This window comes from Peromyscus leucopus, chromosome 22 (genome assembly GCF_004664715.2).
Source record: "Peromyscus leucopus breed LL Stock chromosome 22, UCI_PerLeu_2.1, whole genome shotgun sequence".
Lineage (NCBI taxonomy): Eukaryota > Metazoa > Chordata > Mammalia > Rodentia > Cricetidae > Peromyscus > Peromyscus leucopus.
Window position 1 is genome coordinate 21,558,491 of NC_051081.1, and position 72,089 is coordinate 21,630,579.

A 72,089-nucleotide genomic window follows, 5' to 3' on the forward strand; every position below is an offset into this window, starting at 1 on the left:
CCCTGTGCCCTGATGTAGAAGCCTATTCTTAAGGGGAAACTCCACCCCTTCCCTTCTTCTCTTCAGCTTCATTTCCACGAGGCCTGCACCTCTCGGACCCCTCCCTCCCCCCTCTCTCTCTCCCTCTCCCTCTCTCTGTCTTTCTGCCTCTTCATCTCTCTACTATAATAAACCATTTCCACACGGATGCAGCGTCTGGGTGGTGTATCTCCACCTGCCGCCCTGCTGCCATGCTCACATGGACTGGGCCGCCCGCCACCCCGTTGCTGCTTCTGGGGGTCCTGCCACGTACAGTTCCTAACACCACTTACATGGTTGAGCACCACGCCCAGCTCAGAAATCAAGACTATCATTCCTCTTGTGCTACCCCCGGCCCCCCGCACCCCGCACCCCTTTACAACGGAGGGAAATGTGGATCACAAGCAGGGGACTTAATCTGGAGTCACTTGGTTTGTGAGGACCTGGGTTCCCCCAGGTGCTCTTTCTCCAAGGCTATTGCTCCTGCCCCTGTCCCCAGTCACCAGCAGGATGACTTTCAAGCCTTGGGACCTGTCTAGGGCCAGTGTGAGGAACCATCTGGGACCTGAGTGCAGTCAAAATGTTAGGGCCATCCTGGGGTAGGAAGAGAGTAGGGAGACACGTCAAACCATAGCCAGCTTTGTTGATTGCCAGGGCCACCTGGAATGAGTGGGCAAGACACTCAATGGCAGTCCTACTCAGGAGGAGGGATTCTCACTGGGCAGTGAGTTTGAGTGTAAAGTTGGATACTTTCCCTAACGTCCTCCATTCCTGCTTACCTCCCTAAGATTCGGGACAGGAAGAACGCTTGTCTTATCTCACAGGCCTCAGGGAGATTCCAAAGCTGACAGACGAGTGTTCAAAGCCTGTAACCCTCTCCTCGTTAGTCATTAACACGCTCACTATTTGTTTGTGTTTCCAGGCAGCAGATCTGCTGTTCAGGTTAAACCTCTTCCCTCTCCTCTCTCCTAGACGGAGCTCTTGATGGGAATCTTGTCTGTTCCCAGACCTAGAAGTGAGTCCAAGCCCGGGGCGGAGCAATCCTCGCTTTGTCTTGGTGAGACTGCTGTTTACCTCTCAGGCAGGGTGTGGGCCCTGAGACCAGCCAAGCTAGGGGAAGCCCGTGTGGCAGGCGGGTTTCCTGTTCCCGCTAGGAAACCAACAGGCAGGTCAGATCAGTGGCCACAGGACACACATTGTGTGGCACACTCACTGCGGGCCTGGCGTGTGCTGGCCCTCACGGAAACCGACCTGGTAGCCCTGGAAAGGACTGGCGGCTTTCCTCCCTTTCTTTTTCTCCTTCTTACTCTTCTGCTCCCCCCCCCCATCTCCCTTCCTTTTGACCCCAGGGCAGAGGCAGGAGAAGGAGAATGCTGGCCTCCATGTACCTGTTTCCGTTAAGGAGGGAGGGTCCCTGGGAGGTCAGGAGTATGGCTCGGCCAGCTTAAAGGAACCAGGGGATGGAGAGTGACAGGCAGATCAGCAAGGGAGTCCATGTTGGACAACTCCAGAAATACTGGGCTAAGAGGAGTGGCCTGGCGACTCAGGGTACCAGTCTGACTGGGGGAGGCCCTTTCGGGAAGGCCTATTTCTTAATATTCGGCCTCTGAACACAGCTAAACCTAATGCTAACAACCACTGAGTCAGGATCAGGCCTGCTGTCAGGGAGCGTCAAACCACACAGCTGTAGGGAAATGGAGGTCTCCCTGATACCCAAGGGGAAAACAAGGGACCTCAGACACAGCAAGAGGAGTGGATGATGACAGAAGGGTCCAGAGCAGCACAGAGGAGAACCCGGAACCAGCAGACTTGGTTTCTGACCAACACAGAGTCCAAGTTCTGGGGGTTGGGATGGGGGCGTAAAGGCGTGTCCATCCCAGGGAAGTGGAGGCAGGAGGATCAGAAGTTCAAAGTCATTCTTAACTACAAAGCGAATTTAAAGCCAGCCTAGGCCACATGAGATTCTCTTTTAAGAAAAAGAGAAATAAGTCTCTTGATGTCTCCTTTAAGGGAGAGGCAGATCCCTCTCCATCTGTCAGTCAGAAGAAAAGAAACACACGCTCTCCATGAAAGTCTCACATGGCCCCAAGGATCACAAACTCCAAGATCCTCCCAGGCCTCGTATATGGACTAAGGAGGGGCTTCTACCTAGGGTCCTGGCGATTGGGGACTTTTCACTTGTGCCCAGTGTGAGTGTGCTTGCTTCCTGGGGGCAGATGACAGGGTTGCCACTAAGTGTGCGAAATAGATGTGTCTGCCTAGGTGGGTACACACTGACTCCTCACCCCATGTTCAGTTGATAGGTCCACAGATTGCTTCTGTCTGGGCATAGTTATACACTGACTCCTAACCCCACGTTCATTTGATAGGCCCACAGATTGCTTCGGTCTGGACAGAATGTGCCTCCCTGCAGGGCTATAGATAAAGGCGAGCCCATGAAACTGTCAGGCAAGCTGGTCTGGACAACCTAAGGCCAGGCCACGGTGAATTCCTGCCCGTCACAGAGCCTTTGGAGCCAGGCAGCTTTATTACTTTCAGGCAGATACAGTAATAGGGACCAGGTGTGAGCAAGAGAGGCGCCATGAAAACGGCCTCAGAGACCAGCTAAGGACAAACTACAAACTCCTAAGGGGTCGATGTGTGGATGGGCATGCCTCCCAGGAGCTTTTCAGTGTCTTCTTTGAATATCTTCTTTTTAAAACTTACCTTATGTATTCATTTTGTGTGTATGAGTATCTTGTGTAATTTCACAAAGAAAAGGCCAAATTCTCCACTGCCTCTGTCCAAACTATCACAAATCTCAGATGATCACTTCCCACAAAATGCCTACCCGAGCCCTGGCATATGACACATGCCTTTAATCCCAGCACTCAGTCAGAGGCAGGCAGATCTCTGTGAGTTCGAGGCTAACCTGGTCTACCTAGAGAGTTGCAGGACAGCCAGGGCTATGAAAAGAGACTTTGTCTCATTCTCCTACCCCCCCCCCAAATATCTGCCGGACTCAGCAGCCCTGTATTGAAGGGAGTTTGTGCTTCAGAGCAAAGAGAGGTGTGCTGTATTTTCCACACGGAAACAGCCTTGATCCCAGCCCCGACTCACCTCCAAGTACTCCTCTCCAGACTCAGGCACTCAAAATTACTCAACGAGAGTCTGAGGACAGCTCAGTGAGTGAAAACTGTCTGCTGTACTCGCATGAGGACCTGAGTTTGGATCCCTGGCACGCGTGTAAAAGCTGGGCACGGTGGCACGCATCTGTAAGCCCAGCTCTGAGGCAGACAGGCAAGTCCCTTTTAAAAGCTGGGCATGGTGGCACGCATCTGAGCAGACAGGCAAGTCTCTCGAGTGGGCTGGCAGCCAGTCCAGGCAATTAGGGAACTCCAGGCTCAGGGAGAGACCCTGCTCAAAAACTAATGTGGAGAGTGATGGAGGATCCCCGATGTCAACCTCCAGCGTCCACAGGTGTGCACTTACATCTCCGCTTCTCCCCCCCCCAACCCAAACGCATATACAGAAGCAAACACACAGGGAATTTAGTGATGCTAAAAATAAGGAGAAGAAAGCTGGCCGCTCCTTGGAAGGCTCCGATTTGATATAGTGCTGAAGGGTAACTGATTCCACTCGGCTGGTGGTTGGTGCCTACTTTGTAACGGAATCTATTGGAGATGGAGTAACAAATAAGTTACGTCTGTGTCTTCCAGGAAAACCAACTCCTATAGATTTCAAACCATGAAAGAGGTATGCAGGCTACCAATGTAACGGTATCCAAGTGGACAGAAATAAATAACATCCCACAGTGGCGTAAGAAAATGGAGTTACTCCCATCCAAAGAACACAGAGGCTCCGTGAAGAAGACCATCTCCTCTTCTCAAAATACGTGTTTCTTGTAGTGGTGCTTTCTCATCGGGACCGCCAGCCCGCAAATAATGGCATGAGACTTACTAATCAAGCTTAGGCTTGATTCTAACTAGTTTTTTGGTTTTGTTTGTTTGTTTGTTTGTTTTTGGTTTGGTTTGGTTTTTCGAGACAGGGTTTCTCCATGTAGTTTTGGCGCCTGTCCTGGAGCTCGCTTTGTAGACCAGGCTGGCCTCGAACTCATAGAGATCCACCTGCCTCTGCCTCCCGAGTGCTGGGATTAAAGGTGTCTGCCACCGCCACCCAGCCTAACTAGTTCTTATAACCTAAATTAACCCATATTTTTTTCATCTATGTTTTCCTATGAGGCTTGTTACCTCATTACTCATTACCTCATTACTGCCCATTCAGACCGGTGAGATGGCTCTGAGTCTGGCTAGTGACTCCGTCTTCTTCCTAAAGTTCTCTCTCTGCCCGGAAGTCCCGCCTACAGTCTCCTGTCTAGCTTTGGCCATTCAGCTTTCTATTACACCAATCACAGTAATACATCTTCACACAGTGTACAAATATCCCACATGTTCTACCACCCAGCAGCAGCAGCTCTAGATACATGCTGTAAAAAATGGGGTGCATGAAGACATTCAATCTGGCTTTCTATGTAATGTCTAAAGTGTAGGAATGTCTGTGTAGGGACAAAAAAAATGAACAAATAAGGCATATTCACCTGGTGAAATACAATCGCAATGGTGTGAGCGTGGGTCATGTGTTGAAAGGTTGGTCCCCAGGAGAGTGACATGGCAAATGATGCACCCTAAATTTAAGAGGTGGAGCTTAGTGGAACATGATCAGATTGTGGAGGCGCTGCCTCAGAGGAGATCTGGGTAGTTTTCAAGGCATGTTGAGTTAGTTCTAAGAAAAGATGATTGTTTCAAAAATAAAGCATATACAGAAAGAGAGAGAGAGAGAGAGAGAGAGAGAGAGAGAGAGAGAGAGAGAGAGAGAGAGAGAGAATAGCACTTGGGGCCTAGAGAGACACACCAGCAGTTAAGAGTACTTGCTGCTCTTATAGAAGACCGAGGTCAGTTCCTATCACCCAGGCAGAGTGCCTCACAACCATCTGTAACTCCAGCTCCAGCTCCAGGGTATTCAAGGCCTTTAACCTCCTTGGGCACTGACTCACATGCACATACCCATAGACAGACATACCCATAGACAGACAGACAGACAGACAGACCACACACACACACACACACACACACACACACACACACAGACACACAGACACACAGACACACACATATACACTTTTAAAAATAAAGTCTAATGTTCCAAATCTGGTCCTTATTCCTTGCCCTGGCTTCCTATTTGATAATAAATATATGATCTCTCTCTCTCTCTCTCTCTCTCTCTCTCTCTCTCTCTCTCTCTCTCTCTCTCTCCATCTATCCATCTCTATCTCTCATTCTCTTTTACTGCTATGGTACCATCCACCATGAAACTATCACCAGAACTGAGTCAACACCAACACCAGCATTGTGCCCTCAAACCCCAAGAACTGCGAACTAAATAAACTTCTTCCCCAGACTTCAGAGATGTTGTTACAACAATGGGAAAGACTGATTAATACGGCTCTGCATAGTGCAAAATGAATGTGTTAGAGCTTAATGGATCTACATGGGAGACATTTTGGTCAACAACACAAAAATTGCAGAAACATAGTTACAATGATACAATTAGAATACATTTTTGTTGTTGTTGTTTTTGTTTTTTCGAGACAGGATTTCTCTGCATTGCTTTTGCGTCTTTCCTGGAACTCACTCTGTAGCCCAGGCTGGCCTCGAACTCACAGAGATCCACCTGCCATCTGCCTCCCGAGTGCTGGGATTAAAGGCGTGTGCCAGTACCATCCAGGATACCTGTTGTTTTTGTAGAAAGTGATCCAGTGCATGAACATAAAAGCTATCTATTGACTTGAGAACACTGTCTATGGGGACAGAGAGAGATATAAGAGGAAGAAGGTGGTCCTAGCTGTGCCTTTAGTACTTCACATTTACTTATTTTGTGTATACAGAGGTGGGAAATGTCGAAACAATCACTAGACTGGCCAGAGACTTTCTATAGCTGCATTACTACAGGGAACATAGACTTCATACAATGACGTCAACAAAGTCAACTCAACAAACCGCAGCTCCAACCAATGAATTCTCCAAGAAGAGGCTGAGCTGAGTTCCAGAGTCACTATGTTGTGCCACCTATCCCCAGAGACTGTTGAGAGACAGACTCTTGAAAGCAAAAGGAAGCTATGCAAGGGGCTATCTACCGAGAATTCTATACCCAGCAAAACTGTCCTAAAAAAAAAAAACCCGAAGATGCACTTAAGATCCTTCCAGATAACCAAATAGAATAGATACCATTGTAGCTAGAGTTTTCCTGCCTTGCCCACAGTCAGGACAAATCTTTCTCAACCACCAGTCCCACAGCCGCTCAGACCCAACCAAGTAAACACAGAGACTTATATTGCTTACAAACTGTGTGGCCGTAGCAGGCTTCTTGCTAACTGTTCTTATAGCTTAAATTAATCCATTTCTATAAATATATACCTTGCCATGTGGCTTGTGGCTTACTGGCGTCTTCACATGCTGTTTGTCATGGCAGTGGCTGGCAGCGACTCATTCCGCCTTCCTGTTCTTTCTTTTCTCCTCTCTGTTAGTCCCGCCTATACTTCCTGCCTAGCCACTGGCCAATCAGTGTTTTATGTATTGACCAATCAGAGCAACAGATTTGACATACAGACCATCCCACAGCATACCATGGTGACTATAACCGTCAGTCTAGACAGAGATGTTCAAACTGAAGGTTTCAGATCTCCCTGTAGCACTGTTTAGAAGAGATTCATGAAAATACATGGGCCCTCAGAGGTGTGAAAAAAAAAAAAAGGTGAGACGGTTGTATCATGATAAGGGAAGGGAAGTCAGCACACTGTCTGGGTTCTTTCTTGTGGCTGTGATAGAATATTCTGCCAAAACTAACTGAAAGGGAGTCAAGCTTCACTCTTAACTTGAAGCTCAAGATACAACCCACTGGGGTGGGGAAATCAAGGCAATGGGAACTTGAAGCAGCTGTCACATCACTTCTACAGTTCATGAAATAGCAATGAATACTTGGCTAGGCTCAGCTCACCCTCTCCATCTTTATGGTCCAACATCCCAATCTGGAATAATTCCCAACAGGCACACCCAAAGGCCCAAAGTGACGTTAGACTCTGTCAAGATGACAATTAGCACCGATCAGCACAAAGAGTGATGATACCAATATCAGATGAAACCTACCTCAAGGCGGAAAGTGTATTTAAAAATGTAGAAGAATCATATGTAATGGAGCAAGGAAAATGACCATCTGTAACCCACATTTTTCTCCTGGATTATTTGTAAAACCTCACTGTGCACTATGTATAAACCAGAAAAAAACATTTAAATAATGTAGAAGAAAAGAAGTACTAGGAAATAAAAGAGTACAGCGATTAGTGGACTAGAAAACGAGCACAGCAAATATCAAAAAAACTAAAAAGCTAATTCTTCAAAAGACGGTGAAATAGAATCAGGCATTGCGGCTCATGCCGGTGATCCTGGGTTCAGGATTTCAGGAGGTTAAGGCAAGAAGATAAGTGATTTAAGGCCAGCCTGGCTACATGAGACCCTGTCATGAACAAACAAACAAACAAAAACAGAAACAAAATCCACGAGTCTCTGGCGAGCGAGCAGGATCAATGTCAGAGGAGTAAAGGCACAAAGCCGATTTGTGGAGCTGCCCTGCTGTAGCAGCCCTGGCCTCTGCCTTCTGAACTGTGTTGTGAAACTGGAGTGATAACGCATTTCTGTGATGCCCGGCCTTCAGGAAGCGGAGGCAGAAGCATGGTGAGTTCAAAACCATCCTGGGCTACATAGCAAGACCCTATCCCTAAAAACTGCTAAAAAGAGAATACTGGGAGCCGGGAAGATGGCCCTGTGGTAAAGATCCTTATTGCCAAGCCTGACAACTTGAGTTTGAACCCCAGGACCCACGTAGTGAAAGGAGAGAACAGACTCCCGTAAGTTGTATTCTGATACTCACATACATATAGTGGTGTGCACGTGTGCACGCACACACACACACACACACACACACACACACACACACACAAATAATGTGATTTTAAAGTTTTTTTTTTAAACACCTTTTATGTAGAAATGGTCTTCTGTCTTGTTCATATCACTATTGCTTTGAACATTGTTTGCCGCAGTCAACCCTAATCCTAATCAACGCTCGGTCCTAGGGCAGAACTGGACTGGGTCAGGCAGGATGGGGGATTGTGGAGAGCGGTGGACAGAGCCTGGACCTTGGGTGGTCAGGCGAAGTGGTTATAGAGGTAACAGGTGAGGCCATCCTGTGACCAGGCTGAAGCAGCCCCTTGAACAGCCGGTGGCATAAGTGGTAACCATCGAAAATGGCTGCCACGCTTGCTTTTAATGGCCTCCTCGCTTCCCCGTTGGCCTTTCCCACGATCCCTCTTAAAGGGCAGAACAATGGGCAGATCTGGCTCTTCTGGGACTAGGAATATCACGAGTAGTGTGTGTGTCAGGTGTTCATCTGAAAACCCGGAAAACCCAACTCAAACAAGCTTAAAGAATGGAGGCACTGAGTGTGTGTGTGTGTGTGTGTGTGTGTGTGTGTGTGTGTGTGTGTGTGTGTGCATTTAGCCCAGCTCACACTATGGTTCCAAAGACCCATGATGCTGGCTGCATATGGTCCTATATTGCACCTCCCTCTGAGAGCTGCAGCTTCTATGGTGTGAGAGAAATGACTTCAGCAGATCTAATTTCCCATCCTCCAACCAAACCACCTAAAACAAAAGAAATCTCCAAATGCCTCCCTTGCAAGTCTTGTGACTAGTACTTTCTCATGGACCTGGATCCAAGCCAAGACTGAGTCCAGCCAATTGGGAACCACCCCTGGAGCTACCACTAAGTTGAGTGGTTTGGCTAAATTATTGAACCTCACTCTCCTTACATATTAAAGAGGATGTTTCCAATGTCTCATGTGTGATGTGTTCAGACAACATAGATAAGATGACATTTAGGCTCTTAACACAGTGCCCGGCATGCTCTGATTTGACCAACAGCAGCCATGAGCACTGACACTGAAGACCGGGCCTCTGTTCCCACTCCTGAAGTGAGAAAGTTGGGCCATGGCCTGAGATTTGAACCGAATGTCAATTAGCACGCAAATCAGGCTGGGGCTAGCCCCTGAAAGATGGGAAATCAGCATAGAATGTGATCCTCGGTCTTTACGTATAAACTTAGGCTGTGCGTCTGTCATACAGGTACACAAGGGGCCCAGGGGAGTCTCCAGTAGCCCCAAAGAGGAAGAGTTATAAACGGCTCTGCTCAAACATGGCTTTCTTGTCAGGGAGGAAGCCCTCTCTACTTTGCGGCCTCCCAGGGGATCATGTTGGGGTCCCTGCCATAGGACCAGACCATAAAATGGCCACAAGCAAGTGAAGAAGAGCAGAAAGGCCGCAGTGTCCCCTCTAGCTCAGTTTGTGGTCGGTGATGGGGGTCATATGCCCTGACAGGCCTTTACCCAGGGGGAAAAATCTTTCTAATAGACCCGAAGAATGCCCTAATCTGACAACTTGTTTAGCAGATTATTGGGCCTGGCTTTGATCTTCACTAGGCATAATGAGTGTGGCTCTGGGGCCAATCAACAGTCACTAATTACAAGAATAGCCAGCAACAGGGGGCCTTCCCAGGAATGGGGCCCTCTGCTTGCAGAATTAGAGGGTGGGGGTGTTTATGAGTGAGTCAGACCCAGGGGGAAGCCATGGGGCTGCTGGGTCACCAGGACTAGCCCTGGGGTCACTCTGGGAAAGTACTGTAAGCTGGGAAGCCACATGTGACACTTGATACCGCCCAGGGGCTGGGCAGGGAGTAATGGATTCACTCACTCCCTGCAACAGCACCCGGACAGTGAGAACACGGTCCTGATTCAGTACTAACACGCGTGTGGCATCAGGAGACAGGGAGCCGAAACCACCCCGACCTGCAGCTGGCCCACTGTGGAAGACTTAACTGACTCTCAGCTCCCGCGTCTCCCCCTTCTAAGGTCCCTGGGTATTGACAGAAGAGCAGGTACTAAGCCCTGTGACTCATCATCCTTCACAGTAGAGTGATCTGCCCTTGAGGTCCTACATTAGGGATGTGGTCAGGAAGACAGAGAAAAACAGGGCTGGTTGTCCGGAGTCACAGGGGCCAGAAGCAGCATGGGGATAGGGACACTTGCTCTAGACACAGTGTAGAAAGAACTGCATCCAGACTGGGAATGTAGCTCAGGGGTAGAGTCCTTGCATTGCATGCGCAGTAGCTCCGGTTTGATCTCAGTACTGCATAAAGACCAGAGCCAGCAGTGCAGGAGTATAATCCCGGCACCGGGGAGGTACGTATAGGAAGGTCAGTAGTTCAGCTACATGAGACTGCTGGGCTAAGCCGTGTACACTCCTCTGAGCAGGGGTTGTTTTCAACACTGTCGTGACCACAGATGATGTACTTTGTTTATGTGGAGTACCAAAATACAGAGATAAAATTATTAATACAGCTCAAAATCAGTGAAATGAAACATTTAGTTTATTTTAACTTCAAAAAATAATGACCAGTCAGGAGGTGGTGGCGCACGCCTTTAATCTCAGCACTCGGAGGCAGAGGCAGGCGGATCTCTATAAGTTTGAGGCCAGCCTGGTCTACAGAGAGAGTTTCAGGACAGGCTCCAAAGCTACACAAAGAAGCCCTGTCTTGAAAAAACAAAAACAAACAAACAAAAAACAAAAACAAAAAAACCAAACTAAAACATATTATACAACATTAAATATATACTTAGAGAAATAGAAACATCATTTTAGTTAATAGAATAAATTATTAGAATCTTACTTTTTTTTTTTTTTTCTGAGACAGGGTTTCTCTGTGCAGCTTTGTGCCTTTCCTGGATCTCTCTCTCTGTAGATCAGGCTGGCCTCGAACTCACAAAGATCCGCCTGCCTCTGCCTCCCGAGTGCTGGGATTAAAGGCGAGTGCCACCCCCGCCCGGCAGAATCTTACTTTTTAAAGGAATCATTTTAAGCCAGGTGGGGCAGCACACACCTCTAATCTCAGCAGCACTTGGGAGGTGGAGGCAGGGGGATTAAGAGTCAAGGAAAACCTTGGCTACTTAGTGGGTCTTAGACCGGCGATGTGTGCGCTCACCCTTCTGAGTCATCCCCAAGCGTATCTTTGGTGTGTGTGCACATCACGCCTGCTGCAAAAGCCTTCGCTGTCCAACATCATTGAGAGAACAGCAAGAAGGGGGTAAACTAACGTGAAATGTCTTCTTTGCACACCACCACTGTGGGCAGACTGTCTACCTCCCTTAATAACTCAATGGAAAAATCTTTTGGGATTTTTTCTTTCTTTCTTTCTGGCAGGAGTGGTAGAGACTGAGGTATTTTCTCTGGTCACGAGCATTCGGTCCTGTTTTGGTTTAAACCTTCCATAACCTCATCCGACACCCGGACCCACCCTGCTGGTCATATACACTGAAACATTCAGTGTTCTTTGAACTAGAACTGGAGCCTGAGGGGGAGCTGGGCTGCATCAATTAGCATGTCCCTTCTCTTCCTAACAATTATAGAAATGTTAATAAAAAAAAAAAAAAAGCTTTTGAAATAAGTATCTTTGTTGTTCTAGTAAAATTTTACTGCAACTCATAAGACATAAGTTGCTTTGAGTTTAGAAATTTAGATTTTTTTTTTACAATAATAATAATAATAAACTACTGGTATGTGATCATTTAAAAACAAAGAGCCAACTCCCCAGCACCCAAGAGGCAGAAGCAAAGGGGAATCTTTGTGAGTTGAAGGCAAGTCTGGACTACAGAGAGAGTTTCAGGCTACCTAGGGCTGCATAGTGAGACCCTGCCTCAAAATAAACAAACAAACAAATAAATAAATAATTCACAGAGCTGGATATGGAGATGCATGCGTAGGTCGCACTACTCAAGAGGCTGAGACAGAAAAATTGCTCATGTACGAGAGTTTGGGGCCAACCTGAACAGTGTAGGAAGACCCAACTTAAGGTAAGACACACACACACACACACACACACACACACACACACACACACACACACACACACATGCACGCACGCACACGCAGAGAGAGACAGACAGAGAGGCTTCTTTTCTAGGCTAGGACCTCTGTCAAGGAGGACTATGATGATGGAATGCAGCCAAAGCAGAGGTCCTTGAACCAAGCGTGGAAAAGAGGTGAGAGAGCCTGCTCCCCTTGACCCCCCACAAGTACACAAATGCTGGAGAACATGGGTGCTGGGTAGGGTGAGGACGCTGAACTCATTCAGGTCATTGGGGAGAGGAGGGTGGCATAGGTCTACTAGGCAGAGCTGTGTGCCCAGGTCCTGTGTTGAGCTCTGGAGTACATGGTGAGCGACGCCAACATGGCTTATGTTTTCACGAAGCTCACATTCTTACACGTCATCACGTTAAATACTCACCGCTAGGAATGTCCAGTGAGTATAATGAAAAGAAAGGTTTATTGGGGGAACTTCAAGCTGCCATGGCGATCTCTTGGGGGCAAAGAGAATAGCAAACTGGTAGGGAAAACCTTGTCAGTTTTATGGGGAGCTGTTAGCAGTGGGAGGGAGTGAGCAAGTGGGAACAGCCTGGGACCTATCGACTTTGATATGGGTTACAAGTCTGTGTTAATAGGGAACTAGATGCCCCATTGCTGGAGATAGCTGGCTGCAGAAGCAGATAAGGGAAGTGATGTCTCTTCCTGACAAACAGACATGGCTTCACAAGTTTCTGAGGAATGCTGATTTTATCCACCAGCAATCCTTCTGTTAGAGTCTAGCCTGAGCTGAGACCAGACTGTGAGTTAGGACATTGTCAATGGCACTGCCATTTTGGGGGGCGCACTTTGGAGAAGGTTAATTTGAGGCAGCAGGAGCTCGAAGCCGCCGGCCACATCTCATTCTCCATCAGGAAGCGGAGCGCTAACGAATGTGTGTGCTCAGGTCTCTTTCTCCATTTCACACAGTCCAGGATCCCCGCCCAGGGAATGGTCCCTTCCACAGTGAAAATGGCTCTTTCCACACCAATTAATATAATCAAGACAATCCCTCACAGACTTTCTTTCTTAGAGGCTAGTCTTAAACACCTCACAGGTGTGCCCGAGGCTGGTCTCCTAGGTGACTGTAGATTCTGTCAGGTTGACAACTGATACCAACCATCACATTTGCCAAGATATATTCAAGCCTTTGGGGGCCTAAAACCACTACAAGGGAGAAAAAGAACATGAAAAGACAAATACAACAGCTAGGCTTGAAAGGTGGAGGTCCCTTTAAATTGCCTCCCCAGTTTTAGAAATCTCGTCAACTCATCCTTTTCGAAAGATGGCATACACTCAAGAAACAAACAAGGAAAATAGCAATTTCATAAATCAACTTGCCAACACACTCTTTGCAATATTCTTTCCTACATTTTGGCTCCATCATCTCTTTGGCGGCTCTATCACATGCCCCTGATCTTTTCTAGATGAGCAGGGCCATCCCTCCAACATAGACAAAATCTGTGTCTTATTGTTGGGGACTTAGAAACGCTTATGTTGAATTTTCAGGATGGGTCTTACATCAGTCAGTGTTTTCAGAGTAACAAAACCAGTGAACTGTGTAATTTTGCTCTCAAGGTCTGAAAATGGGGGCGGAGCCTCAATGTCCAAGGACAGAGGATGGTTATGCCCTTTCAGGGAACAAATGCATCTTCACCCGCCTCTTGTTCTGTTCAGCCCTTAAAGGTTGAGGTTCTCTCCATGTGGATGATGGCAGATCCTTCCTCAGTCTACCGACAGTACCCATCTCTCTCAGAAACACTCAAATGTAGCAGACGATGGCTAACTTTATATCAGCATTTGAGTAATGTTGGCATTACACCATAGTATTTAAGAAGTAAAAAATGAAGACTCAGGATAGTCATTACTTGAACCATTTACTCCCCGGATAAGGGATCGTTCTTAAGAAGGGATTGTTGCATTTTAGGTGGAATCGTGACCTTGATGTTGACTTTACTTGGAGGTTAAATATGGCTTAAGAAGATGTGTATGTGTTGGCACCAAGTTCACAGGGAGTGGGTTTGTGATGGTTAATTTTCTTTCAACTTGACTGGGCTTAGGGAGACCCAGAGAGCTGGTAAAACATTATTTTGGGGTGTGTCTACCTTTAGTAGTTGAGTATATCCATTTGGCTCCTGCTACCAGGACCCAGGTGATCTTGTTGAATTTGGGCTTGCAATTGAATGCCTTGGATTTCCATTGACAAGTCAGGCTTACAGATGAATGGCCACAGAGTTCTTCCAGGATGCTGGGGCTCCCCTCAAAAGTCTACTTGTTAATGTATGAGTGAAATGAATCCCCTGCCCAGTGCAGGTGAATAGGTCTTAAATGACAAAACCACTAAGCCTTTTAATCTTCCTACCCTTCTAAATCTTCCTGTACATGAAACCAAAGAAGGCAAGCATCTCTAGTTGTCTCATCATTTTAGTTAGGGTTTCTATTGCTGTGATGAAACACCGTGAACAAGGAACTCGGGGAGGAAAGGGTTTATTTAACTTATGCTTCCATATCACAGTTCATCATCAAAGGAAGTCAGGACAGGAACTCAAGCTAGGCAGGAACTGATGCAGATGAGGCCATGGAGGGGTGCTGCTTTTTGGCTTGCTCACCATGGCTTATTCAGCCTGCTTTCTTATAGAACCCATCCCAGGCAGGCACTACCCACAATAGGCTGGGCCCTCCTCCATCAATCACTAATTAAGAAATGCTCTACAGGCTTGCTTGCAGCCTGATCTTATGGAGGCATTTTCTTAATTAAGGTTCTCTCTCTTCTCTGATGATTTTGGCTATGTCAAGCTGACATAAAACTGTCCAGCACACTCATGGTGGGTCACCTTTTGATCCACATTTCAGCCAACCAACTAAGCAACCAGACCTCTGGAACCCCTCCCAACTAGCTAAGTGGGAGCATTAGCTTCAGGCTCTTTGTTGGTGATCCCATATCAATGCATTTTGCCTGATGAAACTCTGTGATCCACGTGCCCCAATTCCTCGGATTTCTGCTTGAACTGATTAGAAAACATAAGCCGTTGTTCTGAAGTACATACAGCGTGTTCCCATCCCCATGCATCACGCTGTGTGCCCTGGCTTTATAGGGACTTGAATCTAGTTACAGGTCTAGAAGTATAGCAACTGTCTCAGGAGGGGTCACTGTTTCCTTAGGCAAAGAACCTTTGTACCTATCACTTGGAGGAGGCCACTTCTGAGAAAGAGTCACATCTCATTCACAATCAGAAAGCAATAAGTAAATGAAAACATGCTTAGCGCACTTTCTCCATTTTATCCAGTGTCTCGTGGTGAGAAGCGAGGGACGGAGGAAAATTGGATCTTGAAACCATGGAGGCTCAGAAGTCTCTCCATCTGCCAGGTTCAAGCTGGAAAAACAAGAAAGCTGGTGACATCATTCAGTCCACATCCAAGGACCTGGGGACCAGGAGCACTGAAGTTCCCTCGGCAGGAGATGAATGTCTCCACTCAGAGACAGAGGAAACCTGCCCCCCTCTGTCCTTATACTCCATTCAGGCACTTAGCAGAACCATCCTCCGCCTGGATGAGGGCCGTCTTCTAAGTGCCAATCACTCACGGTAGCACCCTCATGATACACCCCCAAGTATCCCAGCTGATGCATAAAATTATCCATGCACATTTGGGTAAACGCAATCAGATTTTATAAATGATCTACAAGAGTAAAAGAACTTTTCTCAGACTAGCTCCTGGCTCTGCACATTTCCAATCTTGTTTCTCTGTCATCCCCCACATGCTTCCTGTACCAAGAACCATGGGACAGGCTCACACCACATCACCAAAGAGTTTTCCAGGAAGCCATTCCTCTCCAGTAACTCTAACAGAGTTAGAATGAACCCACACGTGCATATCCATCGCCCCATTTGAAGTCTTTCTGTTTCTCATACTCAGTGCGTTGGATCCCCCGAATGCCCCCCAGTTCCAGTACCATTTGACAGAAGGGTAAATGTTACGGAGGGGAAGCCAGAGTAAAAAGAAACAGTGGCCTTTAATGACTGTACTTGGAATAACACTTCTGGCAATTTTATAAAAACGCAAGGCCTTATGAAAGCATTGCTGGGGGGGGTGCCCCCCCCCAGCCTTAGAAGGAGGGCCGAGAGGCCGGCAACAGCTCTGCAGAGGGGCATAGTCCTTAGAGATGAAAGAGACCCAGCGAAGGGTAATTACTAAGGTGGGGACCTCAGAGCGGCAGCCTCTGGCACAATTATCCTAACAAGTTAAATTAGCCCCAGATAAACTTGCACCTAATAACTCTGGGCTGCTTGTGCCTGGAGCTCCCATTTAGAAGCAGGACTTCAAAGCCCCAGGCCGGGTCACCAGAGGTGGTAATCCCCCCACACACACTTGTGGGTGCAAGGCCGGTGCATGGGTGGAGGGCCTGAATATCACCTCTCCCAAAATCCCAGGACCCAAGAACACCCGCAGATTTGTTTACAAACACACATTTACCCGCCCTTTGCAGCAAGCACCCATGTATGCATGCATGTACCCTACAGATGCACACACACACACACACACACACACACACCACACACACACACACACACACCCCTAAGTCCTTCACACCAAGCACCCACGTATGCATGCATACACCCTACAGATGCGTGCATACACACACACACACACACACACACACACACACACACACACACCTCTTTTTTTTTAAGCAGAAAGTTATTTACATGTATGTTGTATCTGCATATCTGCATTTGTGTGCAAGTGCCCACAGCAGCCAGAAGAGAGCATCAGGCCCCATGGTTTTTCAGGGTGACGGGTGGCTGTGAGCTGCCTGATGTGGGTACTAGGATCCAAACTTGGATCCTTTGGGAAAGCAGCAAGTGCTCCTAACTGCCGAGCCATATCTCCACTCCACACCCTACACCCTTAAGAGCAATTCCAAGACACAGCACCAGCTCCCCCAGGAGCTTCAGGAAATTCCCTCCGAGGGGAAGGAAGTGGTGCAGGCGGAGAACAGAAGAATGCTGCTTTCTCCTCTTCCCTGGATGCAGGTTGGGAGCCATCATGGGGAGCTGACTTTCTCCTTTATATTTACACCAGGGCTGAGCTCCACGGTTCTGCAGACTTCATACGCTTCTCCTGACTCTCCCTTTCATCCAGTCTGCCTTGAATAGGATACACATTCTCTGTCACCCATGCTAGAGACTTGGTCCCCAATGCAACAGTGTTGGAAAGATGGCGGGACCCTCAAGAGAGAAGTCACCGGGTCGTGAGAACAGCCCCTTCAGAAGAAGCCTAGAGAGTGGGCTGGTTCCTCATAGGAACCAACTAGTTATGAGGGCAACACTCCGCCACCTTGCTCGTGCCCCCACTGTGTGACGCCATCCGCCATGCTGTCCCAGAACCCTCTCACCCGATCGCAGCGTCTGAGCCTCCCAAACTGTAAGCGAAATAAAACCTCTTTTCTTGATCATGTATCCCGCCTCAGGTCTTTTTGTGATAGTAACACAAAACAGACCAAGCTGGGACTGCAGAGATGGTTCAGTGGTTAGGAGCAGGGGTGTTGTTCTGGTAGAGAACCCAAGTTCAGTTTCCAGCATTCTCATAGGGTAGATCACGGCATGTGTGACTCTAGCCGGTTCCTAAGCATCTGTACCCTCTTCTGGACACTGCAGACCCCACACATGCACACACACACACACACACACACACACACACACACACACACACATTTGTGCACACAATTAAAAATGAAAATAAATCGTTTGTTTGTTTGTTTGTTTGTTTCGAGACAGGGTTTCTCTGTGTAGCTTTGGTGCCTGTCCTGGATCTCACTCTGTAGACCAGGCTGGCCTCAAACTCACAGAGATCCGCCTGCCTCTACCTCCCGAATGCTGGGATTAAAGGTGTGCGCCACCGCTGCCCGGCAAAAATAAATCTTAAAAAAGGAAAAATCAGACTAAGGTATATCCTTTTAATTTTTCATTACATTTATTTATATATACATATATATTATAAAGTGTGGGTAGTGTGTGTGTGTGTGTGTGTGTGTGTGTGTGTGTGCATCTCAGTGCACACGTGCAAGTCAGAAGGGAACTTTCAGGAGTTGGTTCTCTCCTTCCACCAAATGGGTCCCAGGGATTGAAGCCAGGTCATCAGGCCTAGTGGTATCTCCCTGGACTGACGAAGGTATATTCTAAGAAAAGACAACCCTGCGCCGGACAGTAGAAAAAGATGCTCAGTCAGCATCTACAAACTCTATATCATAACCGTTATGGCCGGAGCCTGGACCTTACCAGCTCCACACGGTGCTGTGGAGAAGAGTGGGCTGGTCCTGCCCTCAGCCTCCACTCAGGATGAACAAGAACAGTGAGGAAAACATGGGGGAGGTGTGAAGTCGCTGACCACCCCTGGTCTCAGGCTAGCTACGGTCTTGCTCTGCCTTGGCTTCTCTATTCCAGGGCAACACCAATTCTAGGACCTTCGTTAATATGCAAAGGAGACTCCAAAAGTATCAGCTGTGAGTCGAGACCCTGGGTTTGAGATTTTGGGGGTGAGGAGAGAGTGAAGTTAGGAGCAATAACGGTCTGAGCATCTCTGACTTGGGAGCGGGGGGGGGGGGGGGCTCAGCCTCCAGAGTGACCAGAGCTGGGAGCCCCAGACCATTTAGAGCTGACTGGACTGAACCAGGGCTTCGGGGCTCTTCCGCTCAGGAAAACCCTATTCTGTCCTGAGCCGGTGGAAGATAGAAAACAGGAAACACATGTTCTTAAAAGGAGGCTGAGCACCCAGACTCAGAATGCCCTCCAGGGAGAGTCTGTGCCTTGTCCAGGGCTTTCTCACCCCACCTGGGGACCTACCCTGACCAGCCCTTGAGGGAGAGACACATTTGTCAAACTTACCCAAGAACAAAAACACTGGCAGGCAGGATATCTGTGTTCTTACCAACTCCTGTGCAACCTTGAGCAAGGAGCGCAACCTCTCTGGGCTTGTGTCTCTTCTCCCTGAAAAAAAAAATGGAGGCGACTCTTGTCTTCTCTGCTTCACCTGTCTCGCTGGCTTGGAACGATAAAGTGCCACACACGTAGAAACAAGTGGGAACGCCAAAGAGAGCCTTTCTTCCCGCGTTCCCCACCCCTTCCTGCAAGTTCTAAGTACTAGGACGCCTCCTCTGATTGCCCCAGAGAAAATGAGTGACTCACCCATGACAGCCCCCCTGGCATCCATCCTTTGCTTCTCCTCTGTCAGAGGCCTGATATTCTGAGGTGTCTGGCCATCTTGTCATAAACTCACGAGCACCTGACGTCGGCAGCCTGGTTATTCTTCGCATTCTTCCTTTTGTCTGCAGGTGCATCAGAAGCCCTGGCTGGAGGTGCAGGATCTGGGTGAGAGCAGGTCATGACAAGCCTGAACCCCATCCACGCCTCTTCCTTTGATCCAGTCCTGACTGATGGCGACTTTGGATTTGACCAGCACAGTTACTAGGCACAGATAACCAGGCTCAGGGGAGAGCAGCCTGAAAGGGTGCTATGATGTGTCTCTGAGCTGTCTGTGGCCCAGGCAAGGGGACTCAGGAAGCCTTTCTGGACTCGCCTTCATCTGCCCACACCAGACCCAGCCATAGGTCCGATTTGTCCTGCCTACGCTGCATCTAGGTAGATCCCAGGGTCTCTTAGGAGAAAGAGGGTTGGGAAGCATTCAGGATGTCGAAAGTTTTGAGACTCTGGTGTGTATACCAGCTCGTTCAGAGTATCGACCTATGCCATCCATTTCCCCTCAGGAGCATCCATGGGTTTTCCTCTGTGCCAGTGTGGGAAGTCCTCTTAGAGCCCGGCCTCGGACCAATAAATAACTAGCAAGGAGCTTAAAGAAGAGCTAAGAGTGCCCGGGTGGCGGTGGCACACGCCTTTAATCCCAGCACTCAGGAGGCAGAGGCAGGCAGATCTCTGTGAGTTTGAGGCCAGCCTGGGCTACAGAGGGAGTTCCAGGACAGCCAGGGCTACACAGGGAAACCCCTGTCTCAAACACACAAAAACAAACAAACAAAAAGAAGAGCTCAGAGGCCCACCGGGGAGGAATTATGCCGGGCGCTGGGCTCAGCTCTGTGTACAGAATGGAGATGGAGCTGTGAGCTAAGTCTTCACAGAGGGAACCTAACCTCATCCAGGCCAAGTGAGTGAGATGAGCGTGTATCTCCTACCTCCCCTCTCCAGTCTGCCTACTGGATGCAGAAGACTCTAAGGCCATAAGTTCAGGAGCCTGGGCCCCCGAGTCGACACATGCATGGCCTCCTCCCCGCCAGGAGCACCACCCACATCAGACAGTTTAGACAGTTGAGTGAGAATTAGCCTCTGTGGTGTTCAGCCAGGGAAATTTACGGATCTGTTTGTTTTATCAGCAAACATTACCATGAGGCAATTACTTTATGGGGGCAGGACTGCAAGAAGAAAATGGCCCAACACTTCTAGTATCTTCTGGCCTACCTCCAACATAGGGTTTGGACTGTGGTTGGGTTCCCTCGACCAGCCTTGATGCCATAAGTGTGCTGTGTCAGAAACAGAGATGAATGCATGGGTGTCCTTCCAGGACGTCAGAATGTGTTGAATAACAAGAAATCCACAAGGTACAGCTGTTTCATTGGCAGCCCTCTAGCAAGTAGTCTCTCTTTCCTTGATAGCTCTGGCCAAGGCAAACACCGGCTCTTTTACTACAATCTTAACGGCTAATATTAACTCTCAGACCATACATCACACACACACACACACACACACACACACACACACACACACACACACAGTGAAGAGGAAAAAAAAAAAGGCCACAGAAGAGTTCAAACAATTTCAAAAGGGACCAGAGAGTCATGGAAACAGCAAAAAGAGTCTCCATAGGCCTGGCAATGGTGGTGCACGCCTTCCACACCATCATTGGGGAGTTAGAGGCAGGCGGAGCTCTGTGAGTTCGAGGCCAGCCTGGTCTACAGAGTGAGTTCCAGGACAGCCAGACAGGACAGAGGAACCCTGTCATGAAGAAACAACAACAAAACCAACCAACCAACCAACCAACCAACCAACCAACCAACCAAGAGTCTCCATAGGGGTAAGGATCTGAAACAAGGTGGGAAGTCTGCTAGAGTCGTGACTGGAATTTGAGCAGAGTTCCGGGAAAGGAGTCTAAATACTGAGGCACTGCAGGACCGTGGAGGCCAGTGGGGCAAAGGGCAGGACCAGGTCAAGATAGATGGACAGACAGAAGACCCTGACAGACAAACAGGAAGACAGGCAGATGACAATTCAAGTAGACTGCATCGCCAGAGAGGACCACACCAAATGGAAGCCCAGGGAACAGTTGGGGGTTCTGTCTTTCGGTCCCTTGACATACCTTCTGCACAAGCCGGGTGACCAGGTGCCCAGCTGATGGGGGGGGGCACGCATTGCTACTGTTGGGTTAAGGGTCCTCCTCTTTTGGGGGTCCTTCAAGGGAGCTGCACCTTTTCCGATCTGGTTTTCTCGACATGATTTTAATATGCCATTTGCTCCTGCAGTCTCAATTTATTAAAGGGTGGCACCCAAGAACAAGTCATTCATCAGTCTCAATCATGTGATTGGCTCCAACAGATGGTGCCGCTCACGTGACTACCAAGGTACGGCGTCATCCTCCATCCTCAAAAGGGAGTCAAAAGCTGCATGCGAAGTGGAGTTTCTTGGGCCGATGCCCAGTCTGAAAAGCACTATTTCACACAAGAGAGAGTAACTTGGGGGACACTGCCTGACCGTGTGTCATGGCGGGCCCCAGGAGGGGGAAGCTCTAGAAAGGAGCCCTGAGTGCATTTGTCCTTGTCTTACACGTCTTCCTGTTCCCATCCCAATCCCAGCCCTCCACCCAGCCTGGCCATGCTGACTGTCTAGATTCCAGCTGTTAGCAGCATTGTCGTAGGCCTCTATGCTTTGGGGCTCCCTGGGATCCCCGTCCCTCTTCTTCCCTCTCGGGGTCTTCCCCTTCCTCTCTCAGAGGCCAGTGAACTCTGTGACAGTCCAGAGGTCAGATGAGCCCTGCCTCTATGGTAGGCTCACAGCGGTGCCATCCCTCCATGCTAAAGACGTTCTGTGTCTTGTGCTACAAGAGAGGGGACCCCCAACCTGCCTCTGCACCTGCGTGTCATGATTCCCATTTTCCAGATAAGAAGACCCAGGCGTGGAGAGTATACGTCACCTGCTCAGGAACACATTCTAGGACCAGGCCTAGAATCCAGGAGTGAAGTTTGTGCTCTGTATCACTACATCTCATTGCCTGGAAACCACCAGATGTTCCATAGATGGGCTCAGTAAAACCAATGTGGCAGATTTGCTTCCCGTTGACCAAACAAAGCCTCCTAGAGGGGCCTCTGCAGTATTCTGAGGAGGCTTCCTGGAAAACGTAGCATCTGGGGATTGTCATATAATCTCACTGGCCTGACTTACCTTTCAAGGGTCTCAGGAGTGTGTGTGGTATATGGGTATGTGTTCTTATATGTATGCATGTGTCCTACATAGGCCCAGCAAGGAAAGTACAGGGAGAGATTTGGAGTGCTTGCTAGCCAAGAGAAATGAGATATAAGCCACAAATATATGATATACGTACCAGCATATATAAAAAAACTTTTCTAGTAGCTACATTTAAAATGGAAGAAATATGAAAAAATAGATAAAAGAAAATGATAAATTAACCCTAGTATCTTCTATTAGAGCCATTTTATAAGAAATGCTATTGTTTTAACATGTAACCAAAGTAAAGAAAAGAAAGAAGAACATAGGATTTTTTTTTTTTGTCGCTGTACTAAACCAGCAAAGGCCACTGTTCCTTCTTCATGAACAACGCTGCTCAAGAAGACCAGCCACATCTCAAGAGCCACACGAGTGGCTTGTTGCCACTGTCTTGCAAAGCACAGCTCCGGTCTGGGCAGCTGAGGTTAGCCTGACCCTGAGAATATGCTCTGGAAGTCTCAACATGGTGCCTCCCAATGCTCTGGAAAGCCCACGTGGTCAGGCCTTGCTTAGCAAAGCACGTTATAACTCCGTAAGTAGCAGGCAGGGAAATCCATGCTCCATAAACACGAACTGCTGTGTGTTAAGATCCAGGGAAAGCGGCAGACAGTTTTAATCTGCTGCAAGGCCAGCATGTGTTTGTACTTTTCTATTTACAGTAGGCCCGACGAGGCGGAGGCCTGTAAACAGCTCAGGGCGCGCCAAGTGGCCCGGCACTCCACACAGCTGCGCAGCCGAGGTCCCCAGACCCTCAGGTTACAAGCAAGCCCAGATTAAACCAGAAAGTTTTCATGACCAAGGAAATGTGAGGGGGAGGTGGGAAGTGGAGCAAAGAGCCAGGCCAGGAAATTGTTGCCAGCTGCGGTATGTAGACACCCAAGATGGTAGACGCCTTGAGTCTGCCCTGTGTCTTCTGGGCTCCCAGAGTCTACACCTAGGAGAGGTACTCCAAAAACTCTAGCGTAGCCAGCTGGCTGAGAATGACCCACAGGAGGCTGGGTCATCGTCCTGAGCAGGCACAGAGGGACCCTGGCTCAGCAGGCCACCTAACTTTGAAAGCTTTGTACCGCCACCTTGAAAGTCTTCATTTTTGAGCTGTAGGTTTACGTTTTCATTTTGTACTGGGCCCTGCAATTGTGGATCTGGTCAGGGGTAGAGGCTGATGCGGGCAACAATAAGCTCTTCCGGCCCAGGATTCCTGATGGGGAGGGGCTGGGTATGCTGTGGTTACCCTGCAAGTAACTCAGGAGAGCCAAGCCCTGGAGAAGAGCGCCGGGAGGCTGTATATTTTCCAAAGTTCAGATCACAATGGTTTCTTTTCATTTAAAGAAAAATACCACAACCATTTCCTACCAAAGTTTAAGTCTTACACACACACACACATGCACACAAACCCCACATATTTTTAACCTACCAAAGAATGTGCTTTTTAAAGCCGTTTCCAGCCCTTCCTGAGGCTGAGAACCTTCTCTCTGCTTAAAGGGAGAGTCCTAGGTTCTAGAGAGGTGTCCGGTTGGCTTCAAAGCCACAGCCTACAAAGCTGGACAGGAGAAATAATGAGCTGGTGTTGGTGGGCCCCCCTAGATTTACCAAAGACCTACCGATCAGGGCAGGCATTTCATCCTCCTGGATGAAATCCCCAATAACACCACTGTATCCTGCTCCTTCACCTATTAGAAATATCACCTCAGTCATTCTTCCGCCCACCTTAATTCTCCTCTCTTTGGATGGGCTATCCTCACTCACGCACAAATGTGTCCCCAAACCTCCCATCCTAAAACAAAAATTTCCAGCAAGAAAAGTATACTCTACCGCTCCCTGTTTATTTCCCTGGAGAGCAAGCTTTCTGGAGAGAGTTATCTAAACTTGCTCTTTCCAGTTCCCTGTGCCTGGGTCCTTCCCTCTAGGCTGTGTGGGGTGTGTGGGTATGTGGGTGTGTGCACACGTGGGAGCATATAGAAGTCGGAGGTCAATCTCCTCCATATGTGCTTTTCCTCAGGACCCAAGCACCGTGTTTTTGAATCAGGGCCTCTTACGGGGACACCTGCGTGGGAGTGCTGGCAGAGTTCAGCTGAAGGAGGAGAAGCCACCCTGAATGTGGGTGGTGCCGTTCCAGGAGGCCCTAGACTCAATCAAAAGGGAAAAAAAAGCAGAAGGCAAGCTAAGCGTTAGTGTTCAGGAGGGGGTGTGACCACTGCCCCCCACCGCTGCCTCTCTGCCTTCCCCACCACGGTGGGGTCTCTTTGAACTGAGACCTAAAGTCCTTCCGCCCATAAGATGCTTCTCGCAGGCATTTTGTCTCAGGAACGGCGGCTGATGCAATGCTTCTACCATTCCTGGATGATCTAAGGACCACGCACTGCTTTAACTCTACTTGAGAACATCCACCAACACATGCTGTGCATTTCAGATGTGTCAAATATCTGCTTCAGACCCTACAAGGAATCATCTTTGATATATATATAATATATAGATGTATATAGATATAGATATAGATCATACACACACAAACACACACACACACACACACACACACACACACACTTTGGACTAATACAAGGTCCAAAGGCCTTTCCTTTTTTTTTTTCATTTATTTATCTAGGGAGTGTGTGCACATGTGTGCACATTTATGGTACTGGGCATTAAACCCAGTCTCTCACACATGGGAGGTAAACACTCCCCGCTCCAGCGCCAGCCATCCTTTTTTTTTTTTTTTTTTTTTTTTTTTTTTTTTTTTTTTTTTTTTTTGCATGTGTTTCTTTTATTTTGGATATTATAGTTACATCATTTCTCCCTTCTCTTTCCTCCCCCTCTAACCCTTCCACAGACTCATCTTTGCTCTCTTTCAAATTCATGGCCATTCCCCTTTGTTAGTACATGCATACATGTGATACATCCATCCTTGATTGACTGATTGATTGGTTATTTATTTATTTGTTTATTTATTTATTTATTTTGGCTTTTTGAGACAGGGTTTCTCTGTGTAGCTTTGCGCCTTTCCTGGAACTCACTCTGTAGCCCAGGCTGGCCTTGAACTCACAGAGACCCGCCTTGCTCTGGCTCCCGAGTGCTGGGATTAAGGGCGTGCACCACTGCCGTCCGGCTATTTATTTATTTTTAGATAATATCTTGCTAAGTTGCCTAGCTAGTCTGAAACTCAAGATCCTCCCACCTTGCTATCCCAAGTTCTGGGACTGTGGGTGTCTGTACCGCATCCACTTCATGGCTGCCTTTTCTATGATTCTTCCTGCCTGCCTGCCTCTCCAAGATCGCATCCGAGTGCATTTCCCTTCTGCTGCAGACAGCTCTCTGTTGCAAGTCATCAGAGGATGAGATCGCCCCGGGTTTGTGTTTCTCAAAGCACCCCTATTTCTTCTCTGTCTTTGCTTTGCTTCCACATAGTCATAGCTGGAAGTCAATCACAGGCTTCGGGGCTTCATTCTGTGGACCTCTGGATTCAGCGCTCTCGCTGGAGAATCGGTCATCTATCTGTTGCGTCTTTCTTCTGTCTTTCAGGATGTTACCTTTGTGTTTGCTTTTCAGCCTGCACTCATTCTCCCCATAAAGGATAAGGTGAAATATGGGAGGAAAGGAAGCGGCATGCTTCTGTTACCTCAGACCAGACCAAGGTGTCTTCTTCATGATGCTCAGAGGAAGCCCTGGAGATGGCACCATGTATCTGGCAGCCGCCATAGCCACAAGAACCGGGACTCTTTCCTAAGGATGCTGTTGAATCTGATCACCAAACTGCAGGATCCTGGCCCTGGGCTAAGGTAGAGGAAGACCGGAAGAAGGGAGTGGAGGCAGAGTCCTACCTGAGCTGTTGGCATCCAGAAATACTGAGAGCTACCTTGTGACTCATGGCCCTTGGCCAATGGCATGTGAGAGCACATGACAGATGCCATGTTCCAGCAGACACAGTGAGAGCCAGTGTCTCGATGAAACCTAACGTTCACAACCAGATGAGCGGAGTCACAAGATCAGTACCACGAGAGCAGCGACCTTTGTTGTGTTCCTGCTGTGTCGCTGGCTCATAGACGAGCATCTGTCTGTCCTGTAGCAAGTACTCAATACACATTTATCAAATTAACTGAATAGGGTGAACCTTGGCTTCTGCCTCAGTGGAGCCTCACTCAAAAAAAAAAAAAAAGTTATATATTTGCCCAGCTGGACATGCATCTCCATTCCCAAATAAAGACAACACCCTCTAGCTGCGTGGCCAGCCTTCTGAGTACCCCCTTCTCTACCGGCTCCTTACATAGGCTAAGAGACAAATCTATGGCCTCCCACTTCGCTTCATTCTTGGCCTGCACTTGAGAACATGGTCCTCATGGTAACTGCTGCAAAACACGTTCTTTTTTTCCTTTTGGTAAAAACAGGGAATATGGCTCAGTCGGTAATGTACTTCCCACGCAAGCAGGAGGATCTGAGGCTGAGCCCCAGCACCCATGAAAAAGCCAGGCACAGTAGCACATACCCATAAGCCAAGCCCTGAGGAAGTGGAGATGAGCCAGGCCAGGCAGTCTAACTGAAGATTAAATCCCAGGCTCAGCGAGAGACCCTGTCTAAAAAATGGAGTGGATGAAGGAGGAGGGGCTTGTGTGGTGGGAATTAGACAATGGGAAGAGAGACACTGGATAGAGGTATGAAATTGTCAAACAATAAACAACACTATTAAAAAAAAATAAGGTGAGGAAGACACCGTATGTCAACCTCTGGTCCACATGTGTGTGTGTGCGCGCACACACACACACACACACACACACACACACACACACACACACACACTGTATCTGTCTCCCGACAAGCCTGTGAGCAGTGTAGCGAACAGCAAGTAGCGAGAGCTGGGAAGAGATGCCGGCCGAACTCTGTATTTAAAAGTCTAACCTTGGGACACTGCCAAAGGTGAACCTGAAGCTTCCCGGGCCGAAGACCCCAGGAAGAAAGGCTCTTGCTGGCACAGGACCATGTGGGACTCAGAGGCCTTAGAATAAGAGAAGGGTCTTGTAAGCACAGCCTGGAGAAGGCTGGAAGCCTGGACTAGAACGTGGTTGGGAATTTTCCCCAAATGGACGGGAATTGACACCAGGCATTTATTTACTTTATCTTGTGGGAGAGACTACCATGGATATGTCAATTTTATCTATCTGGAGACTGTAATAGAGGTTACTATCTCTTCAATGAATCCCCTTTGCCGCTATTGCTGAGTTCTAAATATAAAGACACCTCCCCGCCCCCAAACATGGCTGAGGAGACACAGGCAAACCAGTGGGCTAGCTTATCTCCAGTGAAGACCCCCAGGCTCACAATTACCCTAACCATGGCTAGGGCAGAACCAGGCCTGCGCCTGTCTGGAGCAGTATGTGGGTGTCACAGGACCAATACACTGTGAGCTGTTCCCTCTCTAGACAAAGATAAACACGCACAGAAAACTGACCGGTGGGTCAGTGGAGAAAAGACTTAGGATTCTGAACTCTGGTTTGCAAATGGCCGGAAAGGTATTGGCTAGAACGGAACACGGTCTCCACGAAGATTAGGATGCCTTCCCCTGGGTTTGTCCAGGGAAAGCCCCGAGTGCTCTCAGACCGTGGCAGCCCCACAAGAGCTCCAGCCGAAGCCAGTCCCTAGCCACATCCCATCCACCCCAGAAGGGCAGCAGGGGAGACGTGGAGTCCGGCTTCAGCGTTTTATGAAATTGTTCTGACTTTCTTGTTTGTTTCTGCAAGAGAAAATACTCAGCCCTGATCCCAGGGGAAGCAGGAAGGAGCAAACTGCAGCCTGTTTCTGGGGTGCTCTGAGTCCCCCAGGAGGAAGGGAGCACACAGTTTGAAGGGCCAGGCCCCCACTTCCTGGAATGGAGCTGACAAGCTGGTGGGCTGCCTTTTTTGCAGACTGTGACCATTTCTCAATGACATTAATTCACTTGTTATACTCATTGGCAGCCTTACGAGGTGACGTGGAAAGAGCATTGTCTTAGTTTAGCTTGCTGTAACAAACAAGCCAGTCATACCGCGGCGGGTGAGCTGATGATAGCCCACCGTGTAAAAGCTCTTGCCACGAAAGCCTAACAATTTCAGTTTGGTCACTGGAACCTACATAAAGGTGGAACCAATGCCACAAAGTTGACCTCTGACCCCCCTCAAGCACCCCGTGGCACGCATGCACACGGCTGCACATGTGCACACACACAATCTCGCACGATAACAATGAAGTTTAGGGCCTGGAGAGATGATGGTTCAGTGGGTTGGGACAGCTGCTGTCCTTCCAGAGGACCTGAGTTCAGTTCCCGTCACCTACCTCAGGCACTTCACAACTGCCTGCAACTCAAGCTCCCGGGCATTTGGTGCCTCTGGCCTCCTCTGACACCTGCACACACAAGCAACACCCCATATATAATTTAGAATAATAAAAATGAACATTTTTTTAAAGTTTTCAACTTAACATATCTGGGAGGCTTAAGCAACGTTTATTTCTAAAGCTGGGAGCCAGAAGTCCGAGATCAGGGTGCTTGGCAGGGCTCTGGTGAGGGACCTCTTCCTGGTTGCATATTGTTTACTTCCTGTTGCATGCTTTTACGGTGGACACTCTGTTGTGTCTCTTCACAAGGGTATGAAAGCTATTTGTATGGGTTCCGATTTCATAACCTAATCACCCCCCACCCCAGTCACCTTCTAGCACTCTCCATTAGCTGTTCTTAACATTTGTGTGGACCCCAACTTTCAGCCTATTTTATAAAAGAGGAAACCAAGACTCCGTAATGTTAGTTAACTCACTGGAGAATGATACAGAGAGGCTCCTAAAGTCAGCCCTCTGACTCCAAATCTCCAGCCCTACCCATCACTTCCGCGTGCTCCCAGGCTTTGCCTTTCCTGTACCTCTGTGCCAGGTTGTCTCTGCAATCCACACCACAGAAAATACCTAGCCCCGAGAAAAGGAGCTCAGTCCCTGCCCATCTCCATCGATGGCTGGTTGTGTGATCTCAGACACATCCTGTCCTCTCTCGTTGAACCTCAGTTTCTTCATTTGATAGTGATGAATCGGTCCTGTCTTCCTACCTCTATCAGTTGGTGGAGGGATCAAGTAAAGTGTCTTTTATTTTAAAAAGGGAGGCAGAGGCAGATACAGAAAGATCATCGTGGGTTCAAGACCAGCCTGGCAGACAGCAAGGCTCAGTCAAGACTGCACAATGTGATCCCAGCTCAAAAGATACATAGATAGATAGATGGATAGATAGATAGATAGATAGACAGACAGACAGATAATAGACAGACAGATGTCTTTGCAAAACAGTCTAGTCCTTTGAACATAGCAGTGAGGTGAAGAACAGCTCGATTTTGTAGAGAAAGTTCCTTCCTCCCCCGCACAGGAAGTCAGGCAAGGAAATAGCAGGCAGCCCCTCAGCTCTTGGTCCTGCAACTTCTGGCCATGGCTGGAAGCCACCAGGCCTCTCCATGGTGACAGGAAACACAACTGCTTCTCATTTGCCCCCCGATCTAAGACAAGACCCACTCTTCCACCAGCCAGCCCACAGGGGTCTCAGGCAGGCTCTCGGGGCCACGGCTTCTAAGTGGATCTTGCCTCTCTTTCTCTAAGAGTGGAAAAGGCAAAGGAGAAGAGTGGATGCTCGGAAGCCCAGCGGGAAGAGAGGCATCACTGCTGCACATGGGCCGTTGTGCTCATAGCTACTCCCTCCCCTGCCCACAAGAAGGTTATCCACCCCTGCTCCAGACCCTGGGAACTTGGGATGACTCCTGGAGGAGGTACTCCCTTTCCTCACCGACCTTGGCCAATGCCATGTGAGACCTCATGTACATGTCGAAAGAACCAGTATTGTTCTGGTCTCCACCAGCCCTCCACTGTCTTCCCCTCCACAAAGGACTCAGACAAAGGCTGGCTTTCATCCTGGCTCCCAGAATGAAGATAGGGGTACGGGTTCAAGGGCGAGCCCAATTGTGAACCACGAGTGAGAAACAAAATGCTGTATTTAAGACTCAGGCACATTTGTTACTGCAGCCTTAGCTAGCACATGCTGACTGGTGCTCTGTCTAGTTCCTCCTGTCTCGGAGCCGAGTCTCCATCACACGCTTGTAGCCCGAGATCTGAAATTCCTGTTCGGCTTCTATGTCCTGTGTGGAGGCTTCGTCTCTCCCATGGTCGCTTCTGGGCATCAGATGTCCAGTATATAAACTCTGCCCTGGGCTCCTCAGTAATCGGGCTCTCCTCTTCCATCGCAACTGTCCACCCTTCCGGTTAAACTTCCCAAGCGAGCACTTTCCCTCGCTCTCAGGAATGGCCTACATGCCACTCCCTCCCACAGACAGCCCAGGGCAGCTGGAGGAAGCCAACTTCAGGCACTCCCTCTGCCCTCCCTGACAGAGCCTCCACCTTCATTCCGATGGGGTCCCACAGGTGCGTGCAGGGGTGACCTCGAGGGGAATTCTTTCTTCCAACTCCCATAAGGTAAAGCAAGTCCCATCCACCAAACCAGTGCCTCTTGTCCCAACAGGGTCTGGGCCTGGGGGGAAAGAAACCAGACATCCTGCAGCCCTGGTCTTGGAAGCAGGCTCTAACCGCCTTCTTTGCCATTGTGTGTGAGTCGCCCCCCACCTGAGGCATGATAAACCCTGCTCCCTCCCCTGCTGCGCCTTGCCCCATTTCTCTGTCCACAGGGTGTGGATTTCCACACCTTTATCTCATAAATGAGCTGTGTGCATCAGCTTGGAGCCCAAGACACTGTCTCCCCTCTCCTTCCCACAGTGGGAAGTATGAAGGCTCATCCTCTGGGCTGCAAGAAAGCACGATTAAAAGATGGTATCAAAAAGAAATTCATTCTGGCCGGGTGGAGGTGACGCAGGCCTTTAATCCCAGCACTCAGGCGGATTTCTGTGAGTTCGAGGCCAGCCTGGTCTATAGAGCGAGATCCAGGACAGCCAGAGCTACACAGAGAAACCCTGTCTCGACAAACCAGAAAGAAAGAAAGGAAGGAAGGAAGGAAGGAAGGAAGGAAGGAAGGAAGGAAGGAAGGAAGGAAGGAAGGAAAATTGTGATGGTAAATTCTATGTTTTCAATCGAAAATCTTTAACTTTTAATTTCTTTTCTTATCCAATTTTTATTTATAATCATAAACTTAACTCTGCAATCAGATGGACTTGGAGGGGAATGAGGGAAATATGGACTCCAAAGAACTTCAATGAGAGCAGAGATTACTGGGTACTGGGAGCAGATGGGGTGGGGGTGCTCTCCTGAGCGACAGAAGGGATGGTCTGGTGGGTGAGATGCCGGCAAGTCAGAAGAATTAGAGTTGTCCACAGTCGGCAACGGTGATCTTGCTGGCCTTGCCATTCCTGGACCAAAACGCTCCACGGCTTCCACGATCCTCACTCCGGTCCTCTTTCACCTTCCCAAGACCGCCCTCCAGCCGCTCAGTCTCGGCGCGGATGAGAAACGGGGAACCGTTTGCGTTCGGTCCGGCGTTTGCCACGGACAAGATACCAGGGCCTGCACGCTTCAGGATGAAGTTCTCATCCTCCAGTTTCTCCTGATAGATCGACCTGCCTGCCACCAGGGCCACTGTGGCGTGTGACGTCACCACCCTGGTACACGAATCCTGGGATAGTCCTGTGAAAGGAGGAACCTTATATCCAAATCCTCTCTCTCCGGTGTGGAAGTTTTCTACTGTCTTTGGAACTTTGCAAACGTCTTGAAGAAGACGCGGCCCCCGGGCTCGCCCAAGAACATGGTGGGGTTGACCCTGCTGCAGCATGTGGTGACGGGGGACGGCGCCACCTGCAAAGCTGCTTTTTTTTTTTTTTTTTTTTTTTTTTTTAATGAAAAATTGTTTTCTAAAAAAATAAAAAAATCAAGTCAAAACCAGGGATGGTGGCACACATCTGTGGTTCTAGAACTTGAGAGGCTGAGGCAGGAGGATCGCAAGTTCCAGGACACCCTGGGCTACAGAGTGAGACCTTTCCAGAAAGAGAGATTGAGAGAGCAAGGGATGGCGGGAAAAGAAGAGGGAGAGAGGAGAAGGGAAAGGAGGAAGAGGACATAATCACTTCAAAGTAAATAGATTTTTTTTTTCCAATTCATTCCCCCATCACATCGCTGGTACAGAAGAGACCTAAAGTGAGGTGGGGGCTCCGGTCAGAGTGTTAACCACGAGCCACGTCCTCCAAACCGAGTACTCAAGCTAGACTTGCCAAGCCGCAGCAGAGCCAGCTTTCTACCCGGCAAGCAAGAGGAGCGTGAGTGTTGGGGACAGTGAGTGTTGGGGAGCGGTGAGTGGTGGGGAGCAGTGGGTGGTGGGGAGCAGTGAGTGGTGGGGGGACAGTGGGTGTTGGGGAGCGGTGAGTGGTGGGGAGCAGTGTTGGGAGCAGTGGGTGGTGGGGAGCAGTGAGTGTTGGGGAGCAGTGGGTGGTGGGAGCAGTGAGTGTTGGGGAGCAGTGGGTGGTGGGGAGCAGTGAGTGTTGGGGAGCAGTGAGTGTTGGGGATCAGTGGGTGTTGGGGATCAGTGAGTGGTGGGGAGCAGTGGGTGGTGGGGAGCAGTGAGTGGTGGGGAGCAGTGTTGGGGAGCAGTGGGTGGTGGGGAGCAGTGGGTGTTGGGGATCAGTGAGTGGTGGGGAGCAGTGGGTGGTGGGAGCAGTGTTGGGGAGCGGTGAGTGGTGGGAGCAGTGAGTGGTGGGGAGCAGTGAGTGTTGGGGAGCAGTGGTGTTGGGGAGCGTGGTGGTGGGGAGCAGTGAGTGGTGGGGAGCAGTGGTGGGGATCAGTGAGTGGTGGGATCAGTGGTGTTGGGGATCAGTGAGTGGTGGGGAGCAGTGGGTGGTGGGGAGCAGTGGGTGGTGGGAGCAGTGGGTGTGGGGAGCAGTGTTGGGGAAGCAGTGGGTGTTGGGGAGCAGTGGTGTGGGGAGCAGTGGGTGAGCAGTGTTGGGGAGCAGTGGTATCAGTGGTGGTGGGAGCAGTGGTGGGGAGCGTGGGGTGGGGAGCAGTGGGGGGGGGGTGGGGGGGGGTGGGGAGCGTGGGTGGTGGGGAGCAGTGGGTGGTGGGGGGGGGGTGAGTGGTGGGGAGCAGTGGGTGGGGGGGCAGGGGGGGTGGGGGCAGTGGGTGGTGGGGAGCAGGGGTGGGGGGGGCAGTGGGGGGGGGGGGGGGGGGGGCGTGGGGGGGGGGGGGGGGGAGCGGGGTGTGGGGACAGTGAGTGGTGGGAGCAGTGGGTGGGAGCAGTGAGTGGTGGGGAGCGGTGAGTGTTGGGGAGCATCTATCCATGTGGTTCCGTGTTCTCCCAAGAGTCCTTGGCAGAGGGCTCCTGCAGCCTTCCACGGGCTTCCGAGCTCCCCAGCCTTCCACCTCAGGTCCTTGCTCCCCACTGATCACACAGATCCTCTGCGGACAGAAACACTTGGTCCTGTTTGTTTTCCCCTCTTCTTCTGCCCCTAGCTTTCCAATTCCGTTCCAGATCCCCAAGAAGAGAGGGCAGGGGCTCCAGCAAACGCACAAGCCTGGAAGTGAGTTTGCCAGTGAATCACGGCAGTCCTTTTGGTGGTTTGGGGGGTGGGGGGTGCATACATTTTTATTTATATCAGTATGCGGATGGCACAGTGAGCAGGCAGCAGGTTAGAGATTTGAAGTCACATCCCAAGGGTTTACCCAGAATGTGTGTTTGCCCTCGGGGCTATCTCACCGGCCCTATTTAAGACAGGCTCTCCTGTATCCCAGGCTGGCATCGAACTTGCTATGTGGCCCTTGAGTTTCCGATCCTCTGATCTCTACTTCTGGGTGGTGGGATTACAGATGCATCCCACCATACCCAGTTGTACGGAGTCCTGGGGTTCGAACTCGTGTCTGCTCATGCTAGGCAAGCACCCCACTAGAATCACTATTGCTTTGTTCTGGGACAGGGTTTCACTACAGAGCCTTGGCTGACCTAGGATTCAAGGCTGGCCTTGAACTGACAGAGATCGAGCTACCTCTGCCTTCCAGGGGCTGGGATTAAAGGCGTGCTCCACCAGCTCCCAGCTAAATCATCACTGTTTTAGTCCTGTACTGGCACTTTGCATTTCATAATCATCTGGAACGACAAAGAACCTTACCGGTGAATTAACCCCTGAGAGTCTGGAAGTGCCGAAGGCGGGACCTTCTACGCAGAGGGAATGTGAAGGAATGGCCGTTACTAGGTCTATTCTAGTTGTTATCAGTAGCCATGGCAGCCACCCGACCACCGTGTGATGTTTCAGAGTTGACAGGGGCGTCTCACAGGTACACGTTATCTCTGGTGACTCGTAAGTAACCTCAGGTGGGCTGCGTCGTTGCCCCGTTTTACACGTGATGGAAAGAGGCTAAGGGAATACACGTGGCCGCCCAAAGGCACGTGATGAAAATTTGGACTTAAACTTAAATGGAGGGCTTTTGTGTGTGTGTGTGTGTGTGTGTGTGTGTGTGTGTGTGTGTGTGCTTTCTTTTTAACTTCATAATGTAGCACTGGTCGTCAAGCTTTGGCCCTTGATTCATTTAATTTCAAAATTAAAACATGAATTTTGATGATTCCCAACATAATGTATCCTATATATAGAATAGAATGCAAGTTGCCTTATAATCCAAAATTTTCTAGAAGTCACATTTAAAAAGTAAAAAGAAAATAATAAAAGTAAATCATAAAAAAGTTAAAAAAAAGGGTGAAATTAATTTTAACAACAATTTTATTTAACTCAAGCTTAAATTTCTACACGAAGTAATAAGAGATTTTATATTGTTCTTATCTTGTGTCCTCCTGTCTTTAAAGGACTCTGTAGCCAGGCATAGTGCACTCTCCGGCAAGCCAAGAATTTGGGAGGCTGAAATGGGGGGGTCCTGAGTTTGAGGCAAGCAAGCCAGGGTTGCACATCCAGACCTAGCTGGAAAGAAAGAGAGAGAGAAAGGGAGGGAGGAGAAGAGAGAGGAGGCGGGGTGGAGTGGGGGGTGTGGGGGGGGTGGCGCGGGAGAGCAGAGAAACAGTGTGTAGTTGAGAGTTCCCGTTCCTCCCTGTACCAGCAGTGGTCACTTAGATGTGGCCGAAACCACGGACTAGGGTTAAGAAAGGGACCACAGATTTTATACACTCTGGTTTTTGTTTTTTTTTTGTTTTTTTTTTTTTTTTCAGAGAGAGAGAGAGAGAGAGAGAGAGAGAGAGAGAGAGAGAGAGAGAGAGAGGAGGTTAGGAACAGAAAGGGACTCGAGATGCTTCTCAGTGACCACACTAAGAAAGTCCAGCCAGCAGATAGGGCACAGTCACATAACAGGACGCCTCTGTGCCCGCGAGAGGAGTCACTAATTCAGATAACTATCTGAGGGCCATTCTCCCCTTGTGGCTCTCTCCAGTCATTTTCCAATTTGGACCAGGCCACTAGGACTACCACGCCAATCAAGTGTAACCAAGAGCTATCTTTGAAAGCTGAGTTGGCCTTAACGGAGCGGCTCCTGGCCCCGGCTGCTAGTCTACCAGTGTAACCTCTCTGGGCTCTAAGACCCCAGGAGAGACATCGGGCCGATCCCATCTCCCCTCACCCCACCCCACCCCCAACTCCCGAGTTTGTTCATTCAATGAACAGGAAAAAGAGAGGACTCCTCTACCCCGCAATAACAAAGTGGAGAAAGCTCCAAATAATAATACCAATAATAATCACGGCCACATGTGCATTGGCCCTTTGGTACCACTCAGACTATCCGCATTTCAGGTTATCGAAAGGCACGTGTGACTAGTAGTGATGGTTGGATGGAGAGCTCAGTTCTGATGCTGAAAATGAAATTTAAACTTGAACCTTGAAATTTCCGATCAAATTATTTTAAGAGTCTTTTTGTACTGGGAGTTAAACCCAAGGCTTTGTAGGTGCCCAGCAAGGGCTATACCACTGACCTGCCTTCCCTGGCCCACTTCATCTTCTAATAGGGGCTCACTAAGATGCTCAGGCTGGCCTTCAACTCACTCTGTAGCCCAGGCAGATCTTGCACACGTGAGCTTCCAGCCTCAGCCCCCCCAAGTAGCTGAGCCTTCCGTCACCAACCCAGCTTCAGGTCTACACATTCTTGCAAAATAACAACCCCAGAACTGTCTCTGGGCCAACTACCACCCCCAGTTGAAAAAACAAAAACCGACACTCCGCACATCGCAAAGCACTACTGCCATCTGGTGGCCTCTCCGTCACAAGCACGCTCCCCAAGAGGAGCAGATCAGCTTCTAGGATTGTGTGGTTCAAAATGTGCTCCCTGACCATGGTGGGTCCAAGGGAGCTTATTAAAAATGGACATTGCTGAGCACTATAGAGCCTGGGTCTCCATGACACACTCCAAACACCCACACTTAAAGGGAATGTCCCAAGTGATCGTCATGCATGGTCAGCTAGAGAGAACCGTCAGTCTAAATTATGCAAGCTGAGAAAACTCAGAGGCCACACATGTTGGAGGACTCATGCTCGCTAATGCTGAGCAGAGCGAAGATTGCTGTTCTCTGAGTCTGCTGGACTCCGTGGAGTTGGTTTATGTAGAAATAACAACCCCGAGCACTGTACACACAAAACTAAAAAGAATCCAAACGTCACCAGCTTGCTCTCTCTCGTGTTCCCTCCCTCTCTCCCTCTCTCCTTCTCTCTGTCCACTCCACATCTGGATCCAGCCAGGTGAACTCCTTCATAACCCTCCCACTTCACCTCTTTTCCCTGCCTTTGCAATGGTCCAGTCAGTCTGGAACAGCACTCTCCACCCCTCCCAAATATCCAGGCATCGCCTTCTCAGGAGGCTCTCTGAGGAGACTTTTAGGCTAAACTAAATATCCCCTTCTTAGCACCCCACCACCAAAATGTGCTATAAGTGCTATATGCAATCGCATTTAAACACACACACACACACACACACACACACACACACACACACACAACTGTAAACTTTTCTCAGGCAGAGCTGTGTCTGCATGGCTCCACAACCTGGCCAAACCTCTAGCGCGTAGCTAGCATGCTTCGCTCAGTATTTACTGAGCGAATAAGTGTTTTCAAATGCAACCAGAAGCCTGTCTGATTTTTTTCAATGATAAAATAGTAAAACTGGGAGGGGTGCGGGGAAAGGGCAGGAACAGAGCAACCTGGGAATGTCCTCACCACCTCCCAGGAAAGGAGTGATTTCCCCAGAGGACAGAGGCCTGTCACATCTTGCCCAGCTAATCTGACAGAAGCCAGCTGCAGTGGTTGGTCTGCCCTGGGGAAGGCGTGCTGAGGCTGGGAACCACATGCCACTGTTTGCCCCTGGGGACAGGGGCACAGGGGGAGGGTAATTGACTTGTCTCCCAAATTTATTTATTAATTCCTAGCTACACCATTTGATGTGGTTTCCAGGAGGCATGCCGTTGAAATCTGTTCACTGCCTTCACCGCCTACCCCTCACCCCACGCCGTGATGGCCCCTAGGGAGGGAGCCTGGTAAGCCTCAGAGCCAGCTCACCAGCAAGACTCCAGGCAGGCAGGATCTAGACATGGTGCCCACCACACAGAAGAGCTGGGCTCCTGTGAAGGGCTCTGTACCCTAGGCTGCAGATTTAGGTACTGATGAGAGTGGATAGACAGCTCAGGAGGACGCTCAGGAGGCCTGGATCTCCATGGGATGTCCCTGGGATCATCGGGAAAGGGAGGAATCAGTGGCTTCATGAAGCCTAGGCAGGAAGACCCAATGCGCTGGGCGTGTTGGAACAGATCTATTATCCCAGCGTTGGGAAGTAGAAACAGGAGGATCAGGAGTTCAAGATCATTCTTGACTACAGAACATGTTCAAGGTCAGCCTGGGTTACAGGAGACCCTATCTCAAGCATGTGCTTGTAAACACACACACACACACACACACCAAAGAGGCTATAACTCCAACTGAGCCCTGGGTTCAGTTCCCAGCATGGCATACACTGAGCATAGTGGCCAGCCTGGGCTACACCAGACTTTGTCACAGGGAGGATAGGAAGGTATGGTAGGAAGTGAGGGGTCCTGGCTTGCCCATTTGTATGGCTCACCTGACCACAGGCATTGTGGGTCATTCCAAGTGAGCAACAGTGTTTATCATGGTGCCAGGCAGATGCCTCGAGTTCGCTCCCTGCTTCGTGCTCCCCAAATTTCTGCCTGTTTCCTACAATTAGTATAAATAGGTTTTGTAATTGGGGAAACAAAACGAAGACACGAGCATGCATCTACGTATCCTACACACAGCCTCGTGACCACACTTGGACAAGCAGGGCCGTGGTGGCCTGCATGCATGCTGTGTGGACACCACTGAAGGTGGCTGGTAAGGACTTTTCTCCTCAGCTTTCCCTATTTTCTAGTCGTCCCCCGACCCCGACCTTCCCTACAGAAACTAGTTTTTTTTTTTTTCATTTTCCTTTGAAGACCGTTCCCCCTCCACCCAGTTCTGTTCCCTGATTCTCTCTCCTCCTCTCAGGACTCAAATGTACTCAGCCACAGCGGGACCTGCCCTTCAGCTCCCTGAGCCAGTAATGCAACCCTGGAAGTCTTTCTTCCCCTCTTGACCCCTACACACAGTCACAAGCATACACACAGCGCATGCGCAACAGACTCTGTGAGACCCTCTTGGAAAAGTCTTGTCTACACCCATCCGACACATCTCGGCTCGTGGGTACACCAGGGCCAGACCAAGGACTCCTTTCTCTGTGTGTCCTTTACCTTTGTCATGGACTCTGACCTGGGCCAGGAGGGGCCAGCAAGGTCCTTGTCTCAAGAACAAGGCTTAACGGAATGGCCCACCCCTCAACAGTCAATTCAAATATTTGAAGCAGTATTTTTAAAACCCCAAATTAACTTCACATATCCAGGATGAATGAAATGTCAAAACCTTTAAATAAAGAAGAGCTCCCCGTGACTGATGATGTCTTGGGTGCCTCAGGCACAACTGAGTTTGGCTTCGCATGCTCTCCAGAATGAACCCATCTGGAACAGAAAGGCATTCCTCAGCAGGATTCAGAATGTAAGACTAATGTGGCTCTGAGCTCTGCGTCCAGCGAGCGAGTCTGTGCCTGTCTCTCCGTACCATGACACTATGACGTGAGGAACTCCGGGTTCTCAGCAGCCCGAGGGACACAGCCCTGAATTCGCCAGGACTCAGCAGGTCAGCTGTGTGGCTAGTTCAGAGTCAGGCATTCCGGCCTCCGCAGGGCCTGGTCCAGGAGGCAGAGGCCAACACGTGATGTGTGGACAAGGGGACTGAGAGACGGACGGGCTGAGGAGACTGAGGAGCCAGGGGCTGAGCGGGTCGCTGCGGATTTTTCCTCCTAGCAGCGTTCAGGCCTGTTCAGGCAGGTCAGCCTGCCTACCCACTTGAGGTCACGTCAGATGCCACCTCCATGACCTCCTCCAGGCAAACAGATGCCTCAAGGAAGACACCTGGCCCCTGAGCCCTGGAGACCAAGCAGGCCAGCATTCCAGAGGACTCTGGCCAAGGGACCCTCACAGCCTGGCCTACATGACTTGCTAGGACTCCTGAGTGTAGAAGTAGGGATCCTGCCTTATATGTTTCGGCCTCAGGATCCCACTTGCTCAGCTCCTTGGAATCTTATCAGGACGTTATTTCTACCAGGGAGGGTCTCCTTTGCCTAGAAGAGACCACTTCCCTGGCCCAGGAGCCTCTGAAATTCCAGGCCAATGTCATCCAAAGGCAGGATCTTTCCTCACACTAGCAGAAGCACTGAGCTCAGAATGGCTAGAAGAGACGATGTAGTGCAACCTGCAAATACCAGGGGTACCCGAGGAGGGGCAAAATGCAACCATGGCCTCAGTTCTAATGGTGAAATCCCCAGCCTACACTCTGTGTGTGTGTGTGTGTGTGTGTGTGTGTGTGTGTGTGTGTGTGCACATGCATGTGTGTGGAAGGGACTGGTAACAGGTCCAGCCTGTAGCCATCTGCTAAAGAGGCCCAGGCAGGCTGACCTCACATAATACAGGTCTCTGGCGGGTTTCAGTGGGCTATGTTGTCAATCAGAAATCCTGTGTGTCGCCGGGCGGTGGTGGCGCACGCCTTTAATCCCAGCACTCGGGAGGCAGAGCCAGGCGGATCTCTGTGAGTTCGAGGCCAGCCTGGGCTACCAAGTGAGTCCCAGGAAAGGCGCAAAGCTACACAGAGAAACCCTGTCTCAAAAAACCAAAAAAAAAAAAAAAGAAATCCTGTGTGTCCTGGGAGCCTGAGCCGCGATCACATTTACATTGACTCACCCAACACGCGTGGGTCCCACACTACGTGCCAGGCCTGAGGCTGGATACACCCCCAAGCACACTGTCCACACACCCAAACTGAGCAGTCTTTTTCAGCCCTCACCAGGGCTGCATGGAATAGCCTTTGTGGTTGTGTGCAGCTGGTCCGCACGGACATCCGCACACCACAGTCATGGGCTCTCTTCCTCTCTGACTGACACCCACTGCCAGTAACAGGCACGGGATCTTGGTACCAGTAGGTGAAATACCCAGCGGCTCACTGCAGAGGCACACACCCTGGCCAGAGCCAGGGAGACTGGCTGAAGTCTGAGCTGCCTTAGGGCCCTGGCTCGGCCTCTCGGGCCCTGCCGGTCCACTGGGCTGTGAAGAAGGAGTGATATCAGGCTGACACAGGATTCACAGGTCAGGGGACTCCACACAGAACCAAGATCTGAAAAAAAAAAAAAACCCAAAGGCATCACAGTTCTACCACATTGTTTCTCAAGCCGAGGCCCCCACGCACAGCCCAGGCTTCCTCACTGGACACACCAGCCCTGCCTCGCCGGCAATGTGGCCTATCACAAAGCCAAGCTGTCTTCTAGGGCACACCCACACACCCACACGCACGCACGCACACATGCACGCACGCATGCACGCTTTCATCAGGTTAGCCCTTGCTAAGAGTGTTCAGGTGCTCCCCACCACATAAGAATGAACTCTGACCAGCATTCCAGATCCTTCTGAGGACTGGAGGTGATTTTCTTGGCCCAGCTTCCTCTTGTCTCTCCAGAAGCCTCCCACCCAAGCCAGTGTGTACACGCCTTCGATCTAGACTGTGCCTGTTTACACCTGTGCACGTTTTGCAAAGCCTTTCTGTATCTCCCCCTTTCGACCTCCACCATCACCACCACCCCCAAATCCCTCCTACTGGTCCCTCCCTGCAGGGCCAAACTAGAACTACCAAAGCTCATCCAAGGAGCCTTTTGGGATGGCCACAGCTGGACACTGCCCTCTTATCAATGCTGTACTCCCTGAGTGTGTCGTCCTTACACACACACACACACACACACACACACACACACACACACGGCACACACGGGCACACACGGGCACACACGGGCACACACGGGCACACACGGGCACACATCTTCTCCTACTGGGGAATTGCCTCCTGCCTGCTAGAGCCCCAGCTAACCTCAGAGTTGAGGTTGGGGCCGGGCCATGCATCTCCTCTTTGCGACTTGTTTTCCCGCAGCGCAGGGCTGGGCAGGCTGGCACAGATGCTCTCACCCACTTAGCCCATATCAGCCTCAGGGGTGGATGTGTTGTCTCCCTCCGGAAGGGTGTGACCCCAGCCCCCCGTTGAAGGCATCAGCCTCTGGCTGGGTGGCTCTAAGGCCCGAAGTCAGGCTGGGGCCTGCTCAGCTGGGCGGGAACCGCACACATTCCTTCGGAATTAAACAAGGTCCCGCTGGCTCCAGGCTCCTCAGGATGAAGATCATCCGGTTTGCTTTTAGAGCAGCATTTCTGCTTCCCCGGGCTGTGAGCCCATGTGGTTCCAAAAGAAAGTTCTTCAGTCTCCCGGGGCAGTGACCTCAATAGCCACAGGGAGGGGTGAAAGGTCACATCTGTGATCCTTTGGAAGCCTGGGTCAAGGCCAGAGCCTCTGCCCTCTGCCACCTCCTGCCTCATGTCCCCTCCTGTCATATATCTGCCACACTTACACACACGTGCACACACGTACGGCGGCATGAATACACAGACACATGCACAACCACACAGATATGCATAGGCCATTGTGTACACACAAGATATTCCTATAAACACACAAAGTCGTTCCCACACAGATGTGTAGGAATAGTTGTGTGCATAGAAACAAATACACACTGCAATACACACACACACACACACACACACACACACACACACACACACGCAAACACAAACCCTACGACAGTAGGTGAAGGAATGTGCCCATGACAAGGACCACAAACGCCACCGTTTCATGACCGACCTATATCGCTACTGAGATCACATAACCCCTTTCATTAAACTTAGTCCATGAAACTAAGATAAACATGTGACCCTGCTTAGATTCAGTCCCTGTGACTAACCGCAGTAACATGGCCTACTCCAAACCAGTCCAGAGCCCGGACGGTCATATAAGCCTCTGCGGCCCCCAAAACACGGTTCTTTCACGCCAGTTTACTCCCTTCGCCAGAGATGAGCAAACACATCAAGAGAATGTTTTTCTGCCATCTGCAGGAAATCGGCCACAAGAAACACACAAATTGCCCGCTCTTGGGTCCAACGAAAGTACAAAAACATACAGATTTTCAAAGGATAAAAGTATCCATGATGGGAAGACCAGGCAGATGGCCCAGTCCGTAAGGTGTTTGCTCTGCAAGCTTGAGGACCTGAGTCTGGCACACCTGTAACCTCAGGGGTCCCCAGCAGAGGCAGGAGGATGCCCGGGCTTTGCTGACCAGCCAGTCCAGTCGGATAAGGGTGCTCTGGGCTTGTTAAGAGACCTTGTCTCAAAAAATAAAGTGGAGTCTGATTGAGAAAGATATCCAATATTGACCTCTGGTCTCCATGCACAGGCACATGTACAAACACACAGACACACTCACACACACAACACACACACACACATACACACACAGAAGTATACACAAAACACAAATGTCATGATGTAAATAATACCTCTTAGCTGTGGTGCAATCCTGTGGCCACCCTACATATGACCCACCCCCATGACCCCCATGTCATGCGCTGAACTGGGCACCCTCAAACTCCTGTGTTGAGGTCCTAGCCCCCAGCACCTGTGAATACAACCATATTTGGAGATGCGACCACAGTTGGGCACTTGAAGATGGGATTGCTAGGGTGGGCCCTAACCCAGTCTGGCTGGTGTCCATATAAGGAGAAAATATTAGAACACACAGAGAGACCAGGGGCTCAGCATAGAGGGGGCCCCCCGTGTGAAGAGGGTCGAGCCAAGCAGGGAGGCTAGGGAAGTCTCTGACCCTGACAGCTTGATCTTGAACTTCCTGCTTCCAGTGTTGTGAGAGAATACATTTCTATAGTCCAAGCAACTTGCGTTGATGGCACTACTGATGGGAAGGTGTGTGTGTGTGTGTGTGTGTGTGTGAGAGAGAGAGAGAGAGAGAGAGAGAGAGAGAGAGAGAGAGAGAGAGAGAGAGAGAGAGACCATGCCCGGGAAGCTATCATGCAGCACCCGGAGCTCTGATTCCTGGGGCTGAGCGGTTGTGGGGCTCGCTCTCTCTCTCTCTCTCTCTCTCTCTCTCTCTCTCTCTCTCTCTCTCTCTCTCTCTCTCTCTGTCTTTGTTTGTCACAGGAATAAAGTTCTAAGCCCCTCAGCACAAGCTGCTCCCGGTTCAAAGGTCACCTTGCAGCACACTGGAGGCCGCTGGGCGAGACCAGAGGGGTCAGCACAGAGAGCAGGTAGGCCTCTGAAGCCTGGGCCGGCTCACGGACTGGCACTGAGCCCAGCATCCCTCTCTGTGCCGAGGAAGGGCTTGGCAAAGCCTTCTTGTCAGAACCCCACGTCCACTCAGGGCAGGCTCAAATTAGTCCGCTCCGCGGCACTCAGCTGGTTGCAATTGCAGCCCCTCATGCTAGGATTTCACTTTCGACACTGATTTATGGGAAACACAAGGACTGCCTAAAAAAATCACTTGAATTCCTGCTCAGTGAAGCAATGGTTCAGCCAGGCGGAGGGAACGAGCCCGGCCCTGCCACCCCACAGGGGTGGGGAGATGAAGGTGGGAGGGTCCCCACCACGGGGACTACGCCCAGTGATCAGAGCCACTCGGGTGGGCCACCCCACCCCCACCCCCAGCCCCCTCAGGGGCCGCCAGGGCTCTTTGGAAAAATGACATATTCCTGCAACCGGTTTCTCAGCGGCCCTGAAAATAAACGAGCCAGAGGTACACATGTCAACAGGCATGAATCTCACCCACATGTGGGGAGAAAAAGCTAATTGCCGAACACATGCTACAATGTCACAGTTTATACGAGATTTCAAAGTGTGCAAAACAACCCTGGAAACACCTTTCAAAGACTTACACATGAGGAGAGGATCATGGGAGGGGAATGTGATCAAAATACATTATGTGTGTGTATGAAGCTGTCGTGATGAAACCCATTATTAGGGATAATTAATATATTCTAATAATTTTGTTTGGGTGTGGTTTTGGACACAGGGTTTCTTTTTTTCTTTGTTTTTTCCCCCGAGACAGGGTTTCTTTATGTAGCTTTGCGCCTTTCCTGGAACTCGATTTGTAGCCCAGGCTGGCCTCGAACTCCCAGAGATCCGCCTGCCTCTGCCTCCCAAGTGTTGGGATTAAAGGTGTTCGCCACTCGACACCTGGCATATTCTAATAATTTTTTAAACTGTCGTATAAGTCAGGCAACAGCTGCATGTTCCTGTTATCACAGCACTTAGACTGGGAAGGCAGAAGAAGCAGGAGTTCAAGGCTAGCCTCGGCTCTATAACAGATCTGAGGCCAGCCTGAGCTACAAGAGACCTGCCTCAAAAATTAACAACAAACCAAGCTTGCATGTACTTTTAGAAAACAATACAGAAATTCAAGAAAGCGAGAAATTCTCAATGCAGGCCAGTGGTTTCTTTGGCAGGTCAGGGTAGCCGAAAGGGATGGGTATTTGGGAGTCGCACATAGTGGCCCTGGTTGGATTGCTTAATCCTATTTCTGAAACTGGTTCACAGCTCCACAGGTATTCAATATCACACACACACACACACACACACACACACACACACACACACACACGTTGGTTTCTCTGTTGTTGTTTTTATATTTAACCTTGTTTGGGTTTGCATTTAGAGATGAAGCAATGTTTCCAGCCTCAGAGACAGGCATGGCAGCACATGCCTGCGATCCCAGCAGGAGGCTTGCTGTAGGTTCAAGACCAGCCTGGGCTACATAGCAAGACCATGCTCTGGAGAAGAAGGAAAAGGAAGGGAGAGAGGAAGAGGAGGAAGATTTTTTTTTACAGTTTCCCATCTCAGATCCCCAGATCCAAAGTCCCCCTCGAGCAGCATCCCAAGTGGCTCGGTGACATTAGGAGCATCACCATGGAGAGAATAAACATCCAGCCTCAGAGCCTCACTGTATTCCTGCCGCACTGAGGGATGAGGGTAGCGGGTAGGTCCGCAAGCCTCAGCGTGGACTCCCTGGAATGGGGTGGCAGGAAGCCTTCCTTGGGCTCCAATCTAGAGAGTAACCAGACTGGAGGCTCCTGCCTGAGGCCTTGGAGCTCTGCAATCACCTCAGCCCTGTTCTCCCAGACTGCTTAACCCTCACAGGCCCAGGGCCCTTCCTGCACACCACTCCGGGAAAACCACGCCCCTGCATGGCTGTGTTGGCCAGTCGGGCAGGCCTGGACCACAGCTGCAACTGTACACCCCGGTTAGAGTGTGGCCACCCCCCAGTTCTTCCCCCAGAAACTGAGTCTGGCCCTGGATCCCAGCAGAATTAGCAGCCTCGTTTGTTACCATTGAGTCTCTCTCTCTCCAGCACCCAGCTTGTCTGGGTGTTATCTGGGTGCATGGCTAACTTCTGGAAGCTAGAATCGCGTCTTATTTATTCATTCCACAAGCATGATAAGTACCTCTGATGTGCTATATGCCTCGCAAGACACTGGGGATTCAGTAATGAGTAACAGTGCTCCGTCTTACTCAGAAGGTGACTTATGGAGTTAGGACAACAGAAGGCTGGAGTCATCCGCAGAGAGCTTGGAGACTGGGTGCAGGCCAACGATCATCTAGTCAGAGTCATCTACGCACAAGGGAAACAAGACACCGGGGTGACATCACTCCTGAAGGTCACATGTTAATAAGGCGCAGAGCCAGGATGACCCCAGAAACCACAGGGACCTGAGAATGTCCGGCCTGAGCATGGTAGCCACTGCCAGGCTGGCCTTGGAAAGCCGTTCTCAGAATACCTTGCTGGTGGCCAAGTCAGGCCTCTGGGAGGTCTGTCCCCCCTCTGTCTGGAGGCCACACACTGGAGATAAGCTGGAGTCGCATTCACGGTGCCAAATCTCAAGCCAAAATCTTCACTCCCCCTCTTTCCGATGAGGGGTAGGGGTGAAATCTGGAAAAATGAGGGTCGCCTCGTCACAGGCAGTGACTTTTGGGACACACACTGCCACCCTGAGAAGCATGAGGCCTCCTCTCTTGCACAGACCATAACCCTGGAATCTGACCTTAACTTACCCTCCCCCTACACCACCATCACGTCACTCCCAACCAATGGTTCTCAACCCATGGGTCTCGACCCCTTTGAGGGCGGTCACAAGTCAGATCTCCCGCGTATGAGATATTTACATTACGATTCATAACGGTAGCAAAATGACAGTTATGAAGTAGCAACGGAAATAATCTTATGGTTGGGGCAGGGCGGGGGGGGGTTGGGGTCGGGTCACCACAACATGAGGAACTGTATTAAAGGGTGGCAGCGTGAGGGAGGTTGAAAACCACTGCTCCCAACATCCATATGAGGCAAGGCTCCCTGACAGAGATCCTTACTGTCTGCCCTCTGGGCCCGGGATCCCCAGAGGCCAGGCTTAGATGGACCGCTCCCCGCCAGAACCTGCTAAAGGAAATAATAGGGTCCCGGGCCCCTCTCGGTCCAAAGAGCAGAGCAGCGTGGATGGCATCGGCCTCAGGAAATGAGCTGTGTTCTCAGCTCTTCTGCACCAAGTGCTCACTTTCAGAGCTCCCACTCAAGGGTCCCTGATGGAGCGCCGGGGCCGAGTGCACAGTCCGGTGCACATCTCAGATGACAGACAGCTCTGCCCCATTTCACAAGAGCGCGGCGACAGCCCAGCCCCAACCCGTCCGGGACTGTTTTGCTTGGCCTGCAGCGTGTTTGACAGGAATCGGGTTGCCAACATTGTAACTCTAGGAGAGGTCACATAAAAATCCAGATCTGAAAGGAGAAGAATGGCTTCCCTGAACCTGCTCCCTCGCCCTCCGAGGAAGAAGCCCCAGTGCGCCCCCAACCCCCCGCTCCTCATTGTCACCCCCCTCCCCACCTTGCCCACCAACGGAGGGCCATCTATCTCCTACCATCGGCCCCGTCTGTCTCTCCTTTCAACACGTTACTTTCCAAGGCCACAGGGGGCTTCGGAATTTGTGAATTCTCATTTTAGGGTCTGAGAACGATTTCGCCCGTGGAAAGCGTGGCTCCGAGGTCTGTGAATTCTGCAGGCTCGCGCCCTCTCCCCACGAGGCAGCGCTCAAGTGAGGAGGGGAGAGCGGCGGATAGGAAGGCGATTCTGGTTGGAGATGCTGGCTTCGGTGAGGACCGCAAGGAGAGGCCTTCCCTGAGCAAGACATGGAGGGAAGTCAGAAATGAACCTGGGGAGGGCTGTGGGCTGGAGTCTGAGCCTCAGCACGGAGGGTCGGCTTTTTCTCTTTAGATTCTAAAGTGGGTCCGTTCCTACAGCACAACATTGCCCTTCAGCCTTCCTTTCCTGTCCCAGACTCAAAGCTCCCCTCAGCCCCGTACATAGAAAGGAGAGGAATCGCCAAGGCCTAGGCCAGGTCCCAAAGACCTTGACCCAGATGGCCTGAGAGGCTCCCTCCCCACAGAACGCACAGAAAAACACAGTCATCTACGTCTCTGTGTTCGCACAAGTATCTGTTGACTTAACGTTTGTCCGCCATCATACAATTAACCAACTATCCTTGGAGACAAACCCAAGATGGAGATCATTGAAACCATTGTCCTGCCAACTGGGGCAGAACAGTCCTGATTGGGTGTGAGAACGGCTGGAAGAAGGTATCTCTTCTCCCCAAAGGAGTACCAAGCTCCGCTCGGCTTTGACGTCACCACCCTAATCCACTAACTATTACTACTCCTACTGGCCATTTTGAAACGACAAGAAAGAATCTGCCGTGGGATGAGCCTTTGCACACTGTGGGCCCCAAGTACCTGGTTGCGGGGGGGGGGGGGTCCCCTAGAAGTGGGAGGGTTCTACATGGAGCCAGTGCCCAGCCCAGTTTGGTTCGCTGACTGGCCTGTGTTAGAGTGACAGACGATGAAGGCCCCCAGGCTCTTGTCCAGCCTGACGACTGGGGCTCCTCTTTGTATCCGTGACTCAGACACACTCAACTGACTCCTAACATCACCCTCCCTCCCAGCTCTTTTCCTTTCCCCGTGAAATTTGGCTCTGTAGCGGGAGACGGCTTCTTTCTCACTGCCCCCCCCCCCACAGGCCCTCAGGGCACCCTTTCCCCACAAGAGGTGGGCTGCCAATACTGAAGGGGAACAGTGGGAAGGGTCAGAAGAAGCTATGGAGAAAGGAGCCCTGCGTCTGCGTAGGCAGGCAGTCTGCCTTCCCATTTTTATAGTTACGGTTCTAGGACTGTCCAGGGCTAATGCTCTTTTTGCCCTGAAGCCAAGCATCCTCCCTTTTTAACCCCTGCTCTCATCCTTCAGCTGCCTCCTCCAGGCTCCTTAACTGCCAACAACCTACTTTGCCGACGTTGATTTATGGGGACCGGAGGGACAGCAGAGTGAGAGCGGGTCCCACCCGCAACACCATTTTCAAACCACCCAACGTTCCGGGCAGAACGTTTCCGTTGAAAGGCAAATACAGACCTACACAGTCCCCCATGGAGCTGCAGACAGACACACACCTCCTCAGAGCCAGAGATAACAGTGAGGGGCAAGCCCACCTCAGACCCACTGCCCACCCTGACATGCTCTCTCACAGCCTGGGCACTCGGGCACACGCCCCACCAGCCTGCCCCGCACCGTGAGCCATTTGGGCCTTCTTTTGAGGAAAAACACTCGGCTCCCAAGAAGGTTCCTGACAGGGCCTTTTTTTTTTTTTTTTTTTTTTTTTTTTTCCAGAGCCGCTGGATAAATTGCTTTTGTGCAAAAATAAACACAAGCGAACTGCATTAGCCGAGCGAGTGACACATTAGTTACAGATGCAGGGCCTGTCAGAACATTGAGGGAACAGCTTTTATTGGGGAAAGGCTGAGAGACTCATAAATAACCAGTTGGCAATCTCACATAAACATTTGTGCGTTCACATAAACACCGCCCACCACAAACGGGGCCTGGCTGCCAGCAGGGCTTTTGGAAGAGCCCTTTCTGCCCGTCCTCCGAGAACAACGATGACGAGGCCGGAGGGGGCGAAGGGCCACAAGCCCCCTTTCTCCCAGAGTTCTCTACTTCTTGGACCCGCACCCTGGGCTCTGTGGGGTGGAGGGAGAGATCCAAGTTCTAAATCCTAAGTGTCTGCCAGAGAAAGAGGGTCAAAATGCCCAGCTCCAGAGGAACAACTGGTCCATTTTCCTCCCTCCACAGAGAGCTCGCCTTAGCCAGCCCAGAAAGGAGAGACTAGGATCCGCGGCTGCACCGGGGGCTGGCCTGCTGAATAAAGCCCAGTGAAGGATTTGAAAAGAGCTTGGAAATCCTTCTCAATACAGCCCCAGTGGTTCCCATCAGAATCGCTGGGAAAATGGGATGAAGCCAGTATCCCCCCTCAGCACCAACGACGGAGGCGACAAAGGGTGGCACCAGCCTCATCCCGTCCCAAGACGCAGGGCGCCTAGGCTTCCTCCCATTGGCTCTTGAGAATGTCCTGGGGTTGGCCCTGGACTCCCTTTCTTCCCTCTCAGACCAACAAATTCAGACCACATCTGTTTGAGGCTCCAAAATAAGGGCAAGGCTGCCCGTGTGGACTGACCAACCAGTTTGTTCTCGCTGCTTTCCCTTCATGCCAACTCCACCCCTTTCCCAGCAAATGCCCCCTTGGAAAGGCTCCGGTGCCCTTGTTTGCACTGAGGTGAGTCGAGTCTTGCTACCGGGCTCGGTGGGCATCGTTTGGTCCCATCTCCCTCCCAGACGGGCCAAGTGTGAGCGTGTAAGAGTCCATGCAAGCTCATAGCCCCGAACTCCTTGTCAAGTTTTAGAATCGGCTACAGGGGGAAAGGAAAATGCTGGGTCTTCTGCCCCCTACCCTTGCGTTTGGGATTCCTTTAGGAAAGAGAGTGATAAGGACAAAACAGAGATCCCACGGGCCTCAAGATACCTCACAGCGAAGACTGGCCCTGGCGCCAGCGAACGTACCATCTTCCCTCAGCCCCACATCAGCTGGTCACTGCTTCCTGCCACACTGAAGGAGCAAAAACACTTAGACTGAGTGCCTTTCTGTTGTATCCATCGTGTTCCTTCATCTGCTGCCATGTTTTCCTCAGTCTACCTTCCCTCTCTGTCCCCCAAACACCTCGGGGGGGGGGGGGTCCAGTCCATCTGAATTAAATCGCCATCTGGGTCCTACTCTTAGACTTTTTCTTTTGAGTGCCTTTCTCCTTCTGCAGGCCCACATCCAACCCATCTGTCCAGACACCTTGAAAACTGCCTTCCAGAGTCTTCTGTCTCTTCGTCTCTGTTGTGTATCTCTGTGTGTGTCTCTCTGTGTGTCTCTCTCTGTCTTCCTGTCTCTCTATCTCTCTCTTGTCTCCCTCTGTCTCTCTCTCAACCCTGAGAGAACACTTGAGTGTCCTACTGTTAACTTTCCCTCTTGTCCTGGGTTGTTTGTGCAGAGCGAGTATTCCCTTGTATGCCCCGCCCCCAAGGCTCAAGCTCTCAGATCTGAGGCATCCCTCTTTGAGGTTCCCCTTCCTCCAAAACCCTCCTCCAGTGACCAGGATCTAGTACCTGTGCCGAATCAGTGAAGGGAGACGGTGATACAGTCTGGAGTCATGGTTCTGACACTGTGGGATGAGGTGATGGGGTGGTAGGGAGGGAGACGGCGGCCATGATGGAAACTGGCCCGTAACCTTCCCCTAGGCAGCCTCCTTTAGGCTTTCATTTGGTAGCTGAATAACTCTGCTTTGGAAGAAAAATTAAGATGCCAGGCAGGTGCCAACAGCCAAGCACCACGGCTCTATTGACTAAGGCTCTGCCATCGAGGCCCTTTCTTCCTGTGAACAAATGGAATGTTTTATGGGAAGATAGAAAGAACAGTCCTAGATGGCAATGTGGAAGGTTCTTTGGCCAAGACAGCCCTCAGGAGAGAACACAGTGCAGCCATAATTTATTGCATTCGATATTTTCACTTCCAACCTTATTTTTATAGACATTATTTCATAGGCTCCAGCTTAAACACAGATGGAAAAGATTCTGGCTTTGTAATAAGAGATGGATTATGGTGGGCCCACCCTGCTGCTCTGTGCCTGAGAGTGAGTAAACGCACATGATCATGGCCTTAGGTGGGGCTGGGAGATGCCTTTATTGTGTGTGCAGATTTTGATCTGACAATTCTACACTCATCTCTTCTTCCTTGTGGCCAGGCCCTCTGGATGCTTCCGGGGGAGGGGGGGAATGTGATGATCATGTTCGTGGGCTATGACTGAAAAGAAGGAAGGAGGGGAAACGCATGGTATTGTCTACATGACTATGCTGTATGCATTGCCTTGCTCTTTGGGGTGTGTGTGTGTCAGGATCTGGTGTAGTTGGAAAATAGCGTCTAAATCTAATGTTGCGGGAGGTACTCTCCCTCCATGCTGGGGCACAGAGTTTCATCTCAATGAACGTCTTTAAAATCAGGATGGAGGAGCTGGGGAGACGGCACATTTGGGAAAGTGAATGCCTTGTAAGCCCAAGGACTGGGCTTCAGTACAAAAGCTGTGCTTGGTGGTGTGCACGCAGAGACAGGAGGATGCCTGGGACATGGCATGCTCTCCAGCTGGCCTAGCCTACTTGGCCTGTTCCAGGCCAATGAGAAGCCTGAAGAAAGAAAGAAAGAAAGAAAGAAAGAAAGAAAGAAAGAAAGAAAGAAAGAAAGAAAGAAAGGAGGAAGGAGGGAGGGAGGAGGAAGGAGGAGGAAGGAGGAGAGGGGAGGGAGGAGGGAGGGGGGAGGGAGGGAGGAAGGAAGAAAGGAAGGAAGGAAAAGAATAAATAAATGGTGGACGGTGCCTGATGAATGAAATCTAAGGTTTCTGTATATCCCCTGCCACATAAACACATACATACACAGGCATGCTCACACACAGCAACATGACTGAACCTGTGGTTTTTAGAGCCTGGTGTGGCAAGCTTTGTTGAACCCTCCTTATTTCGGGAAAAGAGAAAAGGAACACAAGAGGAGACCGAAAGGGGGAAATACTTGAAGGGAAAGAAGTAAGAGGGACGTAGGAAGGTGGAAGGACAATTGCCCAGACCAGAGCCAGCAGGAAGACCCGGAAGGAGATGACCTAGCCCGGCAGGAGTGTCTTGGCCCACTGCATAGCCCACACACATCCACAAACTCCATGAGTGCAAGCTGAGGCCAGCTTCGCTGCTGGCAAGCAGCAGGCCGAAGAGAGCCCAGGCAGGCAGCTTGCACACATGCCTTAGCAGCAACGCCCCCCCTTCCCTCCCTCAGGGGAGTTTTCGTCAGACTTGGTGAAGCTTTGGGGGTGTGTGTCAGGAAACGCTAGGGACTCAGGCTCATGGGGGGTCAGAGGCAAGAACAGCGCCCACTCAGCTTCGAGGGTCAGTGGACAGTGAACAGAGGGAGGGGAGACTGAGGGAGGAGACCCACTTCTGAGGATCCTGTCCTTGTGGAGGAAGTGCTATGTGGAGTGAAATACCCCGCAGAGGCTGAGAGGCCATTCCTGAGTGGCTCTATCCATGAGGCCCGCTTGGCAGAGCTCTGTGGGAGATGGCGGCCGGGCGCTTAGCAGAGCTGTTTCTTCGGTCTGTAGACATTTCTGTATTGCAAAGTCACAGTGGTACAATTCTTAGGACCCACCCTGGGGTATCCTTGAGGGTTCGACATACCGCAGAGGTAAGAATCAGCGCTGAGAAAGCCTCCTACCCAACTCGACTTGGTATGTCAATCATTTGTGTCTGCTCTCCTGAAGCGGAAGTTCCGCCCCCACCGGGGGAGCCATGAAGGACTGGAAGTTTTGAAACAGGAGTAAACGAGGAATCCGCTTCAGGTAGCAGAGAACCTCAGGAAGGCGGTGCCCACCACCTGACCTACTTGAGGAGTCTGGCCCAAGGACCCAGGAGCTTATGAGATACAGAAGACTTGCTACTTCCCAGATCCTTTATTTGGAGGAATTGCATCCCTCTACACACGTATACACTCTAGGACTGGTGGGGTTACCTGTCAATCAAAAGGCTCCTCAACAAGCACTCTTGAAAAGCAATTTGAGCCCTAGCTTTCTGACCTCCCAGTCCTGAGAATCTATATATGGCCTTTTAACACAGCCTATTTGAACTGGTCTTTGGTCACTCATAGCTAAAAAAAAAAAAGTCCCAACTAGTACACATGGGTAATGAGTGAAATATGCTTCTCCTAGACATGGCCAAGCCACAGCCCATGGGCCACATGTGCCGCAGCATTAGCTATGAATGTGGACCAAGACAAAATCATAACCTTACATAAAGCATCATGAGATATTTGGTGCTTTTGTGTGTGTGTGACTCAACTGTGTGGTTCTCTGTGTGAATTTTGTAGACAGTGTTGTGTCGCAATGTCAAAAGGGTTGCCCATGCTTGCAAGTTTAAGCCAAAGAACTAAATCAGAAGAAAATGCATTTCCCCAGGAGCAGAGGCCCATAGACATCCGGGAAAGAAGCAGAGAGGCTTGGACAACGGGCTGGAAGCAACAGGCAGAAGAAGTCCCATTCTGTTCCCAGAGGTGGAAGGACCCATATTTCACACATAGGTGCACACATGCACACACACATACACATACAAGCACACTTGTGATATAAAAGCACGTTGATTCTTGTCTTCCTTGGAATCCAGCACTCAACTTCAGCACACAAGGTCTCCAGCTCTAAGCATCCATTCTCATGACTGACACTTTGAAGTCCTTGAGTCAACGGAGACTGAGTCTGCATGTTATGCGAACCATGAATTAAGCTGTCTCCCTCACATCAGCAACGTAGGACAGACTGAAGGGTGGAAGTGGGTAAAAGAAAAAACACGGATTTATCAGTCAAGTCCTTTCTCACAAATAGAGAGTGTGACAGCGGTATTCCCTGATAGTGGTAAAACACACATTTTCTTCCACAGGTACTGGAGATTAGCCCAGTGTTTGTTACATTTGCAAATCACAGGCGTGGAACATTTTCCGGGACACATAATGTATGATTCACCTACATTTGCACATACGCATCTCAAGATACAAACACATGACACGTGGGACTGACTCTTTACATTGGCAACTAACCAGATGTGGAGCCACACCACAGTGGCGAATGATTTATTATTATAAAAGTGTCTACTAAGGTATCACTAAAATTTCAAAACTCAAGCTCAAAGTCAGCCTCACTTAAACATTTTTATTGAGCTTTATATATATGTGCTTGATGAAACTCACCAGTTTGAAATTTTCGTAGATAAATGTTGTGGTTTGAATATTGGATGTCCTCCACAGGCTCACACGTGTGACCCTTGGTCCTCAGCTAATGGGGTCGTCTTGGAAGGTTGTGGAAACTTCAGGAGGTGGATCCTTGATCAAGTGGGTCACTGTGGGCAGGTACTGATGTTCTGTGGCCCAGCCCCCGTCTTCTGTCTGCTCTTTGCCTCCTGACTGTTAATGCCTGGTGGCCAGTCATGGTGACACATTCCTGTCACAGTGCCTCACCAGCCATGATGGGTTACAGCCCACCGGTAACCATGTCATGGTGCCTCACCAGCCATGATGACAATAAAGACAACATTGTTTATTACACTTATTTATGTGTCTGTTTATTTATTTTAGGTTTGTGTATGTGCATTCACACCACAGCACAAAGGGCAACTTGCAGAAGTCAGTTCTCTCCTTCCACCTTGTGGCTTCTGGGGATCGAACTCAGGTCCTCAAGCCTGGTGGTAAACCGCCTTTACTTGGTGAGTCATCTCAGCGGCTCTGAAGACAACATTTTTAAAGTGTACATGAGAAGGGGTGGGTAGGTGGTTCACTAGGGAAATGCCTGCAGACCTGACTTCCATCGCCAAGCATCCAGGTGTAGCACGGCTGTGGACACCTGGAATCCCAGCACTAGGGAGGAAAAGATCGGACTTCGTGTAATTTGATGATCAACCGGTCTAACTAAATTAGTAAGCTCCAGGTTCAAGGAGAGACTCTGTCTCAAAAAATAATGTGGGACTAACTGAGAAAGACACCCCACAAGGCCCTCATACACATGCACACACCCATGCAAGTAGACGCATACACACACATTTTTACATGAGAAGCAATCTTAAATTCAAATCTTTTACAGTTTACCCTGCAGTTTTAAAATTAAAATAGGGTGACATTCCTGGGCCAATTCGCCGTCTCTGTGTATTCAACCCCAAACCTTAGTGGCTCACAATGAGTTATTTTGCTCTTTCACAGTTCTGCCAGTTGACGGGTGAGAGGTGGTTGCTTGGTGATGCGAATTTCTCATTCAATCAAGCGGCAGCAGGGCCTGAAGCCTGAAGCCAAAGGCAGCCTTGATGGTATAGTGCATCCAAGATGGCAGCATCTACATCCTCTTTCCTCTGCCTCAGATGGGATGGCTGGAGCACACGGGGTATGCTTAAGCATAATTTTTATGGCCACGTGGCCTTTCTTATGGCTGCCTTGACTCTCTCACTGAGGAATCAAACTCCTAACATGATGATTAACCTACCCTGCAGGAGTATTCTGTTTGTTTGTTTGTTTGTTTGTTTGTTTGTTTGTTTTTGAGACAGGGTTTCTTTGTGTAACATCCCTAGCTGTCCTGGAGCTCACTCTGTAGACCAGGCTGGCCTCAGCCTCACTGAGATCCCCTGCCTCTGCCTCCCAAGTGCTGGGATTAAATGAGTACGTCGCCACCACTCAGCCTACAGTGACTATTCTAAGACCCCAGGTAGAAACCAAAAGCCTTTTATGACCGATACTAAGAAGGCATGTAGCATCATGGTCACTGCTTCTGTGGGTCCAAAGTAAGTCACAGAGACAACCCAGATTTAAAGGAGTGGACCACACAAGTGGCTAATAGCAAGAAGTAGTGTTGAAGGGGGTTGTCTTTGAAGACCAATTACCCATGTCTGATCCCAGTGAATCACCTTCCTCTAATGTGCAAATCCACCTGCCCACCAAGAACCCCCAAGGTCATTAAACGGTCTCGGACTCAAGTTCCAAAACCAAGACTTAAGCATCTAAGTGGGGTATAGGTGCACATGCGACCCTTCAGGCATGGTTCTTCTTGGTCCTAAGGTTTGTGAGCTAAGAGACAAGTTATTTTCCCACATTCATCGCACAACAGTGGGGCAGGCAGGCACAGTGGAAACGTAGTGGGTGCTCGCCTCCCAAAGGGAAGAGCAAGTCTGCAACCCAGCTACACATACGCCACCAACTCCTTCATTAGGTCTACTTTCTCTCCTTCAGAAGTGTTTTCCTGGCTCCAAACCCTTCATTATTGTGCGGGTTAGCTTTTCGTCAACCTGGCATAGGCTGGAGTCATCTCTGCCGATGGAATCTCCACGGAGGAATTGCCTCCATCAGACTGGCCCATAGACAAGCCTGCAGGCACTTTCTTGACTAATAGTTGACCTGGAAAGGCCCAGCCCACTGTGGGCAGTGCCACCCCCCGGGGAATGTGGTCCTGGATTGTAAGGAAACAGGCTGAGCAAGCCCCGGGGACGAGCGTTCCTCCAAGGTCCCGGCTTCATTTCGCGTCAGGGTGCTGTCTTGCTTGAGTTCCTGTCCTGGCTTTCCTCGGTGATGGACTGGACTGGACTCAAGGTGTCTATGCCAAGTCAATGCTCTCTCCTCCAAGCTGCTTTGGGACAGAGAGCAAACTAGAAGAATTGTCCTTCCTTTTCATAAGAAATAACTAATAGCTGCCGCCAAGAGGCTTCTTTATTTGAGCTATACGTCTTTCGGTCCAACTTGTAGACTTATTTTTTTTGTTTGTTTGTTTGGTTGGTTGGTTTTTCGAGACAGGGTTTCTCTGTGTAGCTTTGTGCCTTTCCTGGGACTCACTTGGTAGCCCAGGCTGGCCTTGAACTCACAGAGATCCACCTGGCTCTGCCTCCCGAGTGCTGGGATTAAAGGCATGTGCCACCACCGCCCGGCCAACTTATTTTTAAAACTTTGCGGGCTTCCCATTCCCCGCCCCCCCCCCCGAGTTTTTTTAACTATGTGTAAATGTGTGGAGGGACATCCGCCCATGAGTGCAGTACCATGGAGGCCAGAAGAGAGTAGACGATGCCCCGCATCTGGAGAAACCAGAGGTCATGAGATGCCCAATGTGAGTGATGGGGAAGGAACTCGGATCCTCTACAAGACCATAAACACTCTTAACCTCTGGGCCCTCTCTCCAGCTCCTGTAAGCTTTTATATATCACATTCTAACTTCCGCCATTAGGCAAAAGCCACAACCATTTATTTATTTACTTTAGGGCTTATCTTGACTTAAGCCACCAGGAAGGGGCCCATTGACGTCCTTAGAAGCCGTGCTGTCCAGTAGAGCTAAGACAGTACCTGCAAGGTCTTCAGAAGCCTTGCTGTCTACCCACGAGGTCTCCAAGGCATGCCCTGAGTGTTACTGAGGCATTACTGAAGGATTACAGCCACACCCTTGGCTTCCTCTGCATCTCAGCCCACAGTTTACTGGCAGCACCCCGACGTGCGCCTTTGCCCTGAAGCCTGTTCTTCCGTTGAGAGCCTTCAGCTGGAGCAGCATGACTACCTCCTTAGACTTCCTCAGTTCTGCTCCAAAGTGGAACAGCGCCTTCCTTAGTTCACGGTCATGACTCTTACGCCCGCCCGACAAAGTCAGCTCAGAGAAGCTCCAGGCCCTTTCACTGGGTTGCTTGGAAATTGCTTTAGACAGGATGCTCTCTCCTGCCATGTCAGTGAAGGCCATGGCCTCACGTCGGCCAGTGATGATCTCAGGCGTCCTTCTCTCAGATTTCCTCCTGGGTCCCAGGACTCCAACCATGTTCTCCTCAATGTTCCTCAGTTTCTGCCTTCTGAAGGCCCCAAAGCAAAGGCCGCAGGTTTCCGTCATCCTCTCTCTCTCTCTCTCTCTCTCTCTCTCTCTCTCTCTCTCTCTCTCTCTCTCTCTCTCTCCATCACCGCATCCAGCCTAGAGGTACCGGCCTTCCCAAGAATGCCCCAGAGAACACTTCATTGTTTCAGTCCTGTGTACTGCTTCCCCAGTGAGTGAGTCTGAGCTGGCCTGTGACTCATGCTAACAAATGGAATGTGCTGGAAATAAGTTGCTTAAGTTTGGAAGCACTCTTTCAGAATACTGCCAGCTCCCCCTTTCCCCTTCCTAAGCACTCACTTCTGGGAGTCGTGAGCACCTTGCAAGACTTCCAGCGACCTCACTGGAGAAGCCAGTTGCTCCATTACAGAGAGGTCCACAGACATCCTGGGGAGAGGGAAAAGGCCAGTGCTGCCCGCCTTTGGTCCAGCCAGCCTCCTACGATCCCAGACACCCTTCCCTAACCACGATTGCCTGAGACTCCCAAACAAGAACAGTGGCAGATGTCCTCCCTGATCAGCCCACTGGGCTCCCAGCACCACAAGAGATAAATAGTGGTGGCTATTCTGGTTTTGTTTCAAATTCCATTTTTTTTCTTTGTTATTTATTCACTTTGAAAGATTTTTTAAAAATTGTGTGTGTGTATGTGTGTGTCTTCACATGGGTGTGCACATGTAAGTGTGAGGGCCCAAGGAGGCCAGAAGAGGGCATCAGATTCCCTGGAGCTGGAGTTCTAGAGGCTTGTGAGCTGCCTGACGTGGGTGCTAGAAACCAAACTCAGATCTTCTATAGATGCTCTTAGCCACACAGCCATCTCTCCAGCCTCTCATTTTTAAAATTAGCATGCAAAGTTACAGGCTTCCTTAAGACATCTTACACCCTTCATTTGGGTTGACCCTCCCCATCACTGCATGGAGGTTGTTTTAAACCACCAAGTTGGGGAGCAATTTGCTATGCAGGAACTCATAATCAAAACAGCCTCAAATACAGCTTTATCTTAGTGTTTGTGCTTCAGTTCATTCCTATCACTAGAATGCAAATTATGAGTTCCTACCTACAAAAACATGATTAGCAATTTTACTAGCACTGAAGGAAACTGGAGTTAGAAGAGAACTATGTGCTAATTTATAAATTATATATATATTATACACATTATATTATTGTATATGCATTATATAATAATATATGTTATATATATATATATAGACTTGTCCAAATATCATTGCCCATGATCACAACCTTTATATTCTTTGTAACTAAATCTTGCCATCTTCTATATCTTACATATGTTCATTCATCTAAAAGTCATCACTTGGGCTGGAGAGATGGCTCAGCTGTTAAAGGCTAAGCTCACAACCAAAAATAAAACTCATCACTTTATATGTATTTTCAATTATTCCATTTTGATTTCATCTCTTTCTTTATGGCTTTTATTACATTTTTTTCTTATTTTTCTTTTTGTCTTTATTTATTTAAAGACATGGCCTCACTGTGTAGCTCTGGCTGGACAGGAACTCACTCATTAGACCAGGCTGGCCTTGAACTCATAGAGATCTGCCTGCCTCTGCCTCCAAGAGCCAGGATCAAAGGTGTGTACCACCACATGTGGCTTCTTTTCCATTTTTAACTTATTAGCTATTATTTGGGGGTACATATACCAAGGCAATCAGAGGGCAAATTTCCAGACTTGATTCTGTCCTCACACTGTAGGTCCTTGGGATGGAATTTAAGTCATCAGGCCACTGAGCCATCTCCCTGACTTTTTATCTATCTATTTATCTATCTATCTATCTATCTATCTATCTATCTATCTATCTATCTATCTATCATCCATCCATCCATCTATTTATTTATTTGAGATGGGTGTGGGGAGGAATGTCACTGTACAGCCTCCATTGCCCTTAAACTCAGTGAGTCCCGCCATTCTCGGCCTCCTGAGTGCTGATCTATGAATGTGAGCCGCCATCCCTGGCTCATGTCATGTGAAATCAATTAACTTGATTTATAGCATCTAAGTACGGAGACATCAGGACTGAGTTCCCCTTAAACGGATGACATGAGTGTCCAAAGGGCTTCGACAGACAGAAGAGAAGGTGAGCACTCGCTGAGGCCAGAGGGAGCACTGGGTTGACCAGAGGAGACCAGGGAGGGGCCTCGATGAAGCGGCATGCTGAACCCAATTACTTTCTCGGGCAGCCGCTGCTCCACTGGCCAAGTCTGAATGGCCTGGGCCATGGTAAGAGAACACAGCAGAGCTAAGCAAGTCCGAGGCTGCTCCAAAGCCTGACTTGCACCAGAGGACCTCAGGTCTTCTGAAGGCCCCAGGTCTAGAGCCAGGCCCCAGTGCATGCTGGGAGCCTCCACATGGTGAAGCCCAGTGAGAATGGGTGGAGATCGAGGCTCCCCACGGATTTGTTTGTGCAGTCCGGGGTGTGCTTCCTCTCCCTCCCGGCCTCCAAGACTCGTTTCTGAGAAACTCTAGTCTTCTCTTAACAAAACGGAGGTGGGAGAACCTGTCCCTCCCTTGGTGAGGAGAGGAATGGGGGTGAGGAAGCCGAACTGAAGGGATGGCAGCAATGGCCGCCTCTCTGAGGCCAGAAAAGCCAAGGTGTGTCCATGGCCAGGAGCACATGTGTGTCTTAGACCCTCAGGGCTACAGCGATAGATAATCTGGACCCCAAGACAAGTGCTTCCTTCCAGCATGGGGGGCCACTGTAGATGGCACACTGGTGAAGAGCTGGGACAGTGACCAAGCCTCATGACAAGGACTCGGCTTGCAGCAAAGGTGTTCTCTTCCCCTACCTACAATGGGGCTTCAGACAAAGACTTTAATTCCTTTGTGCCTCCATTTCCCATTGGCTAAAATAAGGAGGAAGTAGGGCATGTGGAGAGGGAGAAAGGAGGAGGAGATGGAGGATAGGGCCTTGTCAACTGTTGTTAGGTTTCAATGGGAAACCCTGATAAAGGTCTAAGGACAGAGGTTGGCACCAGGAAAGTTCACGTGTGCAATAGAGAGGATAGTTGGGGGCAGGGGCACCGTGCAAGGCAGAGGTAGGAGGACTCTCGGTGACCTACAAGCCATGGGGTTCTGGGGCTCCAGTCCAGAGGTACTTCCTATGTCCCACCAAGCCATGTCTCGGTTTGTTCCGGAAGCATGTTGAACAAGGCTGTAATCCCAACACTCCAGAAGCTGAGGTGGGACGACTCTTTGCCACAGAGCAGCCTGGGATACATAAGAAGATCCTCAATATCCATAATAAACATGCTTAAGAAGCCTCCATCTCCCCTGCCATGGAATCTTGTTCTCTGACACAACGACCCTGGCTCAGGTTTAAGCCTTGAGCCTGGAGACTATAGGGTGACTTGGGTACATCTCTTCGCAGACAGATTCCACTCTGACGCCATACTCAGCAGAGCCAGTCCTGACTGGCCTTGATTGTATGGGGCTCCCCAGCTTGCACTGGCCGCAGGAGCCTTCCTCTAGTGAGGGTTCATTCACTCATCCCTTCTCAAACCCATGACCACTTAGCCGGGGGCCATGATGAGGCTTCAAAGGCAGTCCACAGCTAGCTGGCCCTCCTGGTCGCTCTCGTTGTGGACAGACCTCTCTCCCAACCCTCTGGAAGCTCAAGGAACTTGAAAGCCTCCAGCTAGGGGATACTCAGCCCTGATAGGAAGATGAGGGAGACGAGCTAGCTTGAGGAACGCATGGAAAAATGAAGCCAATCACCCCCTACCTCTCCAGCACGCAGAGGATGCAGTGGGGAAGAGGCCAGTGGCCCTGAGATCCTCCAAGGCCAAAGTCTAACATAACTACCTGAAGTCCGAGACCTGGCCTCTGCCCGAAGCCCCACGAGAGAACAGACACCTGTGTACAACTCTGTGCCTAAGCCTATTACAAAACCGTGAGTGCCTATGAGCAAGACAGCAGAAGAGAGACACTGGCTACATCTGCTGCCTCCAAAACCAGACAGTCTGGACTTGAATCGCAAGTTTACCAATTATTAACTCTGTGTCCACTCACCCATCTGTTAAGTGTGGCAAATAATAATCATTAACTCGTGACACTGTTGTCAAGATTAAGCCACTTAATCTCTTTATAGTGTTATATAATGTCTACAGAGTAATAAGTTCCCGATAGATATTAGGTATAATTATTACATGGGCCTGTGTATCTCCGCATCCCCGGGTATGGAATCAGGTGTACATATTGGTTGTCTTAGTTAGGGTTACTATTGCTGTGATGAAACACCATGACCAAAGAACCTTGGGGAGGAAAGGATTTATTCAGCTTATGCTTCCATATCGTCAGTGGAAGTCAGGACAGGCACTCACGCAGGGCAGGAACCTGGAGGCAGGAGCTGATGCAGAGGCCGTGGTGGGGTGCTGCTTACTGGCTTGCTCCTCATGGCTTGCTCAACCTGCTTTCTTATAGAACCCAGGACCACCAGCCCAGGGATGGCACCACCCACAATGGGCTGGGTCCTTCCCCATCAGTCACTAATTAAGAAAATGCCCTACAGACTTGTCTACAGCCTGATCTTAGGGAGGCATTTTTTTATTCTCAGCTGAGGCTCCCTCCTCTCTGATGACTCTAGCTTGTGTTAAGTTGACATAAAACTAGCCATTGGTGTAAAAGTATATGGTATCTGTATGTCTTTGATTAGGAATGGTGAATATGTCTGGGTATCTGTGTTTCTGGGAGTGTCGGTATAGCCAATGATGATAAAAAGTGCTGGCACTGTTGTGTGTTTTGTGGAACAGACACTGAGAATTCTATAGGTATTTACACAGACACACACACATTCACAAGGGTATGAATGACTGAGCACACATTTGGCTACAGAGCGCCCACAAACATAGCCACCTGCTTTAGCCCTACCCAGAGTGACCCCCTTCCAGTGGGCTGTGGGAGACAACATCTCACAGTATGAGTTACCTGTCCCTCAGCACCAAGGCGAGGCAATGGGCTGTACCTGCCATGCAGCCTTTTCCCAGACCCTCGGTTGGCTGAACTGCCCGTATCATCTCTCATCCAGTGGACATAGACATAAGGAGCCTGGACCAGAGTCCACCAATCGCATCCTTTCATCTCACGACCACATGACCTGCCTCTGCCATGGAGGATTCCTGATCAGCTGGGCCATCTTTTCACAGGGGATGTCTCCACAACTCCCTCCCCATCTGAATGGGCCCTGACCCACACTGAACGCATCCTCCCTAGGAAGGGCAGACCTTAAATCGGCAAGGGAGTGGGGTCCCCCCGCCCCCATGGATGGAGCCTACAGTGTATCCGTTGTTTCTGTAGGTTCTGCTATCCAGAGTGCTAGCATTTTGAGCATACCGGAGACAGAGATTTTATGAGTGCGCTTCTTTCTCTCTTTTGCCTTGATGAGGACCCCGAGGCATCCTCATCTTCACTGGCCTGAGACATCCATCCCTGAATAGGACTGGAATTTGTTATAGAAAAGAGAGATGCTGCAATATTTGGCACCAAGTTAAAAAACAGTCCGTTACACAGCCTGTTCTCTGGAGAGCATATTTTCTGGATTCCTGCCTCTGTCTCCTTGGGTGTGACCGTGAAGTTTTATGTAATAGATGCCCAGGCCAGAGAAGAAAGCATTTGGTCCTCTCCTGTCTATGGAGATGGGGGATGGTGGAAGGGAATAGGAGGGAGGGAGCCAGATGATCACATCTGGCCTACTGGGTCCTCTCTGGAGATGGTCCATGTTCCTGACCTCTCTTGGAACTCTGGGGGAAAAAAAAAAAAGCAGCAGCCTCCCAGCTGCTCCAAACCACCCTGGCCTCTGCCTGTGACCACAGGGCTCCAGAGCAGGGCAGAGGAGCCTCAGAAATGCAATGTTCACAAGCCAGCTTCAACTCCCACAAGGCCTGACTGCCGAACTGAGGACACAGCAATCCGGCAAGGGAACTCCACAGGCAACAAGGGACCCGGGTTCAATGGGGTTCCGGCCATCCCAGGGGGGACTGGACCACGGGTTATGTAAACTCAGCTCAAGCGTATCGGTGGTCAGGGGTGAGAGCAGTGCCGGCTGGGAAATCGGCAGTCACCACACCCCCCAGAACCCCAGCTCCTTCCTCTTGCCAGATGTCACTCAGTTGTCCCCACAAATCCTAACACCATGTCAGTGAGGAAAACCGTGGAGAGTAGCCCGAGAGCTAAGCGCTTTTATGTAAGAGAGTTAAGATTGCTCCATGGGACAGGCTAAGTTGTCAGGTCCCATGACGTTTAAATCACATTGAACATTTAATTGTTTTTCTCACTAATCATTATGGAGGGGTTGGGAGAAAGGTTAGTTTGCTTATAAATTAATAAATAAGGATGTTCCTTTTTTTTTTTTTTTCTTTCTTTCTCTACACAGATGAGCTGAAGTGTGGATTAAATTTCCAGCCCTACTGCATACACACAAATAAAGGATCTCCCACTGGTCTGTCTGTCCAACAGAAGATGAGGTCCTGGCCTTCTGGACCCCAAACTACCTCCTCCCAGACAGATAAGATATGGTGGTGGCAGAAAAGGACATGGCCACCCTTCACCCTGAGTACTCAAGCGTGGGTCTTCCTGTGTTCGCACACCAGGGACCCCCCCCCCAAGCTGATCTGTATGGATTTTGTTGTTGCTTTGTTTTTGAGAAGCGGGACAGGGTTTTCACTCTCTTTCCAAGTCCTTTTCTTCCTAGACACTTAGCACCCCTCCTTCTCCTGATCCCTTCTGGTCCAGGGACTCCGGAACGTGGAGGGCAACTCAGCAAAGACCTTTTCTCAAGTCCTACGCATTGTCTTGTGAGGAGGGGCAATGCTGCCCCCTGCTGGTTCCAGGATGAGAAGCAGCCCACAGGGGCAACCAGGTTCCTTCCATTTCCCTGGGAGACAGCATCTTACACATGAAGGAGCCATATTCCCTTTCCCCAAACAGCCTCCGCTTGTCTTGACATGGTTATCTGGTGTGCAGGCTGAGTATCATCGTCCCTTCTCCCAAGGGTTTGGAACTTTTATTTGACCATCATGCTGTTTCATTCACATGACTGTCTAGATTTTGTGCACGTGAGAATGAGGACACTGGCCGCTAGAGTAGACTTCATTTAGTGACTTAGACTTTATTGTGTCTCCTAGGCTACTACATGTGGATATGGCATGGGATGTTCTTTATTGCTTGGGTCTAGGCACCTTTGTTAATTCTGGTATCAATGATCACCTTGGGGTCTCCACAACAAACCTACAGAACTCTTTGGAAGGCAGGATCCCCTGCATAGGTGTATTCAGAAATGCACTGGACAGTCACACGGATAGCAGAATTGCTCTTTTTCTTGTCACCATTTACAAAATGTTTGTGTGGGGTGTGTGTGTGTGTGTGTGTGTGTGTGTGTGTGTGTGTGTGTGTGTTTCTGCCTCTGGAGTGTTGGGATTAAAGGTGTGCACCACTGCTCCTGGTTGACCTTGAACTTTTAAAATATGTATTTGCTTTTTTGAGGGGAGGGATGCAAACACGCAACAACACACTCGTGAAGGTCAGAGGACAACTTTCGGGAGGCAGCTCTCTTCTTCTTTTAAGATTTTTATTACTTATTATGTATACAGTGTTCTGTCTGCACACCAGACGAGGGCATCAGATCTCATTACAGATGGTTGTGAGCCACCATGTGTTTGCTGGGAATTGAACTCAGGACCTCTGGAAGAACAGTCACTGCTCTTAACCTCTGAGCCATCTCTCCAGCCTCAATTCTCTTCTTCCACCCTGTGGGCCCCAGGGATCAAACTCAGTCTTGGCAGCAGGCACCTTTACCTGCTGAGTCATCTCTGGCCCCTGACCTTGAACTTCTGATCTTTCTGCCTCCATCTGAGTACTGAGATTACAAGTGCGCACCACCGTGCCCGGTTCTATGTGGTGCTGGCCATCGAAGGACTCTACCAGCCCAACTACATCCCTGGCCCTGTGTGTTTATATATTAAATGCAAACACAAGAACAAACCGCACCAAAGATACCTGTTTTAAACACTGAATTCTGAATCTGTCCATTGCATTGCCTACTGAATGAAAAGTTACGTTTTAAGGGACTGGAGAGATGGCCCAGAAGTTAAGGGCACTGGCTGCTCTTCCAGAAGGCCCAGGTTCAGTTTCCAACACCCACATGGCGGCTCACAACCATCTGCAACTCCAGTCCCAGGGGACCCGACACACTCTTCTCTGACTTCTGCAGGCACTGTACACACATGGTGCACATACATACATGCAACCCAAACATTCACCCACAAAAATAAAATAACCACATCTTTTTAAATGGCATTTTAAATATAAAAATCAAAATATTTAAACTGAATATTTTTATGTGACCAGTTGGTGAATTAAAAATATTTCTTATTTATTTACTATTGCTTTTTGCAACAGCGTTTTGCCCTCTCAGCACCCCAAGTCCTGAGATTATGGGTATGAGCCACCAGGCCCGGATACAGAATGAAAATTCCATATGGGGGGGAGGGGCAAAATGTCCAAAGGGGACTTTCTATGTCAGCCCTCAGTCTAGAGACTTAGAGAAAGGCAGAACTATAAAATCGAGTAAATGTCCTTAGCAGCGCCTGCCCTCTGCCACCCTTCCTAAAGTCCCCTGTCCTGTTCTTCATCTCTCTTTCCCATCACCACTTGCTCTCCAGGGAGCTTTGATACCCTCTTCCAGGCTAAGCAGCCGAGGATGCCGTGGGCGGGGGTGGGGAGGGTGGGGGTGGGGGGTCCTAGTCTAGGAAGAAAGCTGTGGCTTTTGCCTTCAGATACACATAGACCTACACGCCCATCTTCCAGCACCAGGCACTCAAACCTAGGGCCTTGCATACAGCACTCCGTGCTCTAACACTAAGCTTCCTACCCAACTTTATATTCTGACTTCAGATCACAGACCAAGTCTATCAGGAAGCCGCTAAAGCTCGCTAGAAGATGTAGTATGGGCTGTGAAAAAGGCTTCAAGCTTCGTTGACGGGAAGTTGGTTTTGATGAGACTCTAGAAGGGCTAAGTCCCAGCCTGGGTCCATGGTCATCAGATATAAAACAGATGGTAAAATAAATGGGTATTTCCCCAAATGGTAGGTGTAGGGAGAACACACACGGGAACCATTTCAAGTGGCCCACGGAGATATCCTGTGGTTGGCAGATGGAGACACGGGAAGAAAATCTGGGCGTCGTCTTATTTGCTAATTGGGTCCTCAGAACTTGGGACGCTCCTGTATAAATCCGGGTCTTCTTTCCCAAGCCTTTGATTGGCTAACATAGTCTGTGGGGGCAACTCTCTGCTTTTCCTGGTGTTGTTTGGGGGATGCTGGGAGATGGTCTGAGTCCACGTTAAAGCTACTGAGGGAGCCCAGGTGGCCCTGCAGGCTGAGGATGAAACCCCAATCAATTAATAGCTGGTGCCCAAGCGCCATTGCAAAGAAAACCTTCTGGAGCAGGGACGCAGCGCCACCGTGTGGTAGAAGACCGTCTGTCCAGCCGGGCACCGCTTTTCCAAAGGCCCGACGGAACTTACCAGTTCTCTGTGGACCCATTGGAGGGCTCCCTAGATCCCAGGAAAGTGATGAAGAACACCTACCCGACTAAAGCCTAGTGTTCTGTGCCAGGCAGACTTCATCACTCCCAGCTCCCCTCTTAGATGTCTGAGCATGGGCAACTCTACAACCTTATGGAGCCTTGGTGTGCCTTCTCTAGAATGGGGATAGCAAAAGAATTAAAGAGAGACTGATGGTAGTGGTCGGCTGTGTGCCGTTGTTCAAGGAGAGGTGGCTGGCGATGGTGCCTACTGCACAATCATGACGACCAGAGTTCAGATCCCAGCATCCACATAACAAGCTCACAGTCTACACAAACTTCTAATTCATCCCAAAGGGATCTAAGGCCCTCTTCTGGTCTCCACACACTCACAGGCACAGGCATCCTCCTACACACACACACACACACACACACACACACACACACACACACACACACACGCACGCACAAATGCAGATGCACAAATAAAAATAATTTTTTTTAAAAAAAGGAACTGGAGTTTCCCTCCCTCCTTCTGGGCTGGTCTAGGAAATCCAAGAGCACGCAAAGGCAGGGCAGAGAGAAGCCCAAATCCCATATCCAAAGCCTAAGATGAGAGACTCCCCTACCTCAGCTCCCACAGAAAAACATTTTGCTAGTTCTCACGGCAGGCCAACCTGGTCTGCAGGGCTCGGGGGATTTCTCAGAACAGGTTGTCCAGTCCTTACCTCTCCTCCAAGTCTAGCTCCTGGGCTTCCTGAGTCTAGGTGACAATCTCAAGTAGCCTGGGGACCTGCCCAGCCCCCCCCCACTCCCCAGGCAGGTCTCATGTGTCCCTGCGGTTCGTGAAGCACCACACGGTCCTCCTCAGTGGGGGTCTTCCCTGGAGCCCAGTGTAAGCCATACGCTTCGTGGTTCGAGGCCCAGCACACCCCGGTGCTGAGACCTTGGGAAGACTCCAGTGAACTTTATAACGCCAGTTCCCCGTTGTTGTCTGGACAGTAACCTGTACGTGAGAACTAGGCGTTAGTTCTCCACTTAGCTTTAGAGTTTGTGCCATGGGTTGTTTCTATATTCTCCTTTCAGTCATTCATTGTGTGTTGTGTACTTACGATGGGTGATGCTGCTCTGTATGCTGTGAATGTGTTGCTGTGATTGGCTGATAAATAAAATGCTGATTGGCCAGTAGCCAGGCAGGAAGTATAGGCGTGTTAAGCAGACAAGGAGAATTCTGGGAGAGGAAGGTTGAATCAGGAGACGGTAGCCTGACGTTCAGGGAGCAGCATGTAATGGCACATAGGTAAAGCCATGGAACACGTGGCAACATATAGATTAACAGAAATGGGCTGAGTTTAAATGTAAGAGCTAGTCAGTGGTAGGCCTGAGCTAATGGCCGAGCAGTTTTAATTAATATAAGCTTCTGAGTGATTATTTTGTGAGCGGCTGCGGGGGGGGGGGGGTGTCCATGGGGCTGGGCAGGACCAGAGAAAACTTCAGCTATATACTTACTGATTACCATGGGACCTAACATCTGAATGATGGGAGATGAGCCATTAACACTTAGATAAACGTGATCTCCCCTGCCCCCCCCACCCCTGTTTGTTGAGATTGGGTCTTGTGAGGTAGCCTTGGACGACCCCATCTCAAACTTGCGGCAATTCTCCGGCTTCAGCTTTTCAAGTGCTGGGTCTATAGGTGTGCACCACATACCCAGCTAACATGGTAGTTTCGGGTCATCGTCAGCATAATAAGCAAGAGCTAAAGAGAGTGGGGTGACCACACTCAACCTCATCTCTGAGGAAGGATCTCGGACTGAGCCCAGATAGTGGCGTGGCCTGCTGCCCTAAGATTTGGGGGAGATGATCAAAGGTAAGGACTGGCTTCTGCAAAGGCCCTGAGGGAGGAACAAAAAACAGAAGGAGAAAGCCAGGGGTGGCCAGAGAATAGAGACCAGGTCAGAGTAATAGGCTAGGCAGGTGGGCGGAGGCCAGTTTAAATACACGGGGTCTCCGGAACCATTTGCAGGCCTCTGCGCCTTAGTCTGCATCCAGGGGAAAGCCATGAAATGGCAGGATCTGATCTGCGTTATCTGGGTTTCTGTGTGGAGAAGAGACTGAAGAGGAGAGGTGGAATGGAGTGATACTTAAGAGTCAACGGTGCCGGGCAGCGGTGGCGCACGCCTTTAATCCCAGCACTTGGGAGGCAGAGCCAGGCGGATCTCTGTGAGTTCGAGGCCAGCCTGGTCTACAGAGCAAGATCCAGGACAGGCACGAAAACTACACAAAGAAACCCTGTCTCAGAGAAGCCAAAAAAAAAGCTTAATAAATGAATAAAATCAAAATTAGAAAGTGGGCTTGTCGTTTAATTACAGCACAGTTTGGGTTTCCATGAACGTGCTCCCGTGGTGGGAAAGAGAGGTGTAAGGATGCTGCAAACAGCCGTGGACACACAGAGGTTAACTCTGCCATTTCTCTACTCTGGGGCAAGTTTGAATCTTCCTGCAGCAGAGACTCGGGCTTTGGTTTTTATGCTGTTGCTTTTAGGTGGGCTTGTCCATACAGATGGCAGCCCTCTGGCTGTATTTTGACCCTACTGAGAGTTCAACAGGAGCATCCCATCCCTCCACCAAACACAGGCCACTTGCTCAGTGACCAGAGGGAGCCAAATGAGTAAACCGAGTCAGCGAGAGTCCATGGCAGCTAGCCTCCAGCTCTGCGTGGAGACTAAGACATGCCAGGGGGGAAGGTTGGCACCAAAGGCTACAGAGACATCCTAAGAGAGAGAGAGAGAGTCAATGCAGTCGTGGAGGACACAGGGTTCCAGGTGGCTTTCCAATTTTTCATTAAAAGTTAGAATGCAGGGTCTTTTGGGAAGATCATCCATTTCTGTGAATTTTGCCCAACATGAACGTAAATTGTCTTTTAAAATGTAAACATTTTGTAAGCTGGCTCCAGCAAGCCAAATGAAGCCTGTCTCCAGGCTAGATTTGCTCTTCAGGTTGCCGTGCGGCCCCCTGACATTACACCACACGGTGGTGACCATCAGTAACTGACATTCTTAGCAGTTGCTGTCACAGCTGGGGTCCCACACAGCCGAAATCTCAGATCTACACGGAATCAGCAGCGGAGCCAGGCAACCACACACGCGGAACATCCGAACCGGGGGCAGGCGTTCGACAATCTCCACTAAAGCCCGTCTTTTGTCATTTGTCAGGAACACGTGTCCCTAGAGTGACTGTACTCTGCCTCCGGATTCTACCAAACTGCACTCCTGTGGGGTGCCCCTCACAGCGCTGATGAGCCCGTCTTCATCCAAGACATCCACAAAGCTGGTGTCAGCCTGAGGCACGTCGGTTTCTGTCCTGCTGGGAGCGGTTCAGGTATGGTGTTCCCTCCCTCACAGTTTGTGTACCTCAGATTCAGCCACCTTCCTCCATGACGTCACCACCATTCATTGTCCACTGGGCCTGCTGATAACTGTGCTATGGTATTTTGTGGTATTTAAAGCTTTTTCTCATAGACTTTTTTTTTTTGTTGTTGTTGTTGTTTTTTGAGACAGGGTTTCTCTGTGTAGTTTGGGTGCCTGTCCTGGATCTCGCTCTGTAGCCCAGGCTGGCCTCGAACTCACAGAGATCCGCCTGCCTCTGCCTCCTAAAGGCATGCGCCACCACTGCCTGTTGATATTTTTTATTTAATTAAAAATATTATGTGTATGGGAGAGGTATATTATGCGTATGGGGGTGTGCACATGTGCACGTACATGTCACAGTGTTCATGCGGACGTTA

At 49.9% G+C, this 72,089-nt stretch overlaps 1 long non-coding RNA gene across 1 annotated transcript; it reads right to left on the minus strand.

The window, feature by feature from the left end:
• Positions 1-14,806: 14,806 nt before the first annotated feature.
• Positions 14,807-51,953, minus strand: LOC119086437. Its single transcript, XR_005089729.1, has 5 exons — positions 51,487-51,953; positions 50,858-50,941; positions 19,243-19,406; positions 18,943-19,044; positions 14,807-15,432 (listed from the first exon to the last, which is right to left on the minus strand). It is a non-coding gene; the product is annotated as an uncharacterized LOC119086437 (long non-coding RNA).
• Between the last annotated feature and the right edge of the window lie 20,136 nt (positions 51,954-72,089).